The sequence below is a fragment of the Budorcas taxicolor genome, chromosome 21 (genome assembly GCF_023091745.1).
Source record: "Budorcas taxicolor isolate Tak-1 chromosome 21, Takin1.1, whole genome shotgun sequence".
NCBI lineage: Eukaryota > Metazoa > Chordata > Mammalia > Artiodactyla > Bovidae > Budorcas > Budorcas taxicolor.
The window spans coordinates 52,081,354-52,153,442 of NC_068930.1; positions in this window are offsets into that span (position 1 = coordinate 52,081,354).

The window sequence follows — 72,089 nt, forward strand, 5'->3', positions numbered from 1 at the left end:
AAGAGTTGGACACAATTGAGCAACTGAACTGAACTCAACTGAACTCAACTGAACCAGTAGTGGACTGTGAACATTCAAGTAAGACTTATTCAAGTATGTCTTGAATATCTACTGTTTTCATGGAGTTTTCCTTAATAACTGCAAGGATCAGTCTCATGATCCAATCCCTCCCTTGAGGAGGTAATAAGCATGGTGGAAAGTTAATAGTCTGCAATGAAAGAATAAAATAGTAACATGTGAAATAATGTGAGGTCATGCCTTGTTTTCTTGATGTTAGTTACAGGAGTTGATAAAGACAGGGAAAAGTGACACATACACAAATAAGAGCAAGCTGGACCTAAAAATTATGTTGGTTTTGAATGGTGACTGGATACACGGAGTCTGCACAGTCTTTGTGGGGAAGCAGTCAGGAGACCCAGCTGAATGGGGTAGAAAATTTGAGGCAATGAGAAAAAGAATGGGCCAAGATAGAGTTGAACCCGGATCACAGAGGACTGTGAAAGCTAGATTGAAGAGCTTTTGGTTCAAATAGAAAGGGGAGGCTAGGGCTTCTCTTGCCTGGAAAATCCCATGGACAGAGGAGTCTGGTGGGCTGCAGTCCATGGGGTTGTGAAGAGTCGGACACTACTGCGCGACTTCACTTTCACTTTTCACTTTCATGCATTGGAGAAGGAAATGGCAACCTACTCCAGTGTTCTTGCCTGGAGAATCCCAGGGATGGGGGAGCCTGGTGGGCTGCCGTCTCTGGGGTCGCACGGAGTTGGACACGACTGAAGTGACTTAGCAGCAGCACGGCTTCTCTGGTGGCTCAGACAGTAAAGAATCTGCAATGCAAGAGACCTGGGTTTGATCCTTGGGTTGGGAAGATTCCCTAGACATGAATAGTGGGTCTCAAGCCAGAACCAGCTCCATTTTGAAAATCAAATATCTAAAATGGATCTTTGAGAAATCTTTTTCTAAAATTCAAAATTCTTTTCTAAAATTCAAATTGAATTGTTCTCATTTCCTTCACCCTACCCCATATTTTTTCTTCCTAAAGCATTCTAGAAGCTTTCTTATACTTTAAATATAAAGACCAAAACCTGGGACATGGCCCTCCAAGCTTGGTCCCCTTCCCATATGCCTGGATTTCTCTATACCTTTCTCCACTCAAGCTTGCCTTCTGCTTCCTTCAGAGCTCTCTTATGTTATAGTTTGCATATGCTTTTCCCTCAGACTTAGCCTTATCTCTTGACTAGTTTACTCCTTTTTCTCTGTTGGACATCAGTTCAACACCCCAGTTATCACCTCCAATGCAGAAGTGTATGCCCCACTCTGGCTGTATCTATTCATAATACCAAGTACCTAAGGTTTTAAAACTTTCCACATTTGTATATTTACAATATGGGTTATTTGATTTAATTATGTGATTATTTGATTGATGCCTTTTTCCCTTATCAGGGCTATCAGGGCTTCCCTAATAGCTCAGTTGGTAAAGAATCTGCCTGCAATGCAGGGGACTCTGGTTTGATTCCTGGGTCAGGAAGATCCGCTGGAGAAGGGATAGGCTACCCACTCCAACATTCTTGGGCTTCCCTTGTGATTCAGCTGGTAAGGAATCGGCCTACAATATGGAGACCTGGGTTTGATCTCTGGCTTGGGAAGATCCCCTGGGAAAGGGATAGGGTACCCACTCCAGTATTCTGGCATGGATAATTCCATGGACTGTATAGCCCATGGGTCGCAAGGAGTCGGACACAACTGAGCAACTTTCACTTTTACTTTTCTTTTTCCTTCATTAGACTACAGACCTCTACAGAGACTATTTTCATATGCATTGCCCATTGTATTTCCTATCTCTAGCATATCATAGGCACTTAATAAGAATTTGTTGAATAAACAAGGAAACATAAAATTAAAGTATATTCATTTTCTCCATTCCCAAGCCACTATTCTATTCTAATGATATGATCTTCTGAATCATGAGGAGAATGTTTTGGAGTGTGGGTTCTAAAAGTGTTATTCAGATGATTACATTGGATTGAATTACTACAGCTTAAATAGAACTTGTTGATCAACAGATCAATATCTGTGTGCAGAGCATTTTACTGAGTACTGTGGATTATTGCAAGCTAAATAATATATGGTTTCTATCTAGCTTATAATCAAGTAGAGACGCTATACAAAGTTACCTGTGTTATATGATAGACAGTGAGGTTGTTAAGTAGTATAGCAACATGGAAGGGAGAAGAGTTATTCTGACCGAAGGAATCTTGACAAGGCAGTAGTGAAAAGTAATATTTGAGTCTCAAAGGATAGATGTGCTTTTGACAGCTGGACTTTGGAAAGATGAAAATTCCAGGCAGAGGGAAAATAAGAACTAAAACTACAAAGCACGAAAAGCATCAAGCACTGTAGTCGAAAGGCAAAATGGGATAGAGCGGAGGGTGAGTGGATTGCAAGTATGTTGTGATAGGGAATAGATGAGGAAAGTGAGGTTCATGGTTGGCACTTATTTGATAGGTAATGAACAGTGACCTAGGATGATGAACAGGGAGGTGCTGCAATCACATGTGTGGAGTCTAGTGGTAACGTGATGCCGTAGAAGAGAGCTGTATAGATTAAACAGGGTGGGAGACCAAAGGAAAGCAGAACTTTAAAAGGGCCTGGAAGAAGGTAAGGAGGACCTGACTGAGCCAAGAAAAAAGGAAGGATAGTTGAGGGAACTTCCAGCATGTCAAAAGAACAAGATTTGGCAAATATTTAATATGAGAATTGAAGAATAGAAAGCTGGAAAGTTTTGATTTCATGGCTTAACTGATAATTTAACTAAATGCAAAACTGCTAGCGAGAACAAGTTAGTAATAGTAACCTGTTCTTGCTGTTTTAAATCCTTCTATAATAGTAATATTCTTACTGTTATCCACATCACTTGATGGTGAATAATTATAAATTTCACACTTTTACGTGATCTAATAATATATTTGTCTGTAACTGTGTTCATATTTATCAGCTGTTGAATCTTATCTAATTTAAAATCCTGCAAAATGTATTGGTATCTATTCCTTTTCACTGCCCCATTTTTCTAGTAGTCTGATTTTATTTCTAGAAAAACATGATTATGCTTTATATGTGGATAAAAGGATAAACTTTTCTACTGGCTGCAACCCTCTCACTTCCATTATTCTTTGAGCAATTTGACTCAATGGACACTGATTTTTTAAAAATATTTTATTATTTACAATATTATATATTTATATATAATATATTATTTATATATTATTTATAATATTATATATCAATATTATATATTGTTTATATATGATTTATGATATTTAAAATATTATATTACTTTCAGATGTAAAACATAGTGACTCAATGTTTTTATAGATTATACTCCACTTAAAGTTATTACAAAATAATGGCTATATTTCCCTGTGCTATACAAATATATTCTTGTTGCTTATCTATTTTATTCATAATAGTTTGTATGTCTTAATCCCCTTCCCCTACCTTGGCCTCCCCCTCTTCCCTCTCCCCACTGGTAACTGCTAGTTTGTTCTGTACGTCTGTGAGTCCATTTCTGTTTTGTTATATTCATTTGTTATTTTTTTGATTCCACATATAGGTGAAAAATAGAAAATTTATCTTTGTCTGAATTGTTTCACTAGGCATAATGCCCTTTAGGTCCATGCATGTTGTTGCAAATAATAAACACTGATTAAATAACTATCTGCCCAATATCTTGGGATATCCCAGTATCCTGGATAAGTGCCCGATATCCTGGTACTTAATTATCAGTACCAGATGATTAAAGCACTATGTTCCAGGAGCCCATTTAGGTGTGGGTAGAACTTCAGACTCAGTCAAATATAACATGACATGGAATTTTATAGCACTAGTACTAATTAGACTAATAACCTCAACAAAAGCTACCACTTAAATCCCATTTCCTTTCATCCCTTCCTTCCTTTAAGAACTATTTTGAGAGCATCTACCAAGTCTTTAGACAGGAGCAGAATTTAGAGCAGTGAACAAACCTAAGCCACAATGTGCTTCTATGGAGCTTATTGTGGTGAAGAAAGCTTACACTAAAAGGTAATAAGCACATAAATATAGCTAATATGTAAATACAAGTTGAGGACGTATTGTGACACATTGATAATAACAATAGTAATCATAGTAATGGGCTTCCCAGGAGAATCAGTGGTAAAGAATCTGCCTGCCAGTGCAGGAGATTTCGGTTTGATTCCTGGGTTGGAAAGATCGCCTGGAGGAAGAAATGGCAACCCAGTGCAGTATTCTCACCTGGAAAATTTCATGGACAGAGGAGTGTGGCGTGCTGCAGTTGATGGGATTGCAAAGAGTCAGACATGTCTGAGCACACATGCACAATCATAATATATTTTTTAGATCTTAGTTCTAAGTACAGGTGCTCTGGTTCCAGAACTGATCACTTTATATTTCATTAGGCTATAATTACAGAAAATATGTTTTCTCAGGTGGAAGAATTTATTTATGTAGTATGATAAACAAAGGCTTGTCTAAGAAGATAATGTTTAGGCTGAGACAAGGTGGATAAAAGGGCAAAATCTAAACAAAGATTTACTGTAGAGCATATCAGACAGAAGAAAGAGGATGTGTAAAGTTTCTAAGGCAGGAAAGAGCTGGGTATTTTCTAGGAATAAAAATAGTTTAATTTGAGTTGAAGATAGTGAACCATGAGAGAAAGGATTTGGATAGCACTGAAGAAATAAACAGATCATTCAGTAGGTCTTGTAATATACAGAAGAGAGTTTGGCTTTTCTAACAGTTTGAGAGATGAGAAAACACCAGTATTGTGTAAAAAGGTATACTGATTATTATCCTATTTATATTTTAAAAGTATTAGTCTGCCTCCTGTATGAAAAATGAATTAGAAAGTGCGAAAGGGGAAGTTAAAAGGCAAATGACAAAATCAGGATTTGAATTCAGGATGTGACTACAAAGTCAAGACTTCGACCCACCATGTTATGCTGTTCCCTACGTTGTAATAGATTTGCAACCTGGCAGGGGGCATTGTCCTACCAGATATCAGAGATCCACAAATGATACGCTTTCTTGTCCTCTCCTTGTCTCTTCGACCCCCACTCTGTCTTTTTTAGGTCTTGGGGCAAGGACGTGCTTAAAAGTTTTCTTGAGAAAAGAAGAAATGATCGATGTTAATGACTTTTAAACTCATATTTATTCTCTTCTTGTTTGAACATAATTTCCCATCTCATTGGGAAATTATCCCATCTCATCTCTACATTGGCATACAGTAGTGATTTTTAGAATATATATTAAAGTAGTTTTAATGGTACATGATTAATTGCCTGGGGGAGGTGGAGGTGGTAAAAATGTAAACTTGTGGCTCCTACCCCCAGAGATTCTAATTCAGTATAACTGAATTAGGGCATTTGAAATACACATTCCAGCTAATTCTAAGAGAGATGATCCAAAGATTATATTTTTCAAGGCACTGGTTTATGGTGGAAAGGTTTTAGATTTTATCCCAAGCATAGTACAATGACATGGACATATCTATTGTATTAATATTATCAACATTAGAGGTCATCAATTGCAAGTAACCCCAGAATTTAATAGCCTATATATTTTTGGTAGACATTGCTCCACAGTGCAGTATAATACAATGCACAGATAATCAATTTGATCCCTTTCTTCAGGCAAGAGACCATAGAATTCATATAAACAATTTCCTGACTGATCAGTCCAATGTGGGCTAAATATATCATGCAGAGTAATGGTAAAAGGGTTTTTCCAGCCGAGTAGAAACAGAATATTGCCTTCCCAATGTTAATACAGGGTTACATACAAGACTCAAATGATTATTGCCCAATAACTCTTTCAGAGGTAGTTTTGTAATATAGAAAACACAGAAAAGTAAGTAGTAAATGAAAATGAATCAAACTTCTTCACTACAGATCTTGCACAAAATAATTAGCCTATAGAAGTGGTCATTTAAAAGGCAATAATAATAGCCAATAAGATGAGTCACAATGAAAGTCATTTTAAAATCAGCACTCTAAATGTATTTTAGAATCATATTCTGAAGAACACTCTTTAATGTAGCAGTCACCAAGCTTACTCCTTATCAGTTCAGTTCAGTTCAGTCGCTCACTCATGTCCGACTCTTTGCGACCCCATGAATCGCAGCACACCAGGCCTCCCTGTCCATCACCAACTCCCGGAGTTCACTCAGACTCATGTCCATCAAGTCAGTGATGCCATCCAGCCATCTCATCCTGGGTCGTCCCCTTCTCCTCCTGCCCCCAATCCCTCCCAGCATCAAAGTCTTTTCCAATGAGTTAGCTCTTCGCATGAGGTGGCCAAAGTACTGGAGTTTCAGCTTTAGCATCATTCCCTCCAAAGAAATCCCAGGGTTGATCTCCTTCAGAATGGACTGGTTGGATCTCCTTGCAGTCCAAGGGACTCTCAAGAGTCTTCTCCAACACCACAGTTCAAAAACATCAGTTCTTCGGTGCTCAGCTTTCTTCACAGTCCAACTCTCACATCCGTACATGACCACAGGAAAAACGATAGCCTTGGCTAGATGGACCTTTGTTGGCAAAGTAATGTTTCTGCTTTTAAATATGCTATCTAGGTTAGTCATAACTTTTCTTCCAAAGAGTAAGCGTCTTTTAATTTCATGGCTATAGTCACCATCTGCAGTGATTTTGGAGCCCCCCAAAATAAAGTCTGACACTGTTTCCACTGTTTCCCCGTCTATTTCCCATGAAGTGATTGGACCAGATGCCATGATCTTCGTTTTCTAAATGTTGAGCTTTAAGCCAACTTTTTCACTCTCCACTTACTCCTTATAGCTGTACGTTTTACAAGACTGGCTCATATCATTAGTGATTTTCCTGTATATTAAATCTTTTTATTTGTTAATATCATGAATAATTATGCCTTAGGACATCTATCCTTCTAAAATATATTGACTTTTTATCTTTTGTGTTTGTCTTGATTAGACTGCATTTTATATTCTCTAAATGAACCAGATAAAGAATCAGGACACATGTCTGTTCTGATGATACGCAACATCAGTAGAGAAATGCAAATCAAAGTTACAATTGAGTAATTACCTCACACTGATCAGAATGGCCATCATCAAAAAACTCTACAAACAATAAATAGTGGAAGGGATGTGAAGAAAATGGAACCCTCCTATACTCTTCGTGGGGATGTAAATTGGTATAGCCATTATAGAGAACAGTATGGAAATTTATTAAACAAAAAACCAAACTAAAAATAGAACTCCATATGATCCAGCAATCCCATTCCTGGGCATATATCCAGAGAAAAACATTATTCAGAAAGATACACGTACCCCAGTGTTCATAGCACTGTTATTTACAATAGTCAAAACATGGAAGCGACCTAAAGGAATGGATGCAGAAGACGTGGTGCAATATACTATGGAATATTACTCAGCTGTGAAATGGAATGAAATAATGCCATTTGCAGCAACATGGATTGTTGTAGAGATTCCCATACTAAGTGAAGTAAGTCAGAGAAAGACAAATAGCATATGATATCACTTATATGAGGAATCTAAAAGGATGATACACATGAACTTATTTACAAAAGAGAAACAGATGCATGAACTTCGAAAACAAACTTATGGTTACCAAAGGAGAAAAGTAGTGGGGGAGAGATAAATTAGGAGTTTGGGATTAACAATTACACACTATTGTTTATAAAATATATAATCAACAAGGACCTACTGTATAGCATAGGAAACTCTACTCAATATTCTGTAATAACTTAGATGGGAAAGGATTTTTTTAAATGGATATGTGTATAACTGCTTCATTTGCTGTACACCTGAACGTAATACAACATTATAAATCAATTATGCCTCAATATAAAATTATGCCCCAAGACACATGTCTGTTTAGGACCAGTTCTGATTTGGTGACAGCTCCAACTGGCCTCTTGAGAATGGCACTTTTACTCCAAAATCTTAATAGTCTCAGTTACAACAGATATATAATAACTGAAAGATATATCAGTATATACTCTATAGTGGTGGTTTAGTCACTAAGTCGTGTCTGACTCTTGGACCCCATGGACTATAGCCCGCTAGGCTCCTCTGTCCATGGGGTTCTCCCTCCAGGGTATCTTCCTGACCCGGGGATTTAATCTGGTCTCCTGCATTGCAGGCAGTTTCTTCACTGACTGAGCTACCAGGGAAGCCCCTTTGTATATACTCTATAGAGGTAGGATTTTATTAATCAGATCGACAGCTGGTTTTAAGAGTTACTCATTTATTTTGTGAAAAAAGGTATTCACTGAGCATAGGTAAATATCGGGCACTACTCTAGACTCTGTGGCTACAGCGATAAAAAGAATGTTTGTGCTCCTGAAAATTACACACTAGAGTGTGAGCTATACAAAATACAGAAGAACAAGTATACTATGGTAGATAAGTGCAATGCAGAAAAATCAAGAGTTGGAGAATGGAGTGCCAAAAGTGGTCAAGGATGACCTCTGTAGAGATGACAGCATGTATGTAGACACTTGAATGAAGCATGCAGTAAGCTCTACAGTTATCTGAGGACAAGAACTCCAGGCAGAGGAAATAGCCATGAATCAAAAACTGAAATGACAAGGCCTTTGATAGGAACATAACTGGTACATTTGAGATAACAAGGGGAAGATTAATAAAATATGGGACTGGAAAAGTAACAGCAAACAGGTGGTACAGGGCATCAAACAACCCTGAAAGTAAGGACTCTGAGTAAAATGAGAAGTATAGTCAACTAAAAATGGCCCCAAATTATTTGCTAATCCCTCCATTGAGAGATCTCTAATTCCCTCCCCTTGAATCTGGGCTGGCCACAGTGACTTTTTAAATAGAATGCAGCAGAAGTGATATTTGGAAACAAAAACAGGTCATGAGAAGCCTTGAGGCTTCTTCTCAGAAGCCTGGATACCTTGGAATCTACCAGCTGCTATATAAGGAGTCTGACAACTCTGGAATCATCAGGTTGTTAGGAAGTTCAAACTAATCATTCAGAGAGCTCTATGGGAAGAGGAACATAAGAAGGTGTCCAGCCAGCCCTAGCTGTTCCATCCATTCCAGCCTAGCTGCCAGACATGAGTGAAGAAGTCATCTGGGTCAATCCAGCCTCAGCAGACATTAGATGGAGAAGAATCAAGGCCCCAGACATATGGCCCTAGCAGAATTGTTCCAGCCACTTCCAGACATTCAGATGACCACAGCTGAGGCTCACTGGGAAGCAAAGATGAACAATCTTCATTGTGCCCAGTACAATTTCTGAGCAAAATAAAATGGTAGCTATTTTATACCTCTAGTGGCTAGATTATCTATTTTGCAGCAATAGATGACTTGCACAGAGTAGTTGAGAACAGGAAAAGATAAACCTGATCTATATTCTGAAAGATGCTACTGAGTGGGATCTAGACTTTCAGGAGAATGCAATAAAACCAGGATGATTAGTTAATTCAACTGAAATCCAACCAAGAGTAAATAGAGGTTTGGATTAAAATAAATGCACAAGAGAAAGTAAGAAGTGGTTGAATTTGACATATATTGTGAAGATCAGTTGGCAATATTTGTTTAAAATTATAGACAGTATCTTTATTTCAATTTCAATATTGAAAATGTTTTTAAAATATGGTAATATTTCATGTGTTACATTTAACTTAGAAATATTAGAACATATGACCAATCTGCTGCTGCTGCTACTAAGTTGCTTCAGTCGTGTCTGACTCTGTGCCACCCCACGGATGGCAGCCCACCAGGCTCCCCCATCCTTGGGTTTCTCCAGGCAAGAACACTGGAGTGGGTTGCCAGTTCCTTCTCCAATGCACCAAAGTGAGAAGTGAAAGTGAAGTCGCTTAGTCGTGTCCGACTCTTCGCGACCCCATGGACTGTAGCCTACCAGGCTCCTCCATCCATGGGATTTTCCAGGCAAGAGTACTGGAGTGGGTTGCCATTGCCTTCTCCAGATAACCAATCTAGGGGCTTTTAAATAAATGAAAATATACCGAATCTTTCTTTGATTCAGAATCTATCTGTAGGTCTGGTTAATAATTATAAGCATCAGATAACATTATATTTTAAATGTAGACATTCTATTGACCCAGAGCATGCCCTAGAAGATTTTGGTGTGCCTTTTTTTGCCATAGAATTCATTTATGATTATTTTTTTAGTTCTTTCAACAACTATTTATGAAGAACCATATAAGGATGCATTGCTAGGTACTCAGCATACAGTTGTTAACAAAGCCAGGCATAGTCTCTTTTGATGAAAGGTAGACTTTTTTTTTAGAAAGTGGATTTTAAACAAATAACCACCTGAAAAACTATGACAAATGTTATAACCACAGTAAGAGTGATAATAGAAGGATTTGATTCAATTTCTTTCCTCAAGAAATTGAAGAATAAGTTGAGATTTGGAGCAGAGCAGATTTGAAAGTGAAAGTGAAAAGTGAAAGTCACTCAGTTGCGTCCAGCTCTTTGGGACCCCATGAACTATACAGTCCATGGAATTCTCCATGCCAGAATACTAGAGTGAGCAGCCTTTCCCTTCTCCAGTGGATCTTCCTGGCCCAGGAATCCAACCGGGGTCTCCTGCATTGCAGGTGGATTCTTTACCAACTGAGCTACCAAGGAAGCTTAAAATCAGAGTTAATTACTGTGAAAACAAGTGCAAGAAGACTCTAGGCAGACAGAAAAGCAAGTGTAAATTCTGTGTTGTCTAAAGCATGAAATACCAATGAAACTCAAAGAAGAAGTCTAACCTCTGCAATGTGGTCTCCTTACTGAAACACTGAAACAAGAATGATCTTTCTGATATACATATATATATATATATATATATATATATATTCTGATATATATGTATTTATATATTATTTATATAAATTCTGATATATATAATATTTATATTATAGTGTAGGGAGGAAGGACTTAGTTAGAGATGAAGAACTTGAGAACAGTTTCATGTAACAGATGAGTAGAAGCTGAACATTCAAATCTAGAGGAGGACAGTCCAAGCAGAGAAAATCATACAATATATGAGGCCAGAAAGTTTGTGACATATTTGGAAGCCATGTTTAATTTCACGAGAGTCCCATGTAAGGACAGTAGTGAAATAAGATTAGAAAAATAGATTGGAGAGAAATTGTGGAAAGTTCTAAATGTTGTGCCAAGGAATTTGTATTTTGTGTGTGTGTGTGGCAGGGGGGAAACTTCTAAAGGGTTCAAACTGGGAAATAATGGCTGGCACTTTGTTTTGGAAATGGCTAGGGGCAGGTAAAGATATGAAAGGCAAGAAAACCAGTTAAGATGGATGGTAATCATTTAGGAGTTTAGGTAAAGGAGTACAGTGGCAGTGGGAAAAAGAGGTGGTTCAAACCCAAAGCTATTTCACAGTTGTTCCTTTACCTACTGAGCACAAAATCTGATCCACAATCAGGGTTTAATAAATATTTGTTAAACACAAACATGAGTGCATGAATAATTAAATGAACATATTTTTGAAAGTCTACTGTATATATTTAATCTTCATATCATAGCAAGGTAGAGATTATCTGTATTTAGAGATGAGAAGCCTGAGGATTTAAAGAGAAATAAGCAAGGCTTTTGCTTTAGTCAGGCTCTCCAGAGAAACAGAACCAAGGGGCTATGTACAGGAAGAGATTTATTATGAGAAATTGGCTTACATGATTATAAAGGCTGAGAAATCCCATGAGCTGCAGTCTGCAAGCTGGAGACCCAGGAAAGACAATGGTGTAAATCCCAGCCCAAGGGCAGGAGAAGCTCAAACAGGCTGGCAGGAAGGGTCATGTCCTCCCTTCCTCTGCTTTTGTTCTCTGCAAGCTCTCAGTTGAGTCGATGATGCCCATCCACACTGGGGAGGACATACTAGTTTACTGAATTGCCAATTCAGATTCTAATCTCAGGACTTCCCTGGTGGTCCAGTGGATAAGAATCCACCTTCCAACGCAAGAGATGCATGTTTGATTGCTAGTTGGGGAGCTAGAATCCACATGCTGAACCCAACTACTGAGCCAGTGCTCCACAATGGAGAGAAGCCCGCATGTGCAACAAGAGATCCTGTGTGCCACAACTACAGTCCGACATAGCCAAATAGATATGTGTGCGTGTGTGTTTGTGTGTGTGTGGTCAATTGCTCAGTTGTGTCTGATTCTTTATTACTCAAGGGACTATAGCCCACTAGGCTCCTTGGTCCATGGGATTCTTTCTTGCAAGAATACTGGAGTGGGTTGCCATGCCCTCGTCCAGGGAATATCCCCACCCCAGGGATCGAACCCACACCTCGTGCATCTCCTGCATTGGCAAGTGGATTCTTTACCACTAGCACTGCTGGGGAAAATAAACATTTTTTGAAAAACAAAACAACAACAACAAACACAAAGTGTAATCTCATCTGAAACACCCTCAAAAACATACCCAGAAATAATGTTTAATCTGGGCACCCCATGTCCCAGTTAAATTAACACATAAAATTAACCATCAAAGCTGCTATTTATTTGAGCAACTGCTTCTTACATGCTTCTGTTCTCACTGTTCTCCTCCCCTCGCTTCCGCATCTCTTTTCATTGATTTCTTTAGTACCAACTCATAGACTAGTTCCCAAGCAACCCACTCATCAGTTTTCCTCACCATTGGTAAATTATAAATAACTAACATTACTTGTTTCTCACAACGTCTTACTTTTAGTAATCTCAAGAGGCCCAGAGGCTCTTTTTCATCCTGGGCTTCTATTTGTGGCACTTACGCTACCTGGGAGACTTGCTGTTTGAAGCCTCTGGCCTATGTAGTAGACATTTTACCTTTTCCAAAACTCACGTGTGCTCTGAGTTTCAGAAATTGACTGTCCGCTCAGAATAGGCCCACATGCCCCGTTGAAGTCCATGGTTATGATTTATTTTTTTCAAATTTTGTTGCTAATATATCCTATCATTCCTGTCTACAATTTCATGGCACGTGTTGAAGATCTGTTAAGTTCAATCTCACAGTTCCTCATTTTCTTTTCTTGTTTTTGGAGCAAAGGTGTTTTAATCAACATGGTGTGGGCATATATACTGTAGTTATTCTCAGCAAAGATAAAGATTAAAATTCCAGACTTACAAAACATAGGCGATCCATATTAGAGAGAGAGAGAGTTGTAAATAGTCACTTTTACCATATGGTTCATAAAAAGGAAGAGGGTACTTATCACTGTATAGAAAAACTAACAAAGGAAATGCCTGGATTCCTCAGCACCTGCACTACCACCACCCCCCACCCCACCCAGAGGCTTGCCTCTCCTCTTAATTCCTGAATATTCAGGAATTAATAAGGAACAGAGAATTCCTGACAGATCCAAAACAGCACACAGGAAGCCTCCTGTTAAATGCTTCCTGACAATTCCCCCTATTTTATTATATTTGTAAAAAAAAAAAAAAAGTCCTGACCAAATGAGTTTGGTTAGTATTAACCAACCTTATAGAAAGGCGATGGTAAACAACAAATATAATTATCAAGACAATCACCAAAGTTACAGTTCCAGACCCAATACTGTGGGTAATACTTTGAAACCATCTTCGTGGGTCTAGCCTGGATAATTTGTTCAGCTAAAGATTTCAAATTAGAGGAAGAGGGCAGATTTTTAGAAAAAATTTTAAAGGTTTTTTTTTTTTTTTTGGCAGTAATTGTACATTCAGAGAAGCATTATCGTGTATATATTGTAAATGAAATTTGATTTGTTGCCAGTAGTAGGCAGTATGATTGAATTGAACAGGAGTAACAAAAAATTGAGTAGCTTAAAGAAATAGAGGGATTAAGACAAGTATATAGTTTGCAATTAATGCAAGTTATGGACACCACCCTTATGGCAGAAAGTGAAGAGGAACTAAAAAGCCTCTTGATGAAGGTGAAAGAGGAGAGTGAAAAAGTTGGCTTAAAGCTCAACATTCAGAAAATGAAAATCATGGCATCCGGTCCCATCACTTCATGGGAAATAGATGGGGAAACAGTGGAAACAGTGTCAGACTTTATTTTTCTGGGCTCCAAAATCACTGCAGATGGTGACTGCAGCCATGAAATTAAAAGACACTTACTCCTTGGAAGAAAAGTTATGAGCAACCTAGATAGCATATTCAAAAGCAGAAACATTACTTTGCCGACTAAGGTCCGTCTAGTCAAGGCTATGGTTTTTCCAGTGGTCATGTATGGATGTGAGAGTTGGACTGTGAAGAAGGCTGAGCACCGAAGAATTGATGCTTTTGAACTGTGGTGTTGGAGAAGACTCTTGAGAGTCCCTTGGACTGCAAGGAGATCCAACCAGTCCATTCTGAAGGAGATCAACCCTGGGATTTCTTTGGAAGGAACGATGCTAAAGCTGAAACTCCAGTACTTTGGCCACCTCATGGGAAGAGTTGACTCACTGGAAAAGACTCTGATGCTGGGAGGGATTGGGGGCAGGAGGAGAAGGGGACGACCCAGGATGAGATGGCTGGATGGCATCACTGACTCAATGGACGTGAGTCTGAGTGAACTCCGGGAGTTGGTGATGGACAGGGAGGCCTGGTGTGCTGCGATTCATGGGGTTGCAAAGAGTCGGACGTGACTGAGCGACTGAACTGAACTCAACTGATAGAACTTAAAAGTCTTATTAAATTGTAAATTTTCTATGGCTATAACAAAAGGAAGTGGGACACAGGCCTGTATAAAATATGACTGATTATAGTGAAAGAAATACTTACTATGACCACGACTGGTCCCTATGAAATGTCTGGTCCGAGTTCCAAGTTCTTTGGTGCTCTGGTGCTAGCAGCAAGTTTCCAAATGTCCCATCGTTCAGGCCCACTCTGTTTATCGAGGACAATCCTAGGACAAGGTGGGGCTAATCCACCATCAAGCCACTCAAGAAGTCCTTTGTCATAGTAATGTTCCATCATAGTGTCAGTGACCTTCCATATCACACACAGTGTAGTTAATATCATCTGAGCCATCAGATAACCACATACCATGGGGTCCCCAATCAACAATTGTATGATTAGCCACAAACATTGATTTTTTTAATTTAGTTTGACATTTGTCCGAATGAACAGGAGTATAAGTAAAGTTTTTTTACAAGTAAACCCTTTCTATAATGTTTTTTGTTTTTTCCTAACTCTTTCCCTAACTCTTTCCCTAAAGTCTCAGTAGTATAAACATGGTTTACAAACAAAGAAAGGGCAGTAAATAATCCAAGCAATGTCCAAAAGTCTTCTTTTGAAGGCAGGATGAAAGCCCAAGTTTGTCGGCTGACGATTATGCATAATTTCTCTGGACCCAGGCACAATGGAAGGACTTCACAGACTAAAGAAATGTTACTTAGTTTTCCTTCCTCCCCAGGGTGTGATGGCTCCTTCACGTTCTAGGGAGGGGGCATATGTATAGAGTCATTAGTTGAAACAATTGGTCCTCTCTCTGTCCATTCACCGGCCTCAATAGGCCCTGAGGTCACTCCATCCAAATTTGCCTACGTGTACCAAGCTCCTGTTCTGGGTGCCACTTGTTGAGGTCCTTTAATGGTCCGGAACCTGGTGGTCCGGAGTCTACAGATAGGAGAGAGAAAGAGCTCTCATTTTCTTGAGTTTAACTTCCAATGCTCTCTAGCCAAAGACCACCATAAACATATTTGTACTGTGTTATATACTTTATTGCGTTAATTATTATTAACTAACAATTTGGGTTAATTACCATAGCAGCAAGGGAAACGAAGGCATTAGAAAAGACTTACAAGATTTGGGCTATGGTTGACTATCTTAATAAATCTTCTCTAGGAGAAAATTAGGCTAGCTCAAGCCTACCACTGAAATCAATAAAGCAGCAGCAGTCACTCTTTTTAGGGTAACTATCATGGGAAGCTCTACAGGACAAACCACCTGCTTTCTTTAATACGTTGTTAAAGAAAAGAAGGAGAGGGGAAATAATAGTTACTCATATTGCCCAGATAGGGAATGTTTTGTCACTTTTGTGGTTTGGACAATGTTCATGTTTTGCTTGTGTTTAGGCATGCTTGCAGAGTGGTCTTGGTTTTGTCTTGATCTATCACAGTCATGTAGAGTGGCCTTGTCTGCTGTTAATGTTCGGTGAAATTGTTTATATTTGGCAAGAGGTCATCAATGCATTACTGTGAGTGCAAAGATAACTCATAATAGAACTAAAGCAAGATAATACCAGGCAAAGCTTCTGGGTGCCAGGGGATACTTTTCTGTTTCTCGTACTAAACATGCATTAATTTCTTCTCCAAATTATTGTAGCACTTACTGATACTACATTTTATCATGAGACTTAATTAGATGCAGATTCCTTAGTCATTAGACTACAAGTGTGCAGTGTCTCCTCAAGGGGAGGATAAGCATTATAGGGTAGTAACCACAGCCTAGGACTTTTGGTCCCACTCTTGGTATTTAGAATCCTCTATATCCAATACTTGCAATAGATACTTATTATTATTAAGTTTTAAAATTTGTTTAATTTTATTTATTTAATGTTTATTGTTATTTAAGACCTAGCTATACTTAAGTGTGGCCTGCAGGCTCTTTAGTTGTAGCATATGAATTCTTAATAGTGACATGTGGGATCTAGTTCCCTGACCAGGGATTGAATCCAGGATCCCTGCATTGGGAGTGCAGAGTCTTAGCCTCTGGACAGCCAGAGAAATCCCTAATATTAAGATTTTAAATGAATGAATGAATGAGTAATTTTCACTCAAATAAAACTCATTTCAGAGTTTTTCAAGTCTAAAGAATAGAAGGAAATCAATTCTTTCAAATTTAAATTCATTTAAATCAAATAAGATATTTTCCTTTCATATGCTAAATCAAAGAAGAATTGAGCTGAAAGTAAAGTTGATCAAGCTGATGCAAATATTTGAGTGAACAAAAGGCTTGCTAGTGCATTTGAGACATCAGTAATATAAATCTTCAGCTAGATATGTGGCATTGTTCAATAGAAAGTGGAAATTACTTTTTATTTCAAAACTTTATGGAATATTTTACTTGCCAAAAATAAAATTTATTCATTTGGATATTATCTTCTAATACATGATTAAATCTTCTCTGTCTAAATGATAAAGTACTCACTATTTCCATGAGTTTCTGTGAATTTCAAATTTGATTCATAGATGTATAAAAGTTGATGTTTCATTTTTATTTACTTTCTTTTGAACTAGGTATATTCCTAATAATTGCTGATCACTGAAATAAACATCATAAGCAGAGCACTTAATAAAATCAGGGGGAAAAGATATTAACAACTTTAGAGTACTGTGAGTTAAAAATATCTTTGCAAAGAACTCAAAATACAGAAGTAACATCAACAGGATAATAGGTTATATCTATATATGTATTATATCTAGAGAGATTTGAAGATCATATGATTATGGCTGCTGCCAAGTCTCAAATCCACAGGGCAAGTTGGCAGGCTGGAAATGGAAGTAAAAGCTGGTGTTGTAGCCTTGACTTTGAAGGGTAAGAAACACAGTCTGAAAGCAGAATTCTTTCTTCTTCAGGAAACAGTCTTTGCTCTTCAGGCTTTCATCTGATTACATGAGGCCCACCCACTTATGCTTTACTTAAAACAATTTATTGTAAATGTTAATCATGTATTAAAAATACTTTTACAGAATGTCTAGATTAGTGTTTGACTAAGCAACTGTTCCCTATAATCTAGCCAAATTGAAACATAAGATTAATCATCACAATATATTTTTGACTAGTCAGTGACCTGATGCAAAAATCTTATACTGAAAGTTTCCCCCTTATAAAATAATTGATTTTTTAAAAAGTCAACTTCTCTGTGATATATTAGTGGCAGATATAACCATTCTGTTGTACAGATAAGGACACAGTATTGTGGGGTTTGAATGATTTGCCCGAGGTCATTAGCAAGTCTGTGATGTTGCTTATTAATGAAGAATCCAATTTTGTTTCCAATCCAGCATCAAGGTCACTTCATTTCTGTAAGATTTTTGTGTGCCTGACTGTTTCTTACACATTTAGAAAGTACATTTTGGCTGCCCACCGAGTCATTAACACCAGTCATCCATAGGTGCTTTCATTATGAGTGAGTGAAAGTCACTCAGTCATGTCCAGCTATTTGCAACCCCATGGTCTGTCCATGGAATTCTCCAGGCAAAGAATACCAGAGTGGATTGCCATTCCCTTCTCCAGGGGATATTCCCAACCCAGGGATTAAACCCAGGTCTCCTGCATTGCAGGCAGATTTTTTTACTGTCTGAACTACCAGGAAAGCCCCATAGTCACCAACTAGTGGCTGTTTTCCTCCAAGCTAACAAATATCTTCATGGACAGATTCTGTTCAGTTCAGTCATTCAGTTGTGTCTGACTCTGCGACCCCATGGACTTTAGCATGCCAGGCCTCCCTGTCCATCACCAACTCTTAGAGTTTACTAAAACTCATGTCCATTGAGTCAGTGATGCCATCCAACCATCTCATCCTCTGTCATCCCCTTCTCCTCCTGCCTTCAATCTTTCCCAGCATCAGGGTCTTTTCAAATGAGTCAGTTCTTCACATCAGGTGGCCAAAATATTGGAGTTTCAACTTCAGCATCAATCCTTCCAATGAATATTCAGGATTGATTTCCTTTAGGCGGGACTGATTGGATCTCCTTTCAGTCCGAGGAACTCTCAAGAGTCTTCTCCAACACCACAGTTCAAAAGCATCAATTTTTCAGCACTCAGCTTTCTTTATAGTCCAACTCTCACATCCATACATGACTACTGGAAAAAACATAGCTTTGACTAGATGGACCTTTTTTGCCAAAGTAATGTCTCTGTTTTTTAATATGCTGTCTAGGTTGGTCATATCTTTTCTTCCAAGGAGTAAGTGTCTTTGAATTTCATGGCTGCAGTCACCATCTGGAGTGATTTTGGAGCCCCCCCCCAAATAAAGTCTGTCACTGCTTACACTGTTTCCCCATATCTATTTGCCATGAAGTGATGGGACCACATGCCATGATCTTAGTTTTCTGAATGAGGTTTTTTTTTTTTTTTTTGGTGCTGTAACTCATACCTAGATTATGTAAGAGTAATTCCCCCATTGCCAATCTAGTAGAACACTGAACTGTCATCTTTGCTTCTTACCTCTACTCTGGTTCTTTAATTTATGATCATCATAAATCCTATTTTAAAGAAGAGTCAGAGAACTAGAGAACTCTAGAAACTGGTGATTTCTCTCCTCAACTTCTATCTACTTGAAACCAGTTTCTTACTTTAATATTGTGCTTCCCAAAGTTCAGATTCAGACTTTTCAAGCTGTCATATGCCACATCACTCCATTTGAACTTGCCATTCATTCACTATTCTCATTGGTTTTGAATTTTGTACTGAGCATTTAATAGCTTAATGACTTTCTGAGATTCAATTTTCATATTCTGTTAGACTATAGACACAAATTCTAACCTCACAAGATTTTTGATGTGATGTATGCTATATACATACCTCCTCACAGTGTCTGGCACTTATTTGGTGCTTGTTAAATGCTAACTACCTTACCACCCACTTATGATATTCTAAATCTGTTTATATAACTCTTAATCTGTCTCTAGCCTTATTTTCTCTCTTCCCTGATCAAATTGAGAAATGCCACTTTCTACACTAGTTAGGATCACAATAATAGAGGATGACAGGGAGAGAGTTAAAATATTATTTCACCCAATTGTAACAGCTTCCAAGCTAATCTTGAGTGATAATGGCAGGCTCTGAAAAGATCCCCAATCAAATTCTACCCCTTGGAGTCAGAGCAGCAGGTTGCTGTCGGGAGGTAGGGGGTTGGATTGAAAGAAAAGTGAAGTAATGAGGAAGCCAAAATTGAACTCTGAAAAATTATTGAGTCAAAGTGGAATCGAGCTTCCTCTGGGGCAATTACTTGTATGGTTTAAGCTTGAGCTGCTAAAAATGTAATATCTGGAAATGATCTGTGAATATTTCATGTACTACTCTCATAGGTAAAAGCTGAGATGAGTGATAGTCACAGTTTTTCTGTTTGTCAGGAAGAATATTTTGTGAAAGGGTGCATTGTTTAGAGTACATGACATCTTCCATCATGAGATTAGGGTATTAAATGATACCTAGTCATCTATCTTACTAACAATTATCACAACTGTATCTTCCACAAGTATCACTGGTCAAGAGGGGCATGAGGAGAACATTTAGTGCCATATAAAATAGCACACACTCTGGTGTATTTGAGCATGTATGCAGACCTTCTTATAAGTATTGGAAAAGCTATAAAGTTACATTCTAATCTTAATATTTGAGATAATTTTTACTCCTAAATGTAGAACATGGATAGTGATAGCGGTAGTGATGCTGCTGCTGCTGATAAATCTGTTGCTATCTTACTTGGGTACCTATAGCACTTTCTACCTGCTTCTCTTGTAGCACATAGCACGTATTTGTAGTTAATTTATTTATATGCCTGTCTCTTTCGCTAAACTGTGAGCTTTGATGGCAGACTCTATATCATCCATCTTATCTTGGTGCTGGGCATGTGCCTGACACACAGTAGACAGTCACCGTACATTTGATGGATTGTATTTTGTTAAGTGACAGAAGGAAAGAACTCTATCATATTATGATTTTAGTGTTTACTGCACTCAAGTCACGATACTAAACCTTATGCTTAGCTAACACAGTTTAGACACAGATTCTGTCCTCATGCTTTTTATAGTAGCTGATTTAGAGAGTTTGAGTGTTTGCTGCCACTTGACTCTGAGATTCCCTTTCTTGGTGCTCTCAGTGTTTGAGAACTATATCCTTTTAGGTGTGTAACTGAAGGCTCACCCATGATTTTGAGCTTAGGAAAGCTAACCTAGTCATAAAGGCAGCGATGATATCCAGATTGCATCTAAAACCCACATCACTTGTATACAGTCTCATGAGAGTTTGGCTTCTAGGCATAGTTTTATAGACCAAATGTCCACTGTGTGAAAGAATTTAGTCATCCAATTTGAGACTACGGGAGGGGAAGAAGCAACATTATTAAATTGTGCACCCAGCTCTATACTTTAATTGTACAAGCAAAATAAAGTGAAGTTAAAAGCTATGTTGTGTCCTAAAATATTTGTAAAGTCACATCCATTAAATGTTAGAAAATGATGTGATATACTGCAGAGAACTCTCACATCCTCTTATTCATTTTCGCTGTTTGCATAAAAAAGTTGCAAGCAAGTCAATTAAATGACAGATTGCTGGGATTTTAAAAGGACATATGCTTTAGTTTAACATGGCTTTTAAAATCTTCGGCATCAAAAATAATTTTAAAATATCATGAACTATAAAAAAGTAATTGATTTTACTCAATTCCAAGTGTCAAATTATGGGCGGTGGTAAGCTATTCATGAATTGTGGCCATTCTGCAGCAAATATGCATAGTTGGCAACATTTCTACCAAAGACAGCTCAATTAACAGTCTCCATACTAATCAACAGAAAGCTATTTGAAGTGTGATGAGGAGCTTCTAGAAGGAGTTTTGCATTTTAAAATCTTAGTAACTTAGGTTATATATATATATATATATATATATTAGAGGGAAAGATCTATGAAGGACACATAAAAGCAATTATTGTAAAGTTCAGGATCATTATATTATGTACCTTTGCACAATATATTTTCATTTCTAGCCTGGAAATTGATGACAATAATAACAAAATAGCAGACAGAAAGCCCAAGGCTACCAGAATATCAGCTCTCAGGGAAAAAAGGAATTACAAAACCAAATATAGTCTTTTTTATTAGATTTTCAAAGTAAAAATTTAAAGCTACCACTTCCTTACTTTTCAAAATAAGATTTATTAGAGGTAGAGTCTAATAAAGTATGGGTGGGTGGGATAAAGGTGAAAAAAAAAAAAAGAACTGACTTGTAGCTATCATTGTGTTATTTCCGGTTGTTTGGAGAAGGAAATGGCAATCCACTCCAGTATTAATGCCTGGGAAATCCCATGGACAGAGGAGACTGGCGGGCTACAGTCCATGGTTGCAAAGAGTTGGACACAACTGGGTACATACACACAATTTAAAGCAGAGACTCAAACAGATATGTGTACTCCAACGTTCACCGCAGCATTATTCACAGCAGCCAAAATATAGAAACAATTCAAATGACTACTGATGGATGGATAGATAAAAAAATGTGGTACATAAGACGAAATAGTATTCAAACTTAAAAAGGGATGGAGCTTTCACACACTACAACATGGAGAAACATTGAAAACATTAGGCCAAATGAAAGAGACCAGATACTAAAATACAAAAACAGCATGATTCCACCTATATAACGTACCTAGAACAGTCAAATCTCACAGAGACAGAAAGTAGAATGGTAATTGTTTAATGGGTGAAGTTTCAGTTTGGGGAGAATGTTCTGAGGATGGATGACAGTGATGTTTACACAACACTGAACCATACACGTAAAATGGTAAATTTTCTATGATGCATATTTTACCAAAGCAAGCAAACAAATGAGCAAACCAACAGTGGCCTAATGGATGAAATAAATATTTAAAATCTCATAGAGTTTCTCAGAAGCAAAGGACTTACAATAGTGAGGGGGGAAAAGCAAGACCATTCAGATTCGAACATTTATCAATAAGGAAGAGATAACATTGGAGAAGGCAATGGCACCCCACTCCAGTACTCTTGCCTGGAAAATCCCATGGACGAGGAGCCTGGTAGGCTGCAGTCCATGGGGTCGCTAAGAGTCGGACACGACTGAGCGACTTCACTTTCACTTCTCACTTTCATGCATTGGAGAAGGAAATGGCAACCCACTCCAGTGTTCTTGCCTGGAGAATCCCAGGGACGGGGGGAGCCTGGTGGGCTGCCGTCTATGGGGTCGCACAGAGTCAGAAATGACTGAAGCGACTTAGCAGCAGCATCATTACTGAAAGACAGTATTTCACGGGTTTGTCTTGAAACATCAGGATCGTCAATTTGAATACAAGAGGCTCCATTATAATGTGCATACTGTCATGCTGCTGAAGAAAAAAGAAATCAATAAGAGCTTATTTTTTTCTCTCCTATTTCAGTTGCATGCAATTTTCAGAGCTCTTACAGATTCCCATGAGAAACAGTTTTTGAATTTATAGATTTACATCTATACTCTTGCATGTTCTTTTAAGAAAACAATCAAGATGTTGCTGAGAGGTAAAAAATGACAGATCCCACTAGGAGAGGTTTCTTTTTTTTTTTTTCAGGGAAAGGGACCTGGTTTTAGTTAAGTTGTGTGTGTGACCCAGAACACAGTTGGAAATCTTTGGGTGCCAGTAATCTGAACTACTGATACCTTGATAGGTTCCTGCTGTCCTAGTTAGCTAACCCGAGAACACAGAGGTGACTTAATTAAATAGAATAGAGTGCTTTGTATAATGTATGTTGTAAAATTAGGTCTTAACAAACATTTGCAATGGTTCCTACTTCTGCAGAAATGTAAAGCAAACTGTAGAAAGGTCAGTCTATTAGCACAAATAGCTTTTCTCAGTAATCCAGTGTTGAATTTGGAAGACGAAAAAAAGTCCTGCCTGAAATGAGGGCAGACACAGGCTCTTCCTGAGGAGAAGCCTGGGAACTCCACTCCACTGGACCAAAACGCCAGTTCAGCCCAAGTCTGTTTTCTTCCCACCTGCAATACTGCTGTAGCTACTTTGGGGAAAATGAACCATAGGAGAGGAAAATTCATTTTTTTTTTCTTTAAAAATTTAATTACAGGTATATTTTATGTGGGTGTGTTTGTTTTGCTTTTTATTTTCCCCCTAGTATTCCTAGCTATTTTTAAACTAAATTTTGTGTTGGGTAGGAAAGACATAAAAAAATCTTTTGCAATATATATAGTACCCTGTGCTCTGTGGGGTGGAAGGAGAAACCCTGAAGTCGCATAGATTCTTTATTAAAATTTTTCCCAAAGAAGAGTTTTGTTTTCAAAAGCAATACTGAGAACTGAAAACCCTCAAATCCCAAGGGGAAAATACTACCATTTTAAGAGTACTCTTTATTTTCTGGGAAAAAATTCATAACATAAACCAATACCTAGCATTTAGAATAAAAGTGAAAGTGTGTGGGAAGAGTGTTAATTGCTAAGGCGTGTCGAGTTCTTTGCAATTCCATGGACTGGAGCCCACCAAGCTCTTTAGTCCATGGGATTTCCCAGGCAAGAATACTGGAGTGGATAGCCATTCCCTTCTCCAGGGTCTCTTTGTCTGAATTGTGTGAGTTTTCCACTCTGAAGCTGAGTGGAGTATTTCTGGTCCCCACTTTTTATATTGACATCAGTTAGTTCTCTGCACTGACCAAAGTTCATGAATCTGTAGCAATACCAAATAGTGAGCTCTTGAACTGTTTAAAGATGTTATATAAGCATCTTATACTTTTAATTGGAAGATTGTAGACCAATCTATAACCAAAAAATGAGAATAAAGAAGCCAATACAATTTATTTGCAGTGGTAGTAGAGAAACCCACTGCCTTACATGGTAAATGGAGAACCTACCACATTTGACTTTCATCTGCAGATTCTAAGGGAGCCTAAGTATGACACCGCCGACTCCATGGACATGAGTTTGAGCAAACTCCAGGAGATAGTGAAGGACAGGGAAACCTGGCGTGCTGCAGCCCATGGGGTTGCAAAGAGTCAAACATGACTTAGCAACTGATCAACAACAAAGTAAAGAGGGAAACTTGATTATGGAAATCTTCTTGAAGCAGGTTGGAAATTTCTGGCAACATCTAAACTATTGATTTTCCTGAGACTAATTAGTACTATTGAGGTAACTGGGAAGCATAGGATCTAAACTTTATCTTACTTTATCTATCATGAAGACATAGATTTTTCTTTAGACTGATAGCATTCCCACATAAGCACATATGAAATTAACTTTGCTTCAATCGCAATCTCTCTATTCCCTTAAATCTTTCTATTTAAGTAGTTATCAAGTTGCATGGTATTTCCACAGTTACAGATTTATAATAAATCTATAAAACATACAGATTAATGTTTATATAGAAGTAACATGTTAACAAAAAACCCAGTCTCTAAAAAAACAGTAAGGTATGTTTATTTCCCCTTTTCTGAGTAAGGCCTATGGCAGAGCCTTAGTGTAAACACAAACCTAGAACTTTTTTCAGAAACAGGATTATTTTACCTTTTCAAATGTTAAAAAGCACAAAATCAGGCCTATCGCATTTCTCTGCTTTTGGTTTTCTAGTTAGAAAATGTTTTCAAAATGCCAAATATAGGATCTTGGTTTTTTGCATAGTGCATGGGCTAAATTCAGCTGTCATGGGGCTTCTGTGCTTGAGTGGTAATTTTACAGTAGTGATAACAACAGCTGGAGCTTCTGGAAATGCCTTCAATATATCAGTTCCTTCTTTCTTGCTTCAGTTCACATTTTGATTCTGTCTTTAATGACTCCAGGTCTGACAGTGGCAGAGTCAGGGCACATTGCTGACTCCACCCAACAGAGCAGGTTAAGACTGTAAATCTCAGGGCACATACTGCTTTCAGACTTTTTGTTTGAACATCTAGACATCTTTAGTTGAGATGTTTCTCTGTTGTAATTACAGGTGAGCTTGCACTCTAGGTTCCTTTATGCTCAGGGGAAATATGTGTGTTTGAGAGGCATTGTCACTCTGGGTTTATAGTCACTCCTATCAAGGCTTTATTATTCCCCAGATTTCAGTCAATTCAGCTCTTTACTAGAGAAATCATTAGTTTGATAAAGTCAAATGGAAAGTGTGATCCCTGGGCTCCACACTTTCTATTTACTAAAGAGCAAGCGAACAGGAAAGATTGAAGGCAGGAGGAGAAGGGGACGACAGGGGATGAGATGGTTGGATGGCATCACTGACTCAATGGACCTGAGTTTGAGCAAGCTCCAGGAGATGGTGAAGGACAGGGAAGCCTGGCATGCTGCAGTCCATGGGGGTTGCAAAGATTCGGACATGACTGAACAACTGAACAACAACAACAACAAAGCAAACAGGAAATCCAGAGTAGTTTCCTAATATGACTTGCTTCTTGCTTAAAGTTGATGCTGTGTTAATATGGGATCTAACTGTTCAGCTAACTAAGAGGTCAAGCTGTTATATGTGCTCAGTCACTCAGTCATGTTGGACTCTTTGCAACCCTATGGACTGTAGCCCACCAGGCTCTTCTTGTCCATGGAATTTTTCAGGCAAGGATACTGGAGTGCGTTGCCATTTTCCTCCTCCAGGGGATCTTCCCAACCCAGGAATCGAATCAGTGTCCTCTTTCATCTCCTGTATTGGTGGGCAGGTTCTTACCACCTACCACCACCTGGGAAACCCAAGCAGTTCCATATAGATTATTATAAATTTCTCTCTTAGCAATGCATTATTTTATCATATGTACATGAAAAGTGATCTTTTTATTGGACTATTTTATAACATGCTAGGCTGTTAAAATTATTTTTTCTTATACTTCCCTTGCTTCCTCCCTTCTTTCCTCTTTCTTTCTTTCTCTTTCATCTCAATTTCAAACACTCTAGCTTTGGGAGTATATTGATTTCCAGAATTAGTGGAGGGATGTTTGAATGCCATCAGGTCAACATTATCTAGTGTTAGAAGCGAAGAAGCAAAGGCACTCAGTCGTGTTCGACTCTTTGTGACCCCATGGACTGTAGCCTACCAGGCTCCTCTGTCCATGGGATTTTCCAGGCAATAGTACTGGAGTGGATTGCCATTTCCTTCTCCAGGGGATCTTCCCTACCCGGAGATTGAACCCGGGTCTCCTGCACTGTAGACAGATGCTTTACCATCTGAGCCACCAGGGAAGTCAAGTCAGGTTCAAATATACAAATTCATAAAAACCTTAGCTCAATCAAATTAGTAAGCAGAAAGGTTTCTAAATATATTAAACAGGATATATATTTGACAATATAATAAATTTCTAATAAATGTTTTCTATTATGATTATTTATAAGCTGAGTTATGTAATCCTTGACTCCAAATATTACTCAGCTTCAATTTTTCCCGAAACTTGAAAACTACATTGTTATCCATAGGATTTTGTTAAATCTTTTTCTTCAGACATTATCTGTCAGTAAATAAGCACTGATTTATCCTTAAGCAAAATAAAAACAGGCTACAAGTATGGAGTTGAGAAGTATTATGATTCCCATTTTACAGACAAGATAGACAGAGGCACAACTTGGGAGGGGCTCAGGGCTGGCTACCTAGACCAGGGAACTGCCTCCAGTACTCTCTACTCCAGTACTTCCAGGGGTTCATGGAACATTAAAGTAGGTATAGTTGCAGAACCAAGCTAGAACTGAAAATGTTTTTGTTTTCTTTTTTGTCCCCCATCTACTATCACCTTATTTCATTAAAGCAAGTCTATTTATCACCAGAAACATAGGAAGGAAATAGTTTCAAAATAAATGGCAGTCTTTAAGTTAAATAAATTCAGAGCTATGAAAAATGGACTTCATTGCTCTGACTCTACTTACTTTCTTGGGGATGGTAATGCTGCTCTGTCCTCAGCTGTGAGATCTGGTATGATTTTGGAAAGAACAGAATTTTTGACACCATACTGTCCTGAAATTAAATCTTTGTTTTCCTATTCAGTAGCTAAACGGCCGCGTGAAACCAGCTTAACTCTTCCAAATGTCTGCTTCTTTGCTTCCAGAAAAGGAGAGACTAAACCTAGCTCTCAGTTAAGTTGTCCTGAATAAAATAGATAGAATATTGAAAGTATCTAGAACTTTGGCATGAACAAATAAAGCCTAGAAAACTTCACAACGTTGCTTGTATTTTCAGAGGATCACACAGAGTGTGGACACTGCACATAACTTGAGTACATCTTCAGAGGAACATATGTGTAAAGTATGGTACACACAACTATGAAAAATTATGTAATTATTAAAAGGAATGAATTAGAGAGTTGTTTTTTTACCCGTTGACTTACTTTTCAGGTGAAAACACAGATTGCAAAGGAATGTGTATAGTATAATACAATCCCATTGTGTAAAGAGCATTAAGACAAGCCATATGCATGCATTTATGTTTGGAATATTTATGAGAACTCGGAAAATTAGAGAAAGATGTATTCACTCACTTCATCAACATCATATACTCACCTGAGTGCCGACTTGTCAGCAAGCCATTTATTTCCTACTGGCGCTATTCAAAACTGTTCACCTGCCTTCTACCCACATCTGTCTTAGTTCCTTCTATCCCCTTTCCTGTTCTGTTTTTTTCCATTGTGCTTATCATCTCTGATATAATGGTTGTTTACTTATTTAGTTTTAAATTTTTTGTCTTCCTCCACTAGAATGGAAGCTCCAGGAAGGCAGGTATTTTTGTCTCTTTAGTTGGCACACCAAAAGCACACCTTTGTCATAATAGGGTCTGACAAAAAGTGGATAATCAACACATATTTGTTGAATCAATACAACAAAACCATTGTGGATGCTGATTTTAGAAGAAGAGGGTGGTGGTGGGGTGATATGAATACAGTTGACTTTATTTTATAGAGCTGGCTGTGTTTGCATTGTGTGAAAATGTACAAAGTGCTTCTGAACTCTGAAAGAATGACATAATAATTTATTAAAGAGCAGAACACATAGTGTACTTCCTGGCATTATTCAATGCTCAGTGAATGACTTCCTTTCCTCCCACACAAACTCCTCCTCATCCCTGGTTCTGCAACACATAGGCTTTTTGCCTCTGTGCCCAGGAAAGGATTGCCTATGTCTTTTAAAATTTAGTGTGAATTCGTAATAACCTGTTTGATCTTCCCAGGTGGCGCTAGTGGTAAAGAATCCTTGCCAGTGCAGGAGACATAAGAGATGTGGGTTTGATCCCTGGGTTGGGAAGATCCCCTGGAGCAGGGCATGGCAATCCACTCCAGTATACTTGCCTGGAGAGTCCCATGGACAGAGAGACATGGTGGGCTATGGTCCATGGGGTCACAAAGAGTCAGACACGACTGATGTGACTTAGCACACACACATAATAACCTGTCCAGGTGGTTTGCATTTAAATGTACCACAGATTTGTTTCCTTCCAATGACACAATGAATCTCTGGGGCAGGCTGGGGTTAAATTTAGCTTACAGGGTAGCAAAGCGATGAGAGAGAAAACCAGGGAGGCAATGAAGAGGTTGAGGGGGAGGAAAAGGTGGCTGTGGGCTGGAGACTGCAGATGCTGAAGGCTGGACCTTTAACAACCACTGAGGTTGTCTTGTTATTAGGAGCAAGAAGATTGGTGTGGAGCAATGAGAGGGAATAATGGATTTCTTGTGCCCATTTATGAGACCTCCTGGTTATCACAGAGTCCATTGTGAGAACATGTATTTTACTGCCTTCAAGTTACATACAGATGAGGGAATTGAGACCTCGGGAGCTCGTCATCCTAGCTCTTGCACAGACATTTCAAACACTGGCTATACTTGTGGAAAGTGCCACTTACTATTCCTTCTTTCCAAGAGAACAGGTATGTAGTTTTCAGAGTCTGGGCTAATGTACACACAGTTCTAAGTCCCTGGGCTTCTAAGAAAGTAGCCACTTCTAGGGAGTAGTTAGTATCTTAATGGTTCTGAACCTACCAAGGAAATGTAGGTGGTACAGGAAACACCCTTTACTGATGAAAGAACTGAAATATGATTGCAGGTCTAGAGGGTTAATCCTGCTAGGCTGAGCTGAGCAATCCTGTGAGATGTCACAGGACATCAACTCTGAGTCCAGGCTTGTGGACTTGAATGTGAGTTAAGTGATCACTAGGGAAGCATAACACGAAAGGGACTTTCACAAGTCTCTGCTTCCTTATCCGCTCAAAAAGGTTGTCTCACTAGTGAATCCCTTGACAACTGGTATTTCGTACCAGCCTAAACGTTTGGAGCTTTTGTGCTTTATTTAAATCTGCTTGTGTTTCTCTGTGGGCCCTGTGAATGCCAGCTTGGAAAGAACAGGTAGCTTAAAAATGATATTCTCCGCATCTCCGCCACCAGGCTGAAAAGGAAGAGAATGTCAAGATCTGCTGCAAAGGGTAATAAATTTGATCAGCAGAAAATGCTCGTGGGTGAGAACAGAGGGCAGGAAGCAGCAGTACTGTGGCTGGTGAGGCAAAACGGAATGTCAGCGCTTAATTGCCAAGCAGGAGGCCATTATGCACTGGCAGCAATTCCCCTGGTGGCTTTGTTTGTTTTATAACAAATTATTAAAGCAGTAGGAGAGCGGTGCACGCAGTAGCAAGGCCCTGCCTCTGACAGGGGCTCCCTCTTACACCCCGCTCCCTCCCTGGTCACTGCACCTTCAGGATGCCTGCCTGCCTTTGTGGAGTGGGGTGTCTGCAGTGAGATGCAGAGCACGGAAGGGGCCTATGCCTAGTGCGGGGCACCTCGAGGCTTCTCATCATATATATCCGGATGTGTGGGGATGGGGTTTGGATGGACAGGTCTTATTCCTTTGCCACTAGCTAGCTGTGAGATCTGGAGCGGATTAAGCTGACTGAGTGGGCAGCCATGAGAAGGAGTCTTGCAGACCCCCTACCTTGGGGAGATTAACTAACGCAGGGTCCCAGGGCCTAAAAGCCGTTACAAGGCGGACACAACCCCAGGAGAGAAGGGACACCTTGGTGACCTTGGCTCATGGAGCTCCCTGGTTGACCATCCTGAAGACCCCGGGGAACCATTCTTTGACTCCACAGCAGTCTGGGGTGCGTTTTCCCTCTCTCCTTCACCCAGGACAGAATCGGCTCACGGTTCCTTGGCTCTCTCAGCTTCCCAGCTCTTTCCCTCTTTACTCTCATTCAGACATTTTCCCTGATAAGATTCTTGTGGTTTTAATCCTAAATAGGCATCTGTTTCTGGGCAGCTCCAGCCCAACACAGCCTCATTTTCCTCATTTATAAGACAGGAGTTATTCCTTTGTGCCCTCTTTGAAGAGGTGTTATAAAGATTAAATGAGACAGTAGATGAGAAACACTGAAAACATTGCCTGGCATTAGCAGTTGATCATGTAAATAGTAGCTGTTCTATTGAGCCACAGCCCAGAAGTTGATGAGAGCCTCTGTTCCTACCTCATGGGCTCTGACGTATTGAGAAATCAAACATATATCTGACTTATTTCTAGTATTCTGGAGAATAATGTTTTGTTTTGTTTTTTCCTGGGATGATATAGAAATAATCAAGGAAGGTTAAAAATTATTTTTGAAGTACGGAAGAAGGGATTAGTCCTCTGGCTCTTTGAACTCCAAGGGAGCACATCACATCACCTCTCCCAGTGATACCTAAATTTAAGCCATACTTCTCCTTGTGTTCCCTGTTAAAGGAATCAGTAAGCCAGTGGAGGAAACTAGAGAAGGAGGTACTTCATGGGCTGAGTGTGTGTGAGTGTAGACCACCATCCAAGTGCTCATCCTACTGATAAACGAAGCAGATCAGTCTCAGCCTAGCACAGGGGGTGGGAATCTTGTTTTTAATCAGATTTTTTTCCAGACACCTGAGAGTCATAGAAATCTATATTTAATTAAGGAAAATTATATATTATATATATATATCTCATATATATATATATGGAGAAGGCAAAGGCACCCCACTCCAGTACTCTTGCCTGAAAAATGCAATGGACGGAGGAGCCTGGTAGGCTGCAGTCCATGGGGTCGCAAAGAGTCAGACACGACTGAGAGACTTCACTTTCACTTTTCACTTTCCTGCATTGAAGAAGGAAATGGCAACCCACTCCAGTGTTCTTGCCTGGAGAATCCCAGGGACGGCGGAGCAGAGCCTGGTGGGCTGCAGTCCATGGGGTCGCACAGAGCCGGACACGACTGGAGCAACTTAGCAGCAGCAGTGGTCAAGCAAAGAGCTGACTCATTTGAAAAGACCCTGATGCTGGGGAAGATTGAGGGCACAAGGAGAAGGGGACGACAGAGGATGAGATGGTTGGATGGCATCACCGACTCAATGGACGTGGATGGGTTTGGGTGAACTCCGGGAGCTGGTGATGGACAGGGAGGCCTCGTGTGCTGTGGTTCATGGGGTTGTAAAGAGTTGGACATGACTGAGTGACTGAACTGAACTGATATAGTGGTCATGTATGGATGTGAGAGTCGGACTATAAGGAAAGCTGAGCACTGAAGAATTGATGCTTTTGAACTGTGGTGTTGGAAAAGACTCTTGTGAGTCCGTTGGACTGCTAGGAGATTCAACCAGTCCATTCTAAAGGAGATCAGTCCTGGGTGTTCATTGGAAGGACTGATGTTGAAGCTGAAATGCCAATACATCGGCCACCTGATGTGAAGAGCTGACTCATTTGAAAAGACCCTGATGCTGGGAAAGATTGAGGGCAGGAGGAGAAGGGGACGGCAGAGGATGAGATGGTTGGATGGCATCACCGACCCAATGGACATGGATGGGTTTGGGTGGACTTTGGGAGTCTGTGATGGACAGGAAGGCCTGGCATGCTGCACTTCATGGGGTCGCAGAGTCGGACATGACTGAGTGACTGAACTGAACTGATATGTATATCAAGGGTTACATTTTTGCAGGCAAACAGACATTTTGCAAAGGACAACTGGTAAAAACAGAGTCAGGTGATGGTGACCAGCAGTGCTAATATGACCATATCCAGGACTAGGAACATTTTCAAAGTCATCTCTTACCAGCAATTGTGAAAAATAAATGGATTTATGAAAGGACAGTTAAGCTTTCAGTATAGTTATGCTTTTAAATCTAAGCAAAAGGCTAATCTTTGTACTGTCTTGCTTCAGTCTTTCGGCTTTTCTTTACTTCCACCTTGCTGCTTCACAGACATAATTTTCACCAGAAACAGGTTTTATTTGGTTGTTCTCCCAGTCCAACTGTTTTTCAAATCTTTTTGGCTTTTGACCTTGGACCAATCACAGTGTCTGTTTATGCATGCGCCTGCCCAGCAGGATGTTAATAAAAATGCTTTCTATGCACAGGTGGGGAGCAGCCTTTTGCATAACTGTCCTAGAGCCAGATGGTCGGGTGACTTAGCATTCAGTCTAAATGTGTCAGAAACTTTAAACCCAGTTATACATCCATTAGGAAAAGATTCACAGATGCTGGTTCTTCATATTCATTTTGATTCTAATTTGGCAGTTCCAAACAGAACCTAATTGCACTTTTTTTTTCCTCCCAAAGGCAAGAGCTTTGGATTCTCAGGGTGGAAATGCAAGGACTCACAGGTGGCCTGGAAAAGAATTTGGTCATCTCTTGCTTTCATGAATGAGCAAACCAAGGTGCAGGGACCATGGCTGGTGGGGCTTCAGAGCTGGTTGAATTTCTCAGGGCTTGTTCTGGCTGTCCTAGAATCTGGGCAGCTGGCTTGCAAAACATCAAGGGGAAATTTCCACTTGAGCCATACAGGGTGACCCACTCTGCCACAATTTGGAATGGGAGAATTCTAGAGCAGTCTGGGAACTCTTAGCTTCATCTGCCCAGCTCGCCCTGGAGAAGACAATGGCACCCCACTCCAATATTCTTGCCTGGAAAATCCCATGGATGGAGGAGCCTGGTAGGCTGCAGTCCATGGGGTCGTGAAGAGTCGGAGACGACTGAGCGACTTCACTTTCCCTTTTCACTTTCATGCATTGGAGAAGGAAATGGCCACCCACTCCAGTGTTCTTGCCTAGAGAAACCCAGGGATGGGGGAGCCTGGTGGGCTGCCATCTATGGGGTCGCACAGAGTCGGACATGACTGAAGTGACTTAGCAGCAGCAGCAGCAGCCCAGCTCGCCCAGGTGGGAATGAAGTAAGGCTAATAAAGTGATGACTTTCTCTGAAGTGTTCCACAGACTCAGAAGGGGGAAGCCAAGAATAGAGTCCACTTGTCCCAGGTATGGTGTTCATTACAGACCAGGCTGCCTTCTTACTGTGTCATATTTGGTGAAATTAATTTTGAAATCATTTTGATCAGTATTTCATTTTACCAATATGTCATAATTTAGTAATAACATTTAATTCCATCCATAGATTCTTAATTTGATCAATAGTTAAGTCTTAATTTTAAATATACTAATGTTTGAATTTTGGTGGGGGCAGAATATTTTAATGTTACCCTCTCCCTTTCTGTGTGCTTTTGCTTATAGCAAAGATTTGTCATTAGTTTTTAAGCCAGAAAGAAGTCATATCCTCCTAGGAGGAAGACCTCTGTGCTATAAAAACTGTCTGTTCACTGGGGAAAACAGGCCCTTTGGTAAGTTTTCACAAGAGTCATTCCCCTAGCTTTCAAGCTTTTAGGTACAGCTCTGCTTGTCCCATAGAGGCTGGATTAACTGGATTAGACTAACAATCCACACTGTGTCTCAGAGCACTTCTTCAGCTGTATCCTTGAAACCAGAAGACTCAGCAAGGCAATTCTGGTTGTTTCTTGAAGCTTTAAAAATATTTCATAATGTATGCCTGTGAGCATATGTATGTATATTTATTTAACATTTATTGAGCACTTTGGGGGCTTCCCAGGTGGCGCTAGTGAAAAAGATCCTGCCTGCCAACACAGGAGAGGGGATTTCAATCCCTGGATTGGGAAGATCCCCTGGAGGAGGGCAGGGCAACCCACTCCAGTATTCTTGCCTGGAGAATCCCATAGACAGAGGTGCCTGAAGAGCTACTGTCTACAGGGTCGCAAAGAGACACAATTGAAGCAATTTACCATTCATGCACTCACTGAGTACCTTATACTGTACCAGACACTGAACTAAGTACATTGTTTGGTTCACCCTTAGGAGAATGTGTTATTTTCACCATTTTAAGGATAAAGAAACTGAGGCCTTTGAGAGATTAGGTGACTTATTTAAAGTTGCATGGATAATAAGTGGAAGACTTGGTCTTCTGAGTTCCAAACCCACATTTTCAAGCTGAGTGCTCTGCTTTCTTTTTTGAAGGAGGCATATCCTGTCTCATATTCAGGTCTGGAGTTCTCAGAGGGAGCTTTCCAATTTCTCAACCTTTAAAAATCACTTAATCTTCCACAAAGAAAGCAGGTACCCACCTTCTTCTGCCTACTATGTCCAGAAAAGATAAGGATTCTGTTCTTGTCAGAACCAATTGCTTTAGTGCTTTTTTTCATCTGTTTTCTAGGAGCAAAGGAGATCTTTAACCAAAGCATTAATCTCACAGAAAACCTACCTCTGAACTGAGGGGAAATTTGATTTTTCCCTTTAGCCTAATCTCTCTTAAAAAATGATGGATGAGCCTGTATACTTATGAGCTATCGCTTCTCACATCTTGAATTTTCCTGTGCAGAGAGGTAATCTTCTAAGCTGAGGTTCCATTAGTTAAGAATCTCCTAAGAGCAAAATTCTCACAGAATTAGTATACTTCACTTTGTCTTGTGGATCTAAATATTTAGTGACTATGGAAATAATTTACTAAGAAATGAACCTTTGACAAACAAAAGAAGAAATGCGCATGTAATGAAAATCATTTCAAAAATGATTCTGAGATTGTTTCAGCCGTTTTTGCTGTATTATAGGTTAGTGCAGTTTTGTTTGGTAAGATTAAGTTACATTATTTCTGTATTTACAAAACTGTAATAATATCCCTATTTTAAAGTAGCCCAACATGCTCTGTTATGAAAGGTATGTACAGTTCAATAATAGAAATGTTCATTAAATATTAATATTAAAGTAATAGAGTAAAAAAGGAGATATGACAATATTGAAAAGCACCAAAAATGTATTTAGTAAAATTCAACAGTCATTCCTAAGAAATAATATTGAAAGGAGGAAGAGAAAGACCCTTAGCATAAAAGCTCATGATTCAGAAATTAATGTGAAATACAGTTAATAGTGGGGCTTTTCCAGTGGCTCAGAGGTAAAGGATCTGCCTGCAATGCAGGAGGCACAGGAGACATGGGTTCGATCCCTGGGTTGGGAAGATCCCCTGGAGGAGGACATGGCAACCCTCACCAGTATTCTTGCCTGGAGAATCCCTTGGACAGAGGAGACTGGTGGGCTACAGTCCATAGCGTCTCAAAGAGTCACACACAACTGAAGTGACTTAGCATTCATGCACAATTAACAGTAAAACATGAAAAGAATTCCATTATAGTAAGACCAACACTAGACTGATCACTGTCAATGCTGTTTTTTAAGTTAGCCTGAACTTTTGGGTGGGGGAAAGCATACATAATCATAGGCATACTGTGTGTTTGTTTTATAAGCCAGAGAAACAGCAGTTTTGGTGGTCTTGGTATGTTTACAAATGCAGCAGTTCATGAAGGACCTATGAAGGGTCATGAAATTGGGGGCATCATCAGATTGGATGTTGGGATCAGCTCCTCACTACTCCCAGCCTTGAAAGGGCTCCTGACAGCTGTTAGGCATCAGTGTGGCTGTGCCTGGTATAGCTACCATTTTGGTTTCCTGTAACAGACATTGCACTTCTGCTTCAGCAACCCTGGCTTAACTTCTCAATAAAGTTATTGATGCCACATCAGTTTCTTAGCCAGTCCCCCTCCTCAGCACACCCACATGCAGTTTTAGCAATGAGATCTAAACAAGTTCCTCACACAGCCCAGCCGAGAGTTGACACAGCACAGTGGTTAAGCATCCAAATTCCCTGGAGCCTCACAGTCTGGATCCAAACCTTGACTTTGCCAGTTACTAGCTGGGTAACTCAGGGCTTATTGTTTAACCTCTCTGCACTTCAATGTCCTTGTCTGTAAAATGGAAATGACACTATTAATAGTACATAGTTTATAGTTTTGTTGTATTAAATGAATTAATGTAAGCAAAGTGCTAGGAAGAGTTAACATGCCTGCTAAAGCTTTTGTAAAATGTGATCTGTCCTGGTAATGCAGTGCATTTGTGTAAAATGTATAAACATATCCTCATACAAATTCTATGAACAACCGACCCTCATTGCCAAACATCCTGCCTGCACCAGGAGTCAGGTCAAGCCACTTCTCACCATGTTGCAGCCACAGAGCATGCTAACAGTTGTCTAGTCTAACTCCCTCATTCTACAGATGAGGAAGCTGCAAGCTAGAGGTGAAGTAAGCTTGCCCAAGCTCACAAAGTTAACTGTAGCCAGTTCAGAGCTCATGTGTCTTTGGTTATATAAAGAACAATCCCAATGTTATTTTATTTCCACTCTTTTAATGAAGTTTATGCTCATAAAACAACAATAATAATGAACAATAAAACCACTCAATCTTACTAGGGTATTTCCCTTAGGGGAGAGTTGAATGTGACATATTTTCTAATTCTAAATTGCTTGGACTATGTAAGCAAACAAAATGATGACATGGCATGTTTGCATTTTCTTTACCACTTATTTCTTGAAGTTCTTGAAACTATGAATGCAAAGTGGAATAGTTCTCTTACCCACATCTCCCTGAGTCTCATACAAGGTCAAACTCTAATATTTGATGAATGTTGAAGGGAAAGTAACTCTGTCACCTACGGTTCATGACATAAAGTTTAAATTCAGTGATCCAAATCTTGGAACAGAAAAATAAGCCCAGATTCCCTAGTAATAATTTTTCCCAGCCAATAATTCTTCCCAGCCATTCTCTTGGGAATTATCCCAAGAGACACTGTATCATTCCCAGGTCATACTCAATTTGCTCCCATAATTGTCAGTTTTGTTTTCACCCTTATTCTCCATTTCTAAAATTAAGATGCTAACTTCCAGCACAAGTTTGTTTTTAAATGCCTTATTTTAAAAGGGCTAGCTTCTAACTGTGGAGAAGGCAATGGCACCCCACTCCAGTACTCTTGCCTGGAAAGTCCCATGGATGGAGGGGCCTAGTGGGCTGCAGTCCATGAGTCAGACACAACTGAGCCACTTCATTTTCACTTTTCACTTTCATGCATTGGAGGAGGAAATGGCAACCCACTCCAGTGGGTTGTATTCTTGCCTGGAGAATCCCAGGGATGGGTGAGCCTGGTGGGCTGCCATCTATGGAGTCATACAGAGTCAGACATGACTGAAGCGACTTAGCAGCAGCAGCAGCAGCAGCAGCAGCAGCAGCAGCAGCAGCAGCAGCTTCTAACTGATATGTGAATTGGTCTTAAACAGAAGTTATTTAAATGTCCATGCATGCATGCTAGGTCGCTTCAGTCATGTCTGACCCTTTGTGACTCCATGAACAGTAGCGTTCCAGGTTCTTCTGTCCATGGGATTCTTCAGGCAAGGATACCAGAGTGGGTTGCCATTTCCTTCTTTAGGGGGTCTTATGTTGCCTGCATTGGCATGTGGGTTCTTTACCACTAGCACCACCTGGAAAACCATTTAATGTCCATAGTGATATTCAAATTAAAGGTACAGGCAAATATTGAAGGATGCTTGCATCCCTGGGATAAAGCCCACTTGGTCATGATGTATGATCTTTTAAATATGTTGTTGGATTCTGTTTGCTAGAATTTTGTTGAGGATTTTTGCATCTATGTTCATCAGTGATATTGGCCTGCAGTTTTCCTTTTTTGTGGCAACTTTGTCTGGTTTTGGTATTAGGGTGATGGTGGTCTCATAGAATGAGTTTGGCAGTTTACCTTCCTCTGCAATTTTCTGGAAGAGTTTGAGTAGGATAGGTGTTAGCTCTTCTTTAAATTTTTGGTACAATTCACCTGTGAAGCCATTTGGTCCTGGGCTTTTGTTTGCTGGATGATTTTTGGTTTCAAATTTCTGTGCTTGTGATGGGTCTGTTAAGATTTTCTATTTCTTCCTGGTTCAGTTTTGAAAGGTTATATTTGCAAATCAATCAATGTGATACAGCACGTCAACAAATTGAAAGATAAAAACCATAGATTATCTCAGTAGATGCAGAGAAAGCCTTTGACAAAATTCAACATCCTATTATGATAAAAACCCTCCATAAAGCAGGCATAGAAGGAACATTCCTCAACATAATAAAAGCCATGTATGATAAACCCACAGCAAACATTATCCTAAATGGTAAAAAATTGAAAGCATTTCCCCTAAAGTCAGGAACAATACAAGGGTGCCCACTCTCACCACTACTATTCAACATAGTTTTGGAAATTTTAGCCACAGCAATCAGAGAAGAAAAAGAAATAAAAGTAATCCAGATTGGAAAAGGAGAAGTAAAACTCTCACTGTTTGCAGATGACATGATCCTCTACATAGAAAACCCTAAAGACACCACCAGAAAATTACTAGAGCTAATCAATGAATATAGTAAAGTTGCAGGATATAAAATTAACACACAGAAATCCCTTGCATTCCTATACACTAACAATGAGAAAACAGAGAAATTAAGGAAACAATTCCATTCACCATTGCAATGAAAAGAATAAAATACTTAGGAATAAATCTACCTAAAGAAACCAAAGACCTATATATAGAAAACTATAAAACGCTGATGAAAGAAATCAAAGAGGACACTAATAGATGGAGAACTATACTATGTTCATGGATCAGAAGAATCAATATAGTGAAAATGAGTATACTACCCAAAGCAATCTATAGATTCAATGCAGTCCCTATAAAGCTACCAATGGTATTTTTCAGAGAACTAGAACAAATAATTTCACAATTTGTATGGAAATACAAAAGAACCTCAAGGAGCCAAAGCAATCTTGAGAAAGAAGAATGGAACTGGAGGAATCAACCTGCCTGACTTCAGACTATACTACAAATCTACAGTCATTAAGACAGTCCAGTACTGGCACAAAGACAGAAATATAGATCAATTTCTGTATAGATCAAAATGGAACAAAATAGAAAGCCCAGAGATAAATTCCTGCACCTATGGACACCTTATCTTTGACACAGGGGGCAAGAACATACAATAGAAAAAAGACAATCTCTTTAACAAGTGGTGCTGGGAAAACTGGTCAACCACTTGTAAAAGAATGGAACTAGAACATTTTCTAACACTGTACACAAAAATAAACTTAAAATGGATTAAAGATCTAAACATAAGACCAGAAACTATAAAACTCCTAGAGGAAAATATAGGCAAAACACTCTCTGACATAAATCACAGCAAGATCCTCTATGACCCACCTCCCAGAGTAATGGAAATAAAAGCACAAATAAACAAATGAGACCTAATTAAACTTAAAAGCTTTCGTACAACAAAGGGAACTATAAGCAAGGTAAAAAGACAGCCTTCATAATGGGAGAAAATAATAGCAAATGAAGCAACTGACAAATAATTAATATCAAAAATATACAAGCAGCTCATTCAGCTCAATATCAGAAAAATATACGACCCAATCAAAAAATGGGCCAAAGAACTAAACAGACATTTCCTCAAAGAAGACATACAGATGGCTAACAAACACAGGAAAAGATGCTCAACATCACTCGTTATCAGAGAAAGGCAAACAAACAAACAAAAAAACCAATGAGGTACCATCTCACACCAGTCAGAATGGCTGCTATCAAAGTCTACAAACAATAAATGTTGGAAAGGGTGCAGAGGAAAGGGAACTCTCTTACACTGTTGGTGGGAATGCAAACTAGTACAGTCACTATGGAGAACAGTGTGGAGATTCCTTTAAAAATTGCAAATAGAACTGCCTTATGACCCAGCAACCCCACTGCTGGGCAAATACACTGAGGAAACCAGAATTGAAAGAGACACGTGTTCCCCAATGTTCATCACAGCACTGTTTACAATAGCTAGGACATGGAAGCAACCCAGATGTCCACTGGCAGATGAATGGATAAGAAAGCTGTGGTACATATACACAATGGAATACTACTCAGTTATTAAAAAGAACCCACTTGAATCAGTTCTAATGAGGTGGATGAAACTGGAGCCGATTATATAGAGTGAAGTAAGTCAGAAAGAAAAACACCAATACAGTATATTAATCCATAATATGGAATTTAGAAAGATGGTAATGATGACCTTATGTGTAGGAAAGCAAAAGAGACACAAATATAATGAACAGACTTTTGGACTCTGTGGGAGAAGGCAAGGGTGGGATGATTTGAGAGAAGAGCATTGAAACATATATTATCATATATGAAATAGATCACCAATCCAAGTTTGATGCATGAAACACTCAAAGCTGGTGCACTGGGACAACCCTGAGGGATGAGATGGGGAGGAAGGTGGAAGCAGGGTTCAGGATGGGGGACACATGTTCACCCATGGCTGATTCGTGTCAATGTATGGCAAAAACCACTACAATGCTGTAAAGCAATTAGCCTCCAATTAAAATAAATTAATTAATTTAAAAAAACAACAACAAAGGGACAAGCAATACTAGCTCTCTAGGAGCAATCCATCATTTATTATTTGTTAATTATATAGCTGGCTAAAGTAGAAAATTGAAAGCCAGATTTTATAGATTATCAACTGCAATTATTTCAGATTGAAATCACAAAACACATTAGCCTAATCTCCTGATTCCCTAGAGTAAACAATTTTAAAACTGTCACCACAATCCGATGCCAGCCTTGTCAGAAAGAACCTTTGACTTAGTCACTGATGCCTGAAATCTATAATTAAAGAGTCATTCTCTAGGTGGTGGTTAATTTTCACAGTTGCCTGGGTTCCTTGACTCCACCTGACACCCGCTGAGTCAGAATCTGCAGGATCAAGAATTTATGAATTTAGGGCATTTAGGCATCAGGATTTAGGGCATTTCTCATAAGGATTCCAGATGTTTCTGAGAGTTTTCTACACTTGAGAAGCTCTGCTCTGATTTAAGAATTATATTCTCTTATGAAGGAGCACATCTTATCCTCTGGCAAATTCAAGATAATGAAGCCCTGTAGTTAGCTGTTTACATCTGAACCTATGTGATTTTTAACATTAGAATTCTGAAGCAAGAGATGTAATGTCACTGAGGAAGAAAGAAGAAAGTACTAATAGGGAAGGCAAACTTTCCATAATAGTGCCAAACAATTGGCTTTGTACCCACTGGTTTTTAAAAAAAAATTATTGAAGTATAGTCAACTTACAAAGTGATATTAGTTTAAGGTGTACAATGTAGTCACTAGTTTTATGGATTACATATCATACAAACTATTGTAAAATATGGACTGTATTTGCTGTGCTATATATCATGTCCCTGTAACTTATTTGTTTTATAATTGGTCATTTGTATCTCTTAATCCCCTTCACCTATTTCACCACTCCCCCCACCCACTTCCCTCTGGCAACCCACTAGTTTGTTCTTGTATCTGCGGATCTGTTTCTGTTTTGCTATCTTTTTCCATTTGTTCTGTTTTTTAGATTCCATGTATAATTGAAAGTATACAGTATTTATCCTTGTATGACTTATTTCTCTAAGAGTAACATTCCCATCCATCCACGTTGTCACAAATAGCATGGCTGAGTAATAGTCTACTGTATATATACAATTTAAAAAGAACCAATCAGAACTGAAGAATACAGTAACTGAAATGTAAAGTACACCAGAAGGAACTTTGAATGCCAGAAGGGAGTAGAATGATACAGTGAAGTAAGTCAGAAAGAAAAACACCAATACAGTCTATTAATGCATATAAATGGAATTTAGAAAGATGGTAACAATGACCCTATATGCAAGACAGCAAAAGAGACACAGATACAAAGAACAGACTTTTGGACCCTGTGGGAGAAGGTGAGGGTGGGATGATTTGAGAGAATAGCATTGAAACATGTATATTATTATATGTGAAACAGATCACCACTCCAGGTTTGATGCATGAGACAGGGTGCTCAGGGCTAGTGCACTGGGATGACCCTGAGGGATGGGATGGGGAGGGAAGTGCGAGGGGGGTTCAGGATGGGGGACACATGTACACCCATAGCTGATTCATGTGAATATATGGCAAAAACCACTACAATATTGTAAAGTAATTAGCCTCCAATTAAAATAAATAAGTTAATTTAAAAAAATAAAATTCTCAAAGAAAGAAAACCTATAACCAAGCACATTCTACCTGGTGGAGTTATCATTCAGGATTGAAAGAGACGTAAAGAGTTTTCCACACAAGCAAAAACCAAGAGTTCATCATCACTACAGCAGCCTTATAAGAAATATTAAAGGCTTTTTTTAATAAAAAAGAAAAAGCCAAAAGAAGAAATCATAAAATAAATAAAGAAAAATATCTCACTGCATCCAGTCTTGATGGCAGGGGGCACAAGAGGAAACTAAACTCTGCTCTGTAAATATGCTCCTTTTTTTGAGTTTTGTGATAATTTTCTGGAGTAAAAGTGACTGGATGGCTTAAAGTGTATATCTTTGTCAGTATTTATAGAAAAATAGAAGTTTCTTTTTGGAAAAGGACAAGCAGAATTAAAAAATCATTATGTATGTTTTAAGTGCACTGAAGATGTGAGAACCTGATGTGTTTAGGTATATTACATTCTAAAAGTTATTTTTTCTTAGATTAAAAAATATAGTACAGAATAGTTTCTAGGGCATCCTACCTAGTATATAATTTTCTAAATTTGCAATCTTGATATATTAAAATCTAAAACATACCTTTCCCATTAGTGATTATGGCAGCCTAGGGTCTTGACTCCCTTTAGACTAGGTTTAGGGTGTGAACCTCTAACACTGAACCTTTAATTAGTGAACCTCTCAATACTGAAACGAGAGAACAGAGATCATACTAGATAAGCTAGCACAGGCTTCTCCAGTAACAAATGTATGGGTGGATAATCAAACATACATTAAGCATCTGTGTCCACTGTAAGAGTATCTCATTATATTTGGACTTTTTATAACATTAAAAACCAGAATTACTTGTATATGATATGTGAGAATTTCATTTTGGAATGACTTACTGTACTGTATTTTTAAAAAATTATGTTGTAAGCATGAGTTTATTTAATTTCAGATAATTGTATCCAAATTCAAAAATTTCAACAGATCACAAAATGATGAATGCAGTTGTAGGCTTTATCATCTAAGATAACTTTTCTTTACATGATAAAGAATGGCAAAATGTCTCTTCAATTTTTAGTTCTCTCCCTACTTTATAACTTTTATTGACTTTCCTTTGAATCACACAAAATATTAAATAATAAACTACAGAGCTGAATTGTAAATCAAAACCATTGAAATGACCTGAAACAATATGATAAAGAATAAATAGATAAGTTGATGAATACATGGATGGATGGATTTTAAGCAGAAGAAAAACACAATATCTTTCATATTTCATAAATATCACTTACTGATAGCACAAAAAAATGGACTCAAAAAGAAATTAGAAAGATCAATAAAAGAATCACTTGGTAAAGAATGAACAGTATCTCCCTAAAACTGGTGGTACAAGAAGAATTTTGAGCAAGAGGACCCACTAGTGGCACCACTGATAGGTAACCTTAGTCTGTACTCTAGAGATGTAAGGACAAGTGTTTATATTTTACAGCAACCATTAGGTTCTCGTAGTGAATTAGTGGTATATAAAGGATTTTAATACAGGTTTCTCTGACTCTAAAATCAGCCCAATTTTGGTGTGCTTTTGTGTGTTTCACATTCCGTAGAGATCAAATTGCCAACATTTGCCAGATCATCAAAAAAGCAAGAGATCGAGAAAAACATCTATCTCTGCTTTATTGACTATGCCAAAGCCTTTGACTGTGTGGATCACAATAAAGTGTGGAAAATTCTGAAAGAGATGGGAATATCAGATCACCTGACTTGCCCGTTGAGAAACCTGTATGCAGGACAGGAAGCAACAGTTAGAACTGGACATGGAACAACACACTGGTTCCAAATAGGAAAAGGAGTATGTCAAGGCTGTATATTGTCAGCCTGCTTGTTTAACTTATATGCAGAGTACATCATGAGAAATGCTGGGCTGGAAGAAGCACAAGCTGGAGTCAAGATTGGTGGGAGAAATATCAGTAACCTCAGATATGCAGAAGACACCACCCTTATGGCAGAAAGTGAAGAGTAACTAAAAAGCCTCTTGATGAAAGTGAAAGAGGAGAGTGAAAAGTTGGCTTAAAGCTCAACATTCAGAAAATGAAGATCATGGCATCTGGTCCCATCACTTCATGGGAAATAGATGGGGGAACAGTGGAAACAATGTCAGACTTTATTTTTGGGGGCTCCAAAATCACTACAGATGGTGATTGCAGCCATGAAATTAAGATGCTTACTCCTTGGACGGAAAGTTATGACCAACCTAGATAGTATATTAAAAAGCAGAGACATTACTTTGCCAACAAAGATCCGTCTAGTCAAGGCTATGGTTTTTCCAGTGGTCATGTATGGATGTGAGAGTTGGACTGTGAAGAAAGCTGAGCACCGAAGAATTGGTGCTTTTCAACTGTGGTGTTGGAGAAGACTCTTGAGAGTCCCTTGGACTGCAAGGAGATCCAACCAGTCCATCCTAAAGGAGACCAGTCCTGGGTGTTCTTTGGAAGGAATGATGCTAAAGCTGAAACTCCAGTACTTTGGCCACCTCATGTGAAGAGTTGACTCATTGGAAAAGACCCTGATGCTGGGAGGGATTGGGGGCAGGAGGAGAAGGGGACGACAGAGGATGAGATGGCTGGGTGGCATCACTGACTCGATAGACGTGAGTTTGAGTGAACTCTGGGAGATGGTGATGGACAGGGAGGCCTGGCGTGCTGTGATTCATGGGTTTGCAAAGAGTCGGACATGACTGAGCAACTGAACTGAACTGATACATTGTATGGCATTCTAATTAAACCCTGGGAATTGGTGAATCCATTAGTGTTAGTCGCTTATACCTTACTATAGGAGCTTCTCAGGTGGGGTTAGGGATAAAGAACTTACCTACCAATGCAGGAGACATAAGAGACATAGGTTCAATCCCTGGGTCAGGATGATCTCCTGGAGGAGGGCATGGCAACCTATTCCAGTATTTTTGCCTGGAGAATCCCATGAACGGAGGACCCTGGTGGGCTACAGTCCATGGGATCGCAAAGAGTCACACACCACTGAAGTGACTTAGCACACACACCTTACTACATGTACCCACTGCAAAAAAGAATGATGTGACTACCTAACATAAAATTTTACTGAAAATAGTATGATCCTTTAATGTAAATAATGAAAATTGTATCAAACACTAATATTAGTCTGAACTTGGCAGTTAATTCTGTTAATCACAGTAAATGTTAAGTAAAAATATGTCTGAATGTCTATTGTAAAATAAATAAAATATGTGGAGAGATTTTCTCTGGGATCAAAAGTGAAAGGCTATAATCAGATATGAATTTTTCAATGTTTGAGTTATTTAAGAAAAATAATATTCCTATTCTGAAGGAGTAGCTGAGAAACATTTATTGCACCAGTGATTTCTTTGCTCTATAAAATTATGTGAGTACATGCCCTTTATTGAGCAGATTTATATTATGGTAATATCATTATTTTTGTCATGAATATAATTATTCAAAGCTAGTCTTTCAGTCATGACTAATTTTGTACTATGGTGACTCATATGTCTCACCATTAAATAAGGAAATGTGTACTTTCAGATTCTTTCAAGATAACTAAAGCTAAAGATTCACATAGTTAAATTTTAGTTTTATTTCTGTTTATTAGACATGCTGAGTTAAATATTATAAAAGTAACATATGCACTGTTTAGGCATTATTTAAAAAGATAAAGTGGGAATTGACAATCCCAGAGGTCTCTGTGCAATGTTAGCTCTCAGGTTTACTTTCTCCAACTTAGAGTCTCATCTTGGTGGATAAATTGCCAATGTCATGACTCAGTCATACAGACTGGCCTTGAAACTGGATCATACATTTTGTAACTCTAACAAAAAGTGAGCCCTTTGGACTGATCTGCCCTGCCCTAAGAATCAAGGGTGTACCAGAGTGTTTAGTTGCTCAGTCATGTCTGACTCTCTAGGACCCCATGAACTATATAGACCATCAGGCTCCTCTGCCCATGGAATTATCCAGGCAAGAATATTGGAGTGGGTAGCCATTCCCTTCTCCAGGGGATCTTCCCGACCCAGGGATTGAACCCAGGTCTCCTGCATTGCAGGCAGATTCTATACTGTCTGAGCCATGAGGGAAACTCAGAAGTACCCCCACCCCGAGCCCCCGTCACCAAAAGAAAAGAGGCACCGACTTCCACTCTGGTGGAAACTGCCTCAAATGGCAGGGGTTTCCCATGAATCTGTGAGAGTGAAAGAGTATCAATTTCTCAGAGCCTCTCTGAAGAGTTAGAATAAATTATACTGACTTCTATATGGGCTTCCCTTGTGGCCCAGCTGGTAAGGAATGCTCCTGCAATGTGGGAGACCTGGGTTCGACCCCTGGACTGGGAAGATCTCCTGGAGAAGGGAAAGGCTACCCACTCCAGTATTCTGGCCTAGAGAATTCCATGGACTGTATAGTCCTTGGGGTCACAAAGAGTCAGACACGACTGAGTGACTTTCACTTCACTTCACTTCATACCTAAAAAACAAAAGAGAATGGAGACAGATTACCAAGGGAACTGTACTAGTTAATGATGCCCAGTCATTTAGTGGCATCTCAACTACCGGCAGAGCTGCTGGGATCCTCCCAGTTAGGCTTCAAGGTTCCAAGGGCTGTAGACATTTGGTTGCTATGGGGCATCAGTGAGCAAACCAAAAACTAAACTGAAGAATCTTAAAGCATAGAAACTGACCAGCATTTCTTTCCTCTGTTGAATAATACCATTTCATCATATGGACCTGGGTAAAATTCCAGTTCTGCCATAGGATATTTGTCCTATGACAAGTGTCTCAAATACTTATGTATAAAATAGAAGTAATAATAATGCCTGACTGTCTCATTAGGTCTGCTAGGTTCAGGCTGGCATAAAACCTATACAAAAGAAATGCGTAATTAATGTTGGCTTCCATTTTAACACAGGGATAATATATCAACAGAAAAGCAGGGGATTCTCATGCTTGAAGTTTGGTTTAAATTTCAGGAAAATTTTGAGATTCATGAAAGATGATGAAATTAGAATAAACATTTTGCAATATACTGTCTAATGAGTAAAAGTCACTTTGATAAAGTAGAGTTGTGAAATGACTCTCATAATGGGATTTTTTTTTTTAAAGAATGGGTCTAGGTAGCCACCAGACTGACTTCTGCTATCTATTGAGTAACTCTATCAGTAAAGTTTGATTATCAAGGGAACTGTCTTTACTCCAATACTTTGGCCACCTCATGAAAAGAGTTGACTCATTGGAAAAGACTCTGATGCTTGGAGGGGTTGGGGGCAGGAGGGGAAGGGGACGACAGAGGATGAGATGGCTGGATGGCATCACTGACTCGATGCACATGAATTTGGGTGAACTCCGGGAGTTGGTGATGGACAGGGAGGCCTGGCGTGCTGTGATTCATGGGGTCGCAAAGAGTCGGACGCAACTGAGTGACTGAAATGAACTGAACTGATCAGTAAAGTTAGGAGTATTAACTATTTGCTTAAATCTGTTTTAAATAATATTGACTCATTATATTATTAATAATACTAGATACTTAGAATAGGGATAAGACTTTACATGTGGAAATTGTGTAATAGGTAAATAGCAATCTGACATCAGCCGGTGGCTCTCTGGTTACAGGTTAGAATTTTTCCCTGTTTTCCAAGACTCAGTAATGGGACCCTTTGTTTGATGCTCTAGTCATTTCTGCTCTATTTTAGAATCATTGCCTACGGACCGCTTAATGATCCAGGGAAACTCTGCTCAGCCAAGAAATAGGAAAAACACTTGTGCAAGTGTGGTAAGAGCTCTTAGAGGTGCTGAAATTTTGTCCCAATATGCTGATAATGAAGTCCAGAGACTTATTCTAAATCATACAGAGAATTAGTAGGCAGGTTTCTCGACCATTAGTCCAGGGATATCTGCCACAGACATCCTGTTACTTCTTGTTTAGTGGGTCCAGAGTAAAGACTCTGAATATGGCCACCTTCACCCACTGTGTAAATTTGCCTGGTCATCACTGAATTTAAGTGCTGAGAATTTAAGTTTGCAACAGACCTTGTCTCACATTGTGAGTTAGCTAGGCACCAGGCATCCTAATGTGGAACTGAAGATTCCTTTTTATCTAAGCATTGTTACGTATGAGTTCTCAACACTTGATCATGCAGTAGGCTGCTTAAGTCCCTACTGAAGGCATCAGCACAGTTATGGTCCAAGCAATGGAAAGAATTCATCTTCATTTTGTATATACTTATCTAAACTATTTGTAGTGAGAAAAACTAAAGGGTTTATTTTAATTGTTGGATGTAGAGAAAATGTGTGTCATTCGAAAAAGGCAATGTATAATCTTGAATCATGTGTAAGGGAATCATAATCTTTACAGTAATTAGGTCCTAATAAAACCTAGTGGTATTTCATGTCAGTTCAGTTCAGTTCAGTTCAGTTCAGTCGCTCAGTCGTGTCCGACTCTGCGACCCCATGAATCACAGCACGCCAGGCCTCCCTGTCCATCACCAACTCCTGGAGTTCACTCAGACTCACGTCCATCGAGTCAGTGATGCCATCCAGCCATCTCATCCTCTGTGTCAACTATACTTTAAAAAGTTTTTTTCTCGGTAGGTCTGTGGACCAATCCCATGTAGAACATTATCTACCTGGGAAAATTCATCCCAAGCCCCAGTCAATCAATTTACAGCTTTGCTAAACTATTAAAAAGTTAATGACTCCCTCTAATCTATAGGATACTTTATCTTTTAAATTCAAATGACTTGAAATTACTCAAAGAAGCAAGATACAACTTGATTTTTCATTCCAAAGTGAATAAAGTTAGTCATATGAGAATAATCTATTCAAATCCAATTGGCAAGAAATTATATTTCTTGTGTAAGATTGATTGCTACTGTATAAATGTATGTCTTCAGAATTGTATTGTTCTCATCCAAAGACACAATTCTCTTTTCTATATAGTGCCCTAAAAGTTCAATTTGAAAAAGAAGACTAAATTTAAATGGTTTCTTGTTTTGTTTTAAAAACTGTTCTCTGACATAATTGGAAATGCCTTGTGTTGCTGGAAATCCATGGTTAGGAATAAGTAGCTCACCTAAAGGAGAAGTAGAAACTCCTGTTTTCTTGTCAAATTCTTCCATTGGCCTGTGACACAAAATCACCCTTTTGTTACAGGTGTCCTCAAACACTAAGACGAGGTCCACCAGGTCCTCTTGGCTCAGGAGAACTGCAGAGTTGATGCAGGGGTGAACCAGGGTGGGTGTGATGATGCTGAAAAACTAGCTACACCTGCTCCTCCTACCTACCAAGAGAAAATTGCCAGTAACATTTCAAGTGCCAAAAATGATCTCATAAATTCCCAGAAATGCAGAGAAATGGCAGAATCTGACAGTCAAACTTATGTGAAAACAGCTGTCATTAACTAACAGGACTGATTTTTAAGGTTTGGGCTTCATGCTCACTTTCTACAATTTTCTTGTAGTAAAGGGGTACACACAAACTGTTTCTCAATAACTGACTATTAAATTGTTCTTTGAATAAAATATCTGAAATGATTTGATGATGGGGTGATGGGAAGAGGCAGTATCTGCATTCCTAATTGCACATGCACTTTGTGGCCTATAGCTAATGTATTTATACAGTAATGATTCCGATAACTTATTACATTGTGGATAAATCTCTTCTAGCTGCATATTATTTCACATTTAGAGCACAAAGCTCTCTGTAGACCATATCTTATACAATTCTATACAATACAATTCAAAATACAATTTTAACTTCATTTTAAAGTGATAATAGAATTGACTTTTTTTACAATACATTTATCTCATAGAAATAGAACACTTAAAGTGATAGAAAATGATTTTTTTCAAAATGTGTCAAACTAGAAAAGATTTAAAATGTACTAAGTGTTTGAGAGAGAGAGAGAGAGTATGTGTGTGCGTGTGAGAGTGTGAACCTCGCATAAACCTCACTGTAGTATGGCATAACCTGTTAATTCAGACATCAGATTTTTAGAGATATAACAAAGTTGGGAATAAAAAAAACAGGCAAATATGCCTCCTGAGATAAATGCCTTAAATCCATGAGCTTTCTCCATTACATTAATTTGCCTCACTCAGCCACCCAGCCACTCAATGTCTACTGAGCGTCTATGATATGCCAGTCACTGCACTGGGCATAGGATGCTGTCCTCAAGAAGCTCAGAGTTAACTAGAGAAATAAGTGGGAACAAAATGGCTATGATAAAATATTAAAGTTACATGATAAAAGTATGCATTAAATTTTAACAGGGCATACGAGAAGCAATGAATCATGCCTAAGGAAGGCTTCACACTGGAGATGATATTTAAATGGGAGCTTAACTGTTGAGTAGGCATTGGAAAGACAGGGAAGAAACAGTTGAAATTGAGAGCCACAGGTAGAATCTAGCACAAGGTATTTTGCTCAGACAAGAGCAAGAAGAGCAAGGCATCTTTATGGCTTGGATTTGGGGTGAATGTATAGAGTGGGAATTCTTTCTAAGCAGTGGTAAATAAAGAGTGTGCTGTGCTGTGGTAAGTCACTACAGTCATGTCCAACTCTTTGTGACCCTATGGACTGTAACCTGCCAGGCTCCTCTGTCCATGGGATTCTCCAGGCAGGAATACTGGGGTGGGTTGCCTTGCGCTCCTCCAGGAGATCTTCCCGACCCAGGTATCAAACCCATGTCTCTTACATCTCCTGCATTGGCAGGTGGGTTCTTTATCACTAGTGGCCTCCTAAGTAATCACTCATCATTCATTGAATATCACCAAATATTCATTGGGTGGAATCTTCAGGCCAAAGCCTGAAGATTTACTTTGGGTACCCTATGTACCCAAAGTAAATTTGCTTCTTGTCTAGCAAAGATTTCAGTTTAGATAAGGAGTCAAAATGTAGCTTGTTAACTGACCAGTCTGGACAGGGAGATGGACAAATATGGGGGCAGAAGGATACAAACTAACAGCAAAAGCACCCAAGCCTGGAGCAAGGCATTATAGAAAATGCTGCTGAACTCACCGCAGACCCTGAGGACCTCTCAGCAGCACTGTACGGTACAATCGTCGACATTCATCATGTTCCTCTGAGTCATCAAGAAAATGTTACATCATAGAATTTTATAATCAGAATAGAACTTAGAGGTCATCATGTCCTCTCTATCCCAAATCACTGCTGAAATCTAAGCTCTAGCTTTTCCTCTTCAGCTGAAAGTGAAGTGAATTTCAATATTTGAGAGACAGTTAGTTTACTGTCATTTTAGACAGCTCTGAGGGTGGTAAAAAAAATCCCCATATGTTTTACTAAATTCTATCTCCCTGTTAATTTCTTCCCACATGGAGTTCCTGAGAGGATGGGATAAAACTACCATCTTCTCATCAAAACTTGGATTCTTTTCGATATTGGAGAAGAGCATAGAAAAATGTGTCTGTAGAAGCTTTCAGTCCTTGAAGACCTCTGAAATACAAGGAATTTTTAAAAGAATGGAACAGCCATAGTGATAACCTCAGAGATATCTGATCACTTGTTTTATACCTGATGGCCCATATGCCAAGTCACAGCTGTGCCACCCAGGTTCCACAGTGATGCGTCTTCTGTGTGGTTATAAATACAATTCGCAGTGATGTTTTCCCTTCTTGCGGATGTACAACCAGTGTGCCAAGTGACACACTGCCAATCTGAAGCCCATCCTCAGATTCATCTTGTATAAGTCTAAGCACAAGTAAAAAATTGCAAAGCTCTTCCTAGAATAGGAGTGGAGCTCACCTCCACCCACAATCTCCTCATGTGACAGAGGAGAGGTTAGCACTAGCCTCAAGTTCTACTCTTAATAAAAGAATGGGGGTCAGCTATATAAATTGTTTGTGATCACTTACTAAGCTCAACTGTTACCTAATTTTCCCTCTTTATATTTATCTTAAAGATACTCTTCCTTAATTTTACTTATCCACAGTCCTGGAGCTTCTGACCAAGCTTGGGAAATGAATGTGCTCCACTCTCTGAAAACCTCTCAGCATCCTCTCCTTTCTTCCATTGCCTCTGGATGCTCGGGAATGTGCCTCCCCCAGCCCATAAACTGCCTCCATGGACCAGGCTGGCACCTGAATCAGTCAGTCAGTTAACTAATATTTTGGTCTATATAATGCATCACATACTGAGTTAAGATAAAAGAGTAAACAAGAAAACTTAAGTTTGTCCTCACTGGGTTTCATAGTCTAATGGCAGAGGCAGATAAATAAGCCAGAAATTTTAAGGGTGCGTGATGCCTTTATGAATAAAGGATGCATGCTTGTGTGCTAAGTTGCTTCAGCCGTGTCCACCTCTGTGCGATCCTGCCAGGCTCCTCTGTCCATGGGATTCTCCAGGCAAAGAATACTGGAGTGGGTTGCTATGCCCTCCTCCAGGGGATCTTCCCCACCCGGGGATTGAACCCACATCTCTTCTGTCTCCTGCATTGACAGGTGGGTCCTTTACCACTAGCATCACCTGGGAAGCCCCTGAAGAAGTGTATGTCGGGCTATAAGGAACCTAGGAGTTGCCTGAAAGAATTTCTAGAGGAAAAAGCTAAGACCTGAGAAGTGATCTTCATATCAACCTCAAGAAGTAGTAACAGTTGAAGTTAATATATTTTGCCAGTTTCACGTCAAAGGAGGCATCACAAATTAATTAGGAAGACGCAGACTCAATATTTATGTATAATATATATATATAATATACTTATATATATTAAATATTTATAATATTTGTGTATACCAATTATAGCTGGACTAGCTTACAATAGCCTGATTCTGTTAAGCATTTAGTTCATCTAACTTTCCTTGTTTAGATACCAGACTCTGGCAGAAACCACCCTTTGAATAATAGAGCTGCTCACCTCTGCTCTACAGCTGAGTTTTAGTAGGACACATGACCACCTCCTTAGAGACTACATTTTCCAGCTTCTCTGGAGGTTGGTCATGTTACAATGTTCAGGGAAATAACGTGGGCAGAGTATTCACGTATCAGAGAATTTCATGTTATCAGAGTATGTGAAACTCCTGATCATAGCTTTAAAACAATAGTACGTCTCTGTCCCCTCCCCCCGTCCACTTGCCTCCAGTCGGGGGATGTGAGTTATTGTGAGACAATTCTGTCCGTGTGGACAAGGACAGCCTTGAGGGATAGTGGCATGCTACCACGGCAGAATCTGGGTCTCTCTGCCTTCTGGAGCAGAGTACCCTGTCTGGTTCCGGGCTGTTATGTGAAAACCATGGTATTCTGGCATTTGTTAAAGTAAAATAAAATGGAGACCAGACTTGAAAAATCCCAACATACGTGAAACTAAACTTATTTCTTACAGATACCTCTGATAATCATAAAATATACTTGTCATCTTCCTAAAATGAAGGAAGATAATCACTTTTAACCAATTTCCCACCATCTAGAACCCACACTATAACAACCAATCATTGCCAGGGTTAAACCACTCCTCGTTCTCACTTTATAAGCCATCCTGTAACATCATGCCTTGGAAATACATCTCAGCTTTAGAAGACTCTCAATTCATGAACTATTCTTTAGAGCATATTAAGCTCTCATTAAATATAATTTTACTGATCTGGTTTAGGTTTTTATGGTTTCTAGATTTTTGACAGATTTTCTGTGGTATAATGTATTAGCCTATACCCTAAGTAATACAAATAATTAATAGTCAACGTTCTAATAATTAATTGACTTCCAACATCATTGTTCCAACAGATAGAAAATTAATATTTTTAAGGATTTTTGTTCCTGTGACAGCTATTAATAATTAATTAACTAATAAATTAACTATATGATTATAATCTTATTTCCCATGTAATTCTGACTCTGGAGAAAGATAGGCTGGTCTTGCATATGTAAATGTTCTGGGTTGACGTCAATATCTTGCAAGCTTGGTTAACTGTCAGTTCACCTCTGAGTACACAGGTAGACAAAATTTAGTCTCTTATTCTACAAGACTGAGAGACTATAGTGAAAAAAAAAAGTATATATATATATATATATATATATGGGGCTTCCCAGGTAGCTCAGCTGATTAAAAATCCACCTGCAATGCAGGAGGCCCCTGTTCAATTCCTGGGTTGGGAAGTTCCCCTGAGAAGGGATAGGTTACCCATTCCAGTATTCTTAGGCTTCCCTGGTGGCTCAGATGGTAAAGAATCTGCCTGCAAGGCAGAAGACCTGAGTTCGATCCTTGGGTTGGGATGCTCCCCTAAGGAGGGCATGGCAACACATTCCAGTATTCTTGCCTGGGGAATCCCCATAGACAAAGGAGCCTGGTGGGCTACAGCCCAAGGGGTCACAAAGAGTCGGACATGACTGAGCAACTAAGCGCAAATACACACACACACACACACACACACACACACACACAAATATATATCACTAAAGTTTTCTTTTACAAGACAAGGAACTCACCTTTCCTTGATGGACCAATTTAACTTCCTCAAAAGTTATGCATTTTACTGAGTAGCCATCATGTGAGATATGATTTTAACTTATTTGAGTTCCTATAACTCAAATAAATTATAGAAACTTATTTCTGTAAATGATGTAGAAATAAATAAAAGCAACAATATTGTATTAGTAAAATCTCCATTTTAAATCATTTTTTCCCACAACAAAAGCAGAAGTTGCGTTTAGCCTGATTCACTGAATTGCACGCTTCTATTTTCAGCACCCAGTTTTGCTGTGTCATGGTCTTTAGCTTCTCTTTTCCCTTGACTTTTTGTTTTAACTTGTTCCTTTTTTGCCACCTCCCTATTGGATAGGCTATAGGAGAAGGGGAGGTTATTTATGTCAATTTTTAGTTATAATAAGGTAGAGTGTTTTATTTGGCAATAAAAGCTGGGCAGCAGCTGGCAGTAGAAATTCATTTTCAAATAGTCTTGGCAAACAATTGAATCCAACCTCCACAACAAAACTTGAGCAGACCTCAAATGTCTGCTTTGGGGCCCACTGAAAATTTTGATGTTTTAAATTACTCTGCTTAGAGTTCACATGCTGTGAGACATTCGTTTTATTTTGCAGTAAAACAATGTACAGAAGGTGTATTGGAATGTAGTGTTATTGACTATGTAGGGGGCCAAACACAAAGCAAACTAAGGTCTCTCTCTACTCCTATGATACTTAAGAACAAGACTTTTTATGAGATGATTGCATTACTAAAGAAACCCCATCAGTCACTGTTCAGATGTTTAAATATTACAAATGGAGGCATTGTAGCTTACATTGAATAGTTTCACCATCTGTCTCAACAAAGAACATTTGGGAATTTTTATTTTTTTTTCATATGCTGTGTAATCTTCTATTATGGGGGATTTCCCACCAAGGACTCTTATTTGCCACTCAACTGAACTACACTTGATAATTTTAATGATCCAGGAAAAGGATTCAGCAAAACAAATTGCGTTGCTAATGTTCTCAAGTCAAAGGAGGAGTTTTCAATATATAGCAATGCTTTAACCATTTGGGTAAGCAAAGCAGAGATATATATTCATCAAAAAAGCAAAAGCACATTCAGATACGCCAAAACCTAGATCATTGTGCAGAGAAGATCATTGTTTAGAGAACTGTGCTGGTGTCCTTCTTGGAGAGCCAAGGAAGCACAATACAGACACTTGCAATATATGCCATTCAAAACCCAGTAGAATGAACAGCAGTGTCTAAGTTGTTGTTCAGTCGCTCAGTTGTGTCTGACTCTTTGCAACCCCATGAACTACAACACACTAGGCTTCCCTGTCCTTCACTATCTCCTGGAGTTATTAATTTATATTACAATAAATGGCAATAGATCCCTATAAGAGGCTTCAGTATTCTGAAAAAATATTCATCCATGGCTGTGGACTCTAAACTGAACTCAAGGCAGCTATCCACCATGACCAGCTGAAGTTTTATAATTTTATTTTCAACACGTAAGTTTTCAAGTTGCTGAAGGCAATATTTAAGATTAAAATCTTTAAGAACATTTTTCTTTAAGATTAAAATCTTAAGATTGCTGAGAGCTTCACTGTAAGCATACAATACGCTCTTTTCTTTACAAGGAAGCTTCAGTTTGTTAAAGCAAGGACATAACACAAAAGGCTTCTGGAAATAACAGTTTTCCCAGACCACTGGGGATGTGGGAGGCATTTAAGCCAGTCAAACAACTCGACTATAGGAAGTTGTCAGCATATTTCCCCAGGGATTCTTTATTTTTTTTTATTTTTAATTTTTTTATACTTTATTTTACTTTACAATACTGTATTGGTTTTGCCATACATTGACATGAATCCACCACGGGTGTATACAAGCTCCCAATCCTGAATCCCCCTCTCACCTCCCACCCCATGTCATCTCTCTGGATCATCCCCATGCACCAGCCCCAAGCATCCTGTAAAGAACTGGAAAGTGTTTCTGAAGGTGAACCAATATCATTGTAGTCATCAAAATCCAGTCGCTATACAAATTTCAATGCTAGACGTTGGTTTTAGGTTTTAAAAAGGAAGCATAAATATCACATTCAAACTAATTGTAATTGAACTTTCATTTATCATTTTCATGATAACTTTCATTTATCACGCACCAATAATTTTGGAGTTAAAACTTCTCTAATGCAGAGGGAAAAGAAAAATTTAAGTAAGTAGAATTTACAGATATTCTCACTTTCAAGAAAAGGGGACTTTACAAGCAAAAAAGAGAAACAGAGCTTCTTGATTAACAATCAATATTCAGGCAGTTTCTAAAATGTGATTTCCTGCCAAAAAACCCAGAAGGCTCACGTGCTTCAAAGAAAGGCTAAAACTATATGCTTGCTAAATGCCAGGCAGTGTGCTAAGTAAACACTTTACATAATTATTGCATTTAATCCTCAGAATTATCCTATGAGGTAGAAATGATCACCACTTTGCAAATGAGGACGTGGAAATTGAGAGAGTGCATGTAATCCCCAAGATGACGGTTACAAATATAAGAACTGAGACTGAAAAATCCAGGCTAAATAATTTCAAAATCCACTTTTTTTTATTATGCCATAAATTGAATGTCAGTATATATTGGCCAGACAGTAAAAATGACTTTGCATAATTTTATTTAAAAAGTTAATACAACATAACCCTAAAAAAACCCATTTTGGCAAGCTGGAGGCTAAAAGCAATTTAACACTGAATTTACAGCTATACTCACTGAATTTCATTTGGTTTCCACCCCCTCCCACCTTTTCCTCCCCACTACAGGTGGACTGACTCCTAGTCCAGTTTAGATCCACAACTCATATCCTGGTCTTAGTTGGGATAAGTTTCAGTAAGGGGGCCACAAATCTATGTGCAGTAAATGAAATATTGTCCCCACATATATACACATCCTAATCTGCAGAATCTGTGAACACTGTGTTATCCAGGTGGACCCAAAGCAGTCACAAGTGTCCTTATAGAAGCCAAAAAGACAAGGAAACAAATTTTTCCCTGACTACCAACAGAGGTAACAAAATTGTGCCAACACCTTAATTTTAGAACTTCTGACCTCCAGAACTGTAAGATAATGAATTTTGGTGATTCGTTATAGCTGCATTAGGGAACAAGTACACTGGGCCCTTGCCTTAGCCCCTCCATGCAAATCTTGGCTCTGATTCAGAGCTCCAGCTCTGATAAACAGATCTTTGTTTTGCCCAGTGCCTCAGTCTGCATTGCTGAACATCCCAGATGTTAGCCTTTCCAGAGATGGTTTTTTTTGCCCAAGCGACTTAAAAAACAAGTGCAGCTGGAAAAAGGAAGGTACTAACAGTTATCATTACACATTTCCCACTGAACAAGTGGTAGAACTAAAATAAATCTTTGTTCTCTATATTACGTTGAGGACAGTCTTTGGAAAAATGAGCTTTGTTGCCAAAGATGTATTGAATTGTTATTTTGGTGAAAGTTTTGGGTACATAAACATGGGTATGGAGTAACACGAAGGCCCACCTGTTAACCCAACACTTTAGAACTCAGCTTTGGCTTGAGGTCTTGAGGACTTCCTCCTTTTGGGGGACCAGGTTATCTGAGCTAATGCTTTTTCTTCCTGAAAAAATTTTCCAGGCCAGCTGCCTCATTCTGAATTTCTTGTGTTTATAACTATAGCATTTTTATTTTAAGATGTGTATTTTTATCTAATTTTTAATCAGTACATAGTATTATACAAGATAGCTTGAACTTTGGCTAGCTACAGTTTTCCCAAATGTGAACAATTTCACTCCACAGTGCTCACTTTCCCCAGTTCCCTTTTCTTTTATGGAAATTGTGGAAACAATCTCTTCTTTACTACTCTGTAAATCATAGTATTCTATATAGGTCAAGAGAAGGAATATGAGTTATCTGTAATTCTGTTAAATCCATGATTGGTGTTTATCCTGATAGTAAAACGAAAAGTTACTTTACTAAGTTATTTCTCCATGACCAAAATACACTGTAATTTAGTCTTCTGACTTGCCTGCTTGAATAGAGAGGCAGATGCTCTCCTGAGGTTTATTTTTGTCATAGGAACAAAATGATTTCAAGCTCCAGTAGAAAGCAGTTTATTAACTCACTGGGGAGTCAATTTTCATTCCAATCCCAAAGAAGGGCAATGCCAAAGAATGTTCAAACTACCATGCAACTGCATTCATTTCACACGCTAGTAAGATTATGCCCAAAATCCTTCAAGCTAGGCTTCAGCAGTACATGAACTGAGGACTTCCAGATGTACAAGCTGGGTTTAGAAAAGGCAGAGAAAGCAGAGATCAAATTGCCAACATTTGTTGGATCATAGAGAGAGCAATGTAATCCAAAAAAACCCCACCAAAATCTAATTCTGCTTTATTGGCTATGCTAACGCTTTTGTGCAGATCACAACAAACTGGAAAATTCTTAAAGAAATGGGAATACCTCACCACTTTACCTGTCTCCTGAGAAACTTGTGTGCAGATCAAGAAGCAATAGTTAGAACTGGACATGGAACAAAGGACTGGTTCCAAATTGGGAAAGGAGTACAAAAAGGCTCTGTATATTGTCATTCTGCTTATTTAACTTCTATGGAGAGTAAATCATGTGGAATGCCAGACTAGACGAATCACAAGCTGGAATTCAGATTGCTGGGAGAAATATCAACAACTTCAGATACACAGATAATACCATTCTAACATCAGAAAGTGAAGAGGAACTAAAAAGCCTCTTGATGAGGGTGAAAGAGGATAGTGAAAAAGCTGGCTTAAAACTCAGCATTCAAAAAACTTAGATCATGACATCTGGTCCTATCACTTTATGACAAAGGGATGAGGAAAAAGTGGAAACAGTGACAGATTTTATTTTCTTGGGCTCCAAAATCACTGTGGATGTTGACTGCAGCTATGGAATTAAAAGATGCTTGCTCCTTGGAAGGAAAGCTATGACAAACCCAGACAGCATATTAAAAAGCAGAGATATTACTTTGCTGTCAAAGGTCTGTCTAGTCAAAGCTATGGTTTTTCTAGTAGTTATGTAAGAATGTGAGAGTTGGACCATAAAGAAAGTTGAACCCCAAAGAATGGATGCTTTCGAACTGTGATGCTGGAGAAGACTCTAGAGAGTTCCTTGGAGAGCAGGGAGATCAAAGGACAGCAGTCAATCCTAAAGGAAATAAACCCTGAATATTCACTGAAAGGACTGATGCTTGATGCTGAAATTGAAGCTCCAATATTTAGGCCACCTGATGCGAAGAGTTGACTCAATGGAAAAGACCCTGATGCTGAGAAAGATTAAAGGCAAAAAGAGAAGAGGGTGGCAGGGGATAAGATGGTTAGATAGCATCACTGACTCAATGGACATGAATTTGAGCAAACTCTGGGAGATAGTGAAGGACAGCAGAGCCTGGCTGCAGTTCATGGGGTAGCAAAGTGCTGAACACAACTTTGAGACGAAACAATGACTGGGGAGTGCAAGGGCTTTCAATTTGGCTGAATCCCAGGGATTAAACCATGTTGTGCGGCTTCTTGCTCATTCTCTCTAGCTCCTATGTCTGTTCCTACTGTATGCTGACTTTATCCTTTTTTCCTACAGATGAGCATTTTCTGGGGAAAATGCATACACTTTCCCCTCCTCTGTTTACCCTCTGTATTTAGCAGGCCAAGGGGAAGGGAAATTCATTCATCTTCATTTCCAGCATCCCTAGATCATCTCCAGATAACTCTGATTGGTCTCACTGATATATGATCTATGGGCTCACTCCCAAAGCAATTACTGGTTCTAGGAGAATGAGATACTGTAGTTGGATAGGATAGGCCTCTATCAGATGGCTAGAATGGAGCAAAGAGCTCCTGAAAATAAACATGTTGATGGGGTGTTGGTGGCCAGTCTTAGGAAAAAACTTACCTCTCTTTTTGTGTTTGTAGAGCTAACCATAATACTTGACCAATAGTGGTAATGTTGGGTGAGCTGAATTAAACTGAACTGCAGTACATTTTAGCTTTCCTTCTTATGAGTTGTTATAGTATAGTGGTCAAGAGCATTACTCTGGAGTGAACTGACGGGGTTTCCATATTGGCTCTGTCTCAGTTTCCTTATTTGCAAAAGGTGATAATAAGGGTACCTTATTATCCTTTTTATCCTTTAGGGTCATTTGTCCAGAGGAGTCAGTACAATTAAAGCACTTAGCATAATCTGGGGTATATAGAAATTAAAAGAAAGTTGCACATTATATTTGTATAATTTCATTGTGTGTGTATGTGTCTGTGTGTGTATAATCTGTTTACCCAGATTTTCTTAATGTGAGTGCATGCATATACATGTATACATGTATATATTATATGCATGTATAAACACATACACAATACTTAGCAAAACATATATATTTGAGTGGATGAAAAACATGCATATGTTATTTGTAGTTATATTTATATCCTAGTAAAGTATCAGACTCTTTGCTAGCTTTTGTGGATTCAAAGATGAAGAAGATATATCCCTTGCCCTTAAGGAACTCTTGAATATAGGCATTAAGAATGCCTCTGTCTCTCACTCACTCACACACACACACACACACACACACACACACACACACACACACACTTTAACCAAGCTGGAAATATTTCCGAGGAAATGTTTGTCGTATGTTAAAAAACCATGATAGAAATGTCAAGTGAACTGGGTTCTAGTCCTAGTTTTTCAATACTCCTTCAAGTTTACATTTTATAACTTTTCTGACAGTTCAGTTATACTAACCGAACTTAGAGTTGAGTATCTAAGAAAATATACCCATGTGGAACAAGCCCAGGCATTAATATAAATGGCTTATTTGTAAACTAAAATGAAACAAAACAGGGATAAGAATAGGGTGGCACGTTCCCCCCAAAAATATGGTGGCCTGTCTTAGGAAAAGATTTCTCTCTTTTTATTTTTGTTTTCCTAGAGCTACACAATAATAAATGTGTATAACAAATGTTGGGTGAATTCAATTAAACTGAATTTCTAACCAGGACTGATTAGAAAGACAGTTCAAAGCCAACCATATATATATGTATATATATACATATGTATATATATAAAATATAGTCTTGGCCTATCTTCTCCAATTTTGAAGATTACCTTTTCTTAATTAAGTACCTTACTTATTTCCCAAACCTGCAGAAAATAAGAAATTCTAAATTAAAACAAAAGTAACTTACCTTTTCCTTTTACAGAAGTGTATTAACTATATATGCACATATGGTTTAATAAAGTGATTATCCATATATTCTTTATCCAAAATAAGTAGAGCATTTGTCAGTATTTTAGGTGTTCCCTTCTATGTCCCTCCCCAATTCCATTCCCTCCTTATCCCTCACTATCCTGCCTTTTATAATAAACATCCTCCTGGGTTCTTTATAGTTTTATCACGTTACCTTTGCTTGTTTGTAAGCACTGGGTAAACTGAAACTTACTTAACAGATAATTTCATGACTTGTTCCTTTATTTTGGAGATTTGTTTGTGTTGTGCATATAGTGACAGTTCATTGATTTTCACTGCTGTTTTATTGAATATACCTTAATGTATTTATCTATAGAACTGTCGCCTTTTGTCAGTTATATTACGTGAAACTATCTTCTTCCTATTCTGTGTCTTGTGTTTTCACTCTCTTTACTGTATTTGATGGACAAAAGTTCTTACTTTAATGTGACTGGTTGAAAACTTTTCAGCTATAGCTTGAGCATTTTGTGGATTGTTAAAATTTCTTACCCCAAAGTCTTAAAGAATTAGCTCATATCTTCTCCTAAAAGTTTTGTACTTTTGCCTTTTACTTTAGGTTTGAAGTGTGCCTAATGCTGATTTTCCTCTATATGTGCATAGGGCAGTGGGAAGGAGATAAGCATCCATATTCTTCCCCATCTTGACCTCAAATGGATAGCCAGTTGTCCCAGAATAATTTATAGCAAAATCTATCATTCACACGCTTGTCTGTAATGTCAGAGTATTCCTTCATCAGCTGCTCATACTTGTTTGAGTCTGTTTCTATGGTTTAATGTATTTTTGTCTATTTATCTACCCTGTGCCAAAACCATGGGCTTCCAGTTGTTCAAGCTGGTTTTAGAAAAGGCAGAGGAACCAGAGATTGCCACCATCCATTGGATGATCAAAAAAGCAAGAGAGTTCCAGGAAAACATCTACTTCTAAACAGCTTCTTGATGAAAGTGAAAGAGGAGAGTGAAAAAGTTGGCTTAAAACTCAACATTCAGAAAACGAAGATCATGGCATCCAGTCCCATCACTTCATGGCAAATAGGTGGGTAAACAGTGGAAATAGTGTCAGATTTGATTTTGGGGGGGCTCCAAAATCACTGCAGATGGTGGCTGCAGCCATGAAATTAAAAGATGCTTGCTCCTTGAAAGAAAAGCTATGACCAACCTAAACAGCATATTAAAAAGCAGAGATATTACTTTGGCAACAAAGGTCCATCTAGTCAAAACTATGGTTTTCCAGTAATCACATGTGGGTGTGAGAGTTGGACTATAAAGAAAGCTGAGCACTGAAGAACTGATGCTTTTGAACTGTGGTGTTGGAGAAGACTCTTGAGGGTCCCTTGGATAGCAAGGTGATCCAACCAGTCCATCCTAAAGGAAATCAGTCCTGAATATTCATTGGAAGGACCGATGCTGAAGCTGAGGCTCCAATACTTTGTCCACCTGATGTGAAAAACTGACTCATTGGAAAAGACCCTTATGCTGGGAAAGATTAAAGGCAGGAGGAGAAGGGGACGGCAGAGGATGAGATGATTGGATGGCATCACCGACTCAATGAATATGAGTTTGAGTAAACTCCGGGAGTTGGTGGACAGGGAAGCCTGGCTTGCTGTAGTCCATGGGTCAGAAAGAGTCGGACAGAACTGAGTGACTGAACTGACTGTGCCAAAACCACATTGCCATACCTACTACAGTTTTATTTACTTATTTATTTTTGGCTGTGTTAGATCTTAGTTGTGGCACTCAGGATCTCTGGTGCTCAGGCATCTCTCTAATTGTGCCCCGAGGGCTCCAGAGTGTGTGGGCTCAGTAGCTGTTGCCCCTTGGCATGTGGGATCTTAGTTCCCTGACCAGGGATCAAACCCATGTCCCCTGCATTGGAAAGCGGATTCTTAACTACAGGATCACCAGGGACGTTCTCTACTATAGTTTTATACTAAGACTTGATATCTGGGATAACAATTCCTCTACTTTTTCTTCAAGAGCGTCATGCAGAACCAAATGTTTGCATAAAATTCCAGGTCATGCAAGATGCAGGTGCCAGCATCCACTGAGGCTGCTATTTCTTACTCAAGTAGGGTGGAACCATAGTTTGGATAGCATAGAGCTATGTTGCTGGGCCAGCTCCTTTCTCCTCGGCATGTGTTTGCTCTTTCCTTCTCCTTTTAGCTTGTACAGTGCATTTCTTTATGAGAAAAGTGCATTGTCTTTATGAGCTTATTCATGAATGAACTTTATAGCATTTCCTATGCAGAGAGAAATTGGACGAAATTGCTTCTAACAATGAAAGCCAATGTTTTCAAAGTGAGAGAATCAACAGAAAAAGCTTATTTATGAAAACTTATATTGACTTGGTTGCCAAAAAATGATGCCTGGATCTGTGGATATAGCCATTCACTAATCTTTTATGCATCTCCTTAGTTTGGGGTTCCTTATGGTAGATAGTGCTTATTTTTTAAGAGCTTTTACAGTAACAATGCTTGGCCACACTGATCAGAACAAGAGGGAGAAATGGAGGGTGGAAACAACAGCACCAGCCAGAAATCTGGTTACTGACTTGAAGATGTTTGTTGGCCTCACACCTACTCTATTTTTAGTTTATTATCTGAAAAATGTCAATGACCTGGGAAGTATAAGTTCTATGATTCTAGATACAGCTGTAAAATTATAAGAGGTATAGGAAGGAATATTTCTTGTTCAAGTTTCTTCATCTATTTTCTTCCCCTATTCTTTGCCTTACAAACATTTTTTTATTAATCTTTAAGCTATGAGGCCAGAATTCTCTTACATGACTTGATAGATTTTTTCTGCTTTTTTTTTCTTGCCTGTTTTTCTACACTTGTCAACCAGTGTGATTTTTAAAATATTTATTTGAAAATTATAGGCATAGCCTGTAAACTTACAATTGCTATTTTTATTTCATGTTGCCAAGAGATATTTTGAGCCATATACACAGACCTGAGCATTGCAGTTTAGGATTTTAGAAACACAGAATCGTTGTTTCTCCCCCAAGTTTTCAAATTTATTTTTAATAAAATATTTCCATCTTAATTGTAATATTTAACAGTTTAAAAATGGTCAGCTATTCCTTGTTTTAGAATGAAACAAATCACAATGATCTCAGGCCATATTCTGTTAAAGGGAGGAGCAAAAAAAAAATCGTCTCTATTAACTCTTTTAGGCAGACCAGGATCCATTAAATAATTCGTTACTCTAGTTTGGGAAATGTCACCTTGTGGACGTGAAAGAGTTCTTGTAACTCTGGAAGAACAACAATTTATTCAACACATAAGGGAACAAGGCTACTATAACTTAAAATAAGGGCAAATGTAAGTTCACATGAGGATGAATGAATGCCATTATGAATTTGTGTTAGTCCTTATTCTTCAATTTCTCACTAGTGTGTATGCATGGAAAACAAATGGGTGATTTCTTCCAAAACAACTTAAATGAAGGTGACCGAGGGCATGAATTTGCCTAAAGGTGGAAATGCTGACCTAGCCACCTGTCATCCAACATTTTACTTAAAGCCCTTATTGTAATTTTCTATTGACTCCTTAGTGAACTTAAAATGTTAATGTACCTGAAGTTACCGGACTTTCTCCCAGTGATCAATAATCTAATTCAACAAGTCTAACATTTCTCATTGAGGAGATGAAGCTTATCTTTTTATGAGCTACTTAAACACATGAACCAAAACAGTGAAATTATCCTAAATAATTATTGATCAGTAAAAAGTGTACTATGCTAACACCTCATCTCAAAGCTACATGTCAATAAAGACTTCAGTTAGTAAATATTTTCATTATAAAATTCAATTTTATTGATCTTTTTGCATAATGTATTTATATTAAAATTTATAAATTGAGTCTACATATTTTAGTACCAATTTAAAAAAAGTAAAAAATGAATCCTCTGATTGCTATTGCCATATTTACAGAGACACTGATAAGTATGGGGCAAGACTTTTTTAAATGTATGAATCTTATTGATTTCTCATTGGGTGTTTGCGTGTAAATGGCTAAATTGTTTAGTAACCTCTTGTAGGGTTGCCTCTCTCCTCACTACCAACAGTAGATTCTTCTTTAGCTTTGTTCACTTTTCATTAACAACTTGATTTAATGAAATCTTTTAAAAGGTATTTAGCTTTCTCATTCATTTTGGATGAAAATGGTAGTGTAATTATTACCACTTTCAAATTTGTCTGGCTTTAACTTTCCTCATCTTTATAATCTGGTGCTTTCAAATGAAACTTTAATTATGAATAAAACTAATAAAGAGCAATTTATATTACCATTAGCTGTTGAGTAGTCGGTGATAAATAGAAGGCTGGATCATTGATGAATTTTTTATAACAAGAAAAATAATTAAATGGCCATATCAAGGAGGAATTCATTAGAATACTACTCATTGTCAAGGAGGAATTATTGAAACACTACTTCTTAGAAGCATTTTGTTCAGCTATCTGAAAAGGAAAATTGAAAAGAGTTATACACAGATAGTTGGGGTAGGTGACTGACTTTTAGCTTTATGCACCAAAAATCAATCAAACAACTTTTGTGTGGTTGTGGGACTTAAAATATGATGGGGAAAATATTGTACAAGGAAGAATTAGAAGTGCACTGCCCCAGCCCACCAGGAAGCTGTGTGTGAACACTGAGACAACATCAATACACACAGATAGGGGAGAAATCTGTTAGAATGAATCAGGTAAAAGGAAAGAGTGGATGTCTGTTTCTTTGGGATTTCCAGAATGTGATGAAAAAATAGGTCATGTCCAATGGGACATGATTCAGTGAGCTGCAATATCACATTTGTACTAGAATCTGTTTACACTGTACTCAGATACAAAGGGTAATACTTTTGTTTTCCTCTTATTTTCTTGTTATGATTTTTCTGTGCATAGAAGGTGGGACTTAAAACCCACAAATCTGAAAGATGCAATTGCAATTTTTAAACTTTTTGCCATATGTGCAAGCATATGTGTTACCCATTCTGTTTGAACCACTTTAAAGAAAAAGATAATTTGAGAAACATAATGTTAAATCAGATTTCTATCAGTTATTTTAAATTTTGGTATCTAGCTCAGGATGTCATACATTTATTCATGTACTAGATACATGTTGAGCACTTATTAAATATCAGGCACACACAGTAGGTATATATGTGTTTACTTCATTTGATTTAAATAACAGTGATTTAAATAATAGTGAGCCAGATAACTGTGAACTTGTGTTCAGATGTTAACAGAGCATAGAAAAATCTTGACCCATCTGTGACAGCTGAAATCTTGAAAGCACAATTGGCATTTATAGTTTACTTGGAAGAGAGCATTAGAAAGTTCAGGAGAATTTTTTTCCCCTAGGTTTTGAAATATGTTGGAGAAAGTACGTCTCAAAGAAAAGCACCTACAATATTTATGGAAAAGGGTAAAGTGAAAGCATTTGGTAAAAAAGCATTCTCCAACAGATAAGAAACAGTGCTTGACCTTTGCTTTCTCCAAGTCGTTATTCCTAAGGCTGCTCCCTCTGCTGGGTCATTTTTATTTTGAATACACTCAAGGGTCTGTTTCTCTAATTGCTGCTGAAGTAGACCTGAAACTCACCAAATGACATTTTTCTAGGTCTTCTCTCAATTTCCTCCACCTTGACTGTTCCTCAATCCAGATCTTGCCTCAGCCCAATCTATTTCTAAACACAGCTTCTGAGACTCAATTTTAGAGCCATTTCCTGCGATAACAAGCCATTCTGGAAACTGTTGTTAAACGGTGAATAAAATGGTGATGGGATAGGTAGCGGCTGTGTGAATGCTGTGCTCACTCATGTCTGACTCTTTCCAGCTCCATGGACTGTAGCCCACCAGGTAAGAATACTGGAGTGTGTGTGTGTGGTGGTGGTGGCAGAGGGGGGCAGTTCCTCTTCCAGGAGATCTTCCTGACCCAAGGATCCTGAATGAAAATAGTGATGCAATAAGCAGAGAAGATGTTTTCTTTCTAACGCATTTTCCCCTAAACTTTCTAAGGCCACTTCCCCATCCTTGAGGGAGGGTGCGTGTGTAGGGGGAGGGGGCTCAAAAGAGTGGGGGGTTGTGGACACATCATAGTAATTGGATTTCAGGTTCACCTTTTATGGCCTAGGCAGAACGTTAGTTTCATGTTTCTAAGCCAGGAGAAATTTTGGCCTCCATGTTTATTTGGAGCTCTTCATCTTGGGCATGAGGCCTGGACTTCCTTAGTTAGTGCCTGTGGATCTTTTACCAATGCTTGATTAGGGCATCTTAAAACCAAAAGCCAGAGAAATGAGCAGAAGACATATAACACATACAAGCAGGAGGCTAGGTATAAAAAAAATGACAAAATTTAAAATTAAAAGAATGCACAAAATCCTATGAAAGAGAGAAAGCATTCCTTATGCATAAAGGGGCTAACTATCTCTCTTCCTTTTCCAGTCCTGTGGCCACGGCTGAGTCTTCCAAATTTGCTGAACTATTGAGTGCGGCACTTTCACAGCATCATCTTTCAGGATTTGAAATAACTCAACTGGAATTGCATCACCTCCACTAGCTTTGTTCGTAGTGATGCTTCCTAAGGCCCACTTGACTTCACATTCTAGGATGTCTGGCTCTAGATGAGTGATCACACCATCATGATTATCTGGGTCGTGAAGATCTTTTTTGTACAGTTCTTCTGTGTATTCTTGCCACCTCTTCTTAATATCTTCTGCTTCTGTTAGGTCCATACCATTTCTGTCCCTTATTGTGCCCATCTTTGCATGAAATGTTCCCTTGGTATCTCTAATTTTCTTAAAGAGATCTCTAGTCTTTCCCATTCTGTTGTTTTCCTTTATTTCTTTGCATTGATCACTGAGGAAGGCTTTCTTATCTCTCCTTGCTATTCTTTGGAACTCTGCATTCAAATGGGTATTTCTTTCTTTTTCTCCTTTGCTTTTCACTTCTCTTCTTTTTACAGCTAATTGTAAGGCCTCCTCAGACAGCCATTTTACTTTTTTGCATTTCCTTTTCTTGGGGATGGTCTTGATTCCTGTCTCCTGTATAATGTCACAAACCTCTGTCCATAGTGCATCAGGCACTCTGTCTGTCAGATCTAGTCCCTTAAATCTATTTCTCACTTTCACTGTATAATCAGAAGGGATTTGATTTAGGTCATACCTGAATGGTCTAGTGGTTTTCCCGTCCTTCTTCAATTTAAGTCTGATTTTGGCAATAAGGAGTTCACGATCTGAGCCACAGTCAGCTCCCAGTCTTGCTGACTGTATAGAGCTTCTCCATCTTTGACTGCAAAGAATATAATCAATCTGACTTCGGTGTTGACCATCTGGTGATGTCCATGTGTAGAGTCTTCTCTTGTGTTGTTGGAAGAGGGTGTTTGCTATGACCAGTGTGTTCTTTTGGCAGAAGTCTAATTAGCCTTTGCCCTGCTTCATTTTGTACTCCAAGGCCAAATTTGCCTGTTACTCCAGGTGTTTCTTGACTTCCTACTTTTGCATTCCAGTCCCCTATAATGAAAAGGACATCTTTTTGGGGTGTTAGTTCTAGAAGGTCTTGTAGGTCTTCATAGAACCATTCAAGTTCAGCTTCTTCAGTGTTACTGATCAGGACATAGACTTGGATTACAGTGATAATGAATGGTTTGCCTTGGAAACAAATAGAGATCATTCTGTTGTTTTTGAGACTGTATCCAAGTACTGCATTTCAGACTCTTTCGCTGACTATGATTGCTACTCCATTTCTTCTAAGGGCTTTCTGCCCACAATTGTAGATGTAATTTCATTCCAATTCCAAAGAAAGGCAATGCCAAAGAATGCTCAAACTATCGCACAATTGCACTCATCTCACACACTAGAAAAATAATGCTCAAAATTCTCCAAGCCAGGCTTCAGCAATATGTGAACTGTGAACTTCCAGATGTTCAAGCTGATTTTTGAAAAGGCAGAGGAACCAGAGATCAAATTGCCAACATCTGCTGGATCATCAAAAAAGCAAGAGAGTTGCTATTTCTATTTCTGCTTTATTGACTATGCCATAGCCTTTGACTGTGTGGATCATAGTAAACTGTGGAAAATTCTGAAAGAGATGGGAATACCAGGCCACCTGACCTGCCTATTGAGAAACCTGTATGCAAGTCAGGAAGCAACAGTTAGAACTGGACATGGAACAAAAGACTGGTTCCAAATAGGAAAAGGAGTAGGTCAAGGCTGTATATTGTCACCCTGCTTATTTAACTTATATGCAGAGTTCATCATGAGAAACACTGGGCTGGAGGAAGCACAAGTTGGAATCAAGATTGCCGGGAGAAATGTCAATAACCTCAGATATGCAGATGACATCACCCTTATGGCAGAAAGTGAAGAGGAACTGAAAAGCCTCTTGATGAAAGTGAAAGAGGAGAATGAAAAAGTTGGCTTAAAGCTCAACATTCAGAAAACTAAGATCATGGCATCTGCTCCCATCACTTCATGGCAAATAGGTGGGGAAACAGTGGAAACAATGGCTGACTTTATTTTTTTGGCTCCAAAATCATTGCAGATGGTGATTGCAGCCATGAAATTAAAAGAGGCTTACTCCTTGGGACGAAAGTTATGACCAACCTAGATAGCATATTCAAAAGCAGAGACATTACTTTGTCAACAAAGGTCTGTCTAGTCAAGGTTATGGTTTTTCCAGTGGTCATGTATGGATGTGAGAGTTGGACTATAAAGAAAGCTGAGCACCGAAGTATTGATGCTTTTGAACTGTGGTGTTGGAGAAGACTCTTTAGAGTCCATTGGACTGTAAGGAGATCCAACCAGTCCATCCTAAAGGAGATCAGTCTTGGGTGTTCATTGGAAGGACTGATGCTGAAGCTGAAACTTCAATACTTTGGCCACCTGATGTGAAGAGCTGACTCATTGGAAAAGACTCTGATGCTGGGAAAGTTTGAGGGCAGGAAGAGAAGGGGACGACAGAGGATGAGATGGTTAAATGGCATCACCAACTCGATGGACATGGGTTTGGGTGAATTCTGGGAGTTGGTGATGGACAGGGAGGCCTGGCATGCTGCAGTTCATGGGATCACCAAGAGTCGGATGCAACTGAGTGACTGAGCTGATCTGATCTCTGTTCCTAGAGTCTATGTGGCATGGGAATAAAAATTTGGGGAAAAGAAGACCTGAGAAGTATAAACATTTTATTGGTGAGTTCTTTACCAGTAGCCTGCTGTGAATTAGCTGCATATCCCTAAAGACTGTCTCAGTTCTCTTGTTTGTAAAAAGATTGTGTGATCTTTACGGTTTCTCTTGGGCTCTCCTGGTGGTTCAGATGGTAAGGAATCTGCTAGCCTTACTAATAACGAGAATAATAATAACTCATTATTTACTGAGAACCTACTGTATTTGATATAATTCTCCCAAGCAGTGATCAATTTCTTTATTGAAAGATGAAGAGATTGTGGTTCAGATGTGCAGTGCTTATCAACAGTCCTGTATTATAGATACAAAATAT